General features: G+C 38.0%; 3 protein-coding genes across 4 annotated transcripts; 2 read left to right on the forward strand and 1 right to left on the reverse strand.

The window, feature by feature from the left end:
- Positions 1–10,343: 10,343 nt before the first annotated feature.
- LOC141623308 (TSL-kinase interacting protein 1-like) lies at positions 10,344–17,292 on the forward strand. Of its 2 annotated transcripts, none has more exons than XM_074439400.1 (8): positions 10,344–10,455; positions 11,829–11,962; positions 12,426–12,613; positions 12,707–12,948; positions 13,284–13,614; positions 14,844–15,212; positions 15,793–15,915; positions 16,006–17,292. In XM_074439400.1, the coding sequence occupies exons 2-8, from the start codon at positions 11,839–11,841 to the stop codon at positions 16,093–16,095; spliced, it is 1,467 nt and encodes a 488-aa protein (XP_074295501.1). In that variant the 5' UTR covers positions 10,344–10,455; positions 11,829–11,838; the 3' UTR covers positions 16,096–17,292. The 2 variants fall into 2 exon arrangements, with proteins under 2 accessions (XP_074295501.1, XP_074295502.1); XM_074439401.1 differs by having other exon boundaries at positions 10,367–10,455; positions 11,834–11,962; positions 16,006–16,304.
- A 4,345-nt stretch (positions 17,293–21,637) lies between these two features.
- LOC141623310 (uncharacterized) lies at positions 21,638–25,858 on the reverse strand. Its single transcript, XM_074439402.1, has 6 exons — positions 25,635–25,858; positions 25,506–25,532; positions 25,332–25,394; positions 22,243–22,321; positions 22,107–22,152; positions 21,638–21,960 (listed from the first exon to the last, which is right to left on the reverse strand). Exons 1-6 carry the CDS (start codon positions 25,674–25,676, stop codon positions 21,951–21,953), a joined length of 267 nt encoding a protein of 88 aa, XP_074295503.1. The 5' UTR covers positions 25,677–25,858; the 3' UTR covers positions 21,638–21,950.
- A 3,922-nt stretch (positions 25,859–29,780) lies between these two features.
- LOC141617379 (uncharacterized) lies at positions 29,781–31,626 on the forward strand. Its single transcript, XM_074434566.1, has 6 exons — positions 29,781–29,816; positions 29,870–30,065; positions 30,304–30,556; positions 30,649–31,024; positions 31,119–31,345; positions 31,431–31,626. Exons 1-6 carry the CDS (start codon positions 29,781–29,783, stop codon positions 31,624–31,626), a joined length of 1,284 nt encoding a protein of 427 aa, XP_074290667.1.
- The last annotated feature ends 40,463 nt before the right edge of the window (positions 31,627–72,089 follow it).

The raw sequence follows: 72,089 nt of genomic DNA on the forward strand, positions 1-72,089 counted from the left end.
GAATAAAGGATGGTTTTCTGTTGTGGTTGATTTTGTTAAAGGTCATAACCGTGCTTGTGGTTGTGTGATGTCTAGGAGTGCGAGAATATTTCAATAGTGTTGACAGTTGAATGATGATGATTATGAGTTCGATAGTTTTAACAGTTGGAAGATGATGTTATGAGTGTGAGTAAACTTCGAGGACGAAGTTTCTTTTAAGGGTGGTAGAATGTAACATTCCGTTTGATGTCTATGAGTATCTTGATATTGGATTTGCAAGTGGAAGATATATTACGGAGCTAGCAGCGTTTGTGGACGGTAGTTGGTAGTATATGGAGTTAGTGTTGAGAGAGATATAATGGAGTTGATACGATATCCTGAGCCATGTTGTGGAGGAAGGAATAGTTAGTGGAGTTGGTGTTACGAGTTCATGTTTGGTTGGAGTTTTGTTTTGAGTTCTTAGTTACGTTGTTGTGTCTTGATCGAGTTAGTATGTTTGTTTTTGAGTATGGGTTGAACTTCGGGGACGAAGTTCTTTTTAAGGAGGGAAGACTGTAATACTACGGTTTTACGAGTCTTTGGGTACTCTATCGAGTGAGGCTTACTCTGTCGAGTAAGTATGTTTTATACGAAACAGTAGTCTGTCTGATGGGTACTCGATCAAGTATGTATGGTACTCGATCGAGTAAGTTACTTACTCGATCGAGTAAGTTACTTTTACGGGTTGTTTTAGTCGGGTCCTGTTAGTAACGCGTGATAGATATATTAAGCTTTCCGTCACTTTCTTCATCATTTGTACTTTTTATAAAAACCTTTCAAAAGAGAAAAGAAGTTACGTTGTCTACGCCGTCGCGTTACCATCGAATCCCAAGGGCTATTGTTGTCGGATCGTCACGTTCTTTACGCCATTGAGTTCGTCGTGTCGAGGGTAAGATCCTTGTACAATTTTTATGTTGTTTCATTGATTTTAGTTGAAACCCTAATTGGGTAATTTGGGGGTTTTGGGAGTATTGTGTTTATTAGATGTTGATTGTATGATTGTGTGTTTGATAGGAGGTGATTGTATTGAAGAATAATTTTGATTAGCTGCTAGACCGTCTCGTGGTGATTGCTTTTCCAGGTAGGGTTTCCCTACTCGTATTAGTTACATGATGTGTGTGGTGATTGTCTTGTAGATAGTAATTGTTGATTGTTTGAGACGGTTGTGATATTGTATTGTTGATTGTTTTGAGACGGTTGTGATATTGTATTGTTGAATGTTTGAGACGGTTGTTGAGGTTGTGTTGATTCTTTGTTTAACTATCGTGATCTTGGGGTGCGTCCCTGGTGAGTGGAGTCACTTGCGGGAGTGGCTTCACGCCCTTGATTCATATACGTGGAACCCGCCCACGAAGAGATGTGCACATTAAGGAACATGGGTTTATCGCTCGGATGAGATGAGCGGGGCTTAGGTGGGAACGACTGCGGTCCCCCACTGGCGGTGTGGAGTATCTGTTGCGATATGTACTCTGGCAGGGCTACACACTTTAGTGTGTAGTCATTTGTGTGGAGATTGATGATGGAGACTAGGGATTGATGTGTTGATTGAGCTGCTTGGTATTTGATTCATATTGGTTTGTATCGTGTAATTAGTATTGACCCCGTTTAAATGTTTTAAAAACTGTGGTGATCCATTCGGTTGTGGTGAGCAGTTGTTTGACAGGTATATCTTGGATACGCGAGGGATCTAGCTGGGGATGGAGACATCACATATCAGAGTCTTTAGTCTTCCGCTGTGTTTGTTAAGACAGTTTCATTCTGTTGGTTTATAGTTGAGAATAGTTGTATTTTTACTTTACAGTTGGTTTTGTTATGTAATCACTTAAACTTATTTAATAAAGTACGTTTCGTTATTGTCATTTGGTTATCATTGCCTCGGGTAACCGAGATGGTGACGTTCTCATACCTTAAGTGGTCCTGGTAAGGCACTGGGTTAAGCTAAAGATTTTGAGGTATAGGTTAGGTGGTGTGACGAGTGAATTGAAGTATGAGAATTGTTTAAGTAAGAGAGCCTTAGATATATGCATGACGAGTGTTTAGATTATAGGTGGTTATCTTTGACATGCGGTGGTGATGAGGATAACGAGAAGATATAGCTAGGATTTAGTATTAGTGAGTTACGAGGACGTAACATTTATCTTAAGAGTAGAAGGATGCGGCAAAGAGAGTTTGATGGTTGTAGATGTTTTAGTATATTCGGAAGTTTGAGTCTTAATGGAGAATAAAGGATGGTTTTCTGTTGTGGTTGATTTTGTTAAAGGTCATGACCGTGCTTGTAGTAGTGTGATGTCTAGGAGTGCGAGAATATTTCAATAGTGTTGACAGTTGAATGATGATGATGATTATGAGTTCGATAGTTTTGACAGTTGGAAGATGATGTTATGAGTGTGAGTAAACTTCGAGGATGAAGTTTCTTTTAAGGGTGGTAGAATGTAACATTCCGTTTGATGTCTGTGAGTGTCTTGATATTGGATTTGCTAGTGGATGATATATTACGGAGCTAGCAGCGTTTGTGGACGGTAGTTGGTAGTGTAGGGAGTTAGTGTTGAGAGAGATATAATGGAGTTGATACGATATCGTGAGCCATGTTGTGGAGGTAGGAATAGTTAGTGGAGTTGGTGTTACGAGTTCATGTTTGGTTGGAGTTTTGTTTTGAGTTCTTAGTTACGTTGTTGTGTCTTGATCGAGCTAGTATGTTTGTTTTTTAGTATGGGTTGAACTTCGGGGACGAAGTTCGGGGACGAAGTTCTTTTTAAGGAGGGAAAACTGTAATACTACGGTTTTACGAGTCTTTGGGTACTCTGTCGAGTAAGTATGTTTTTATACGAAACAGTAGTCTGTCTGATGAGTACTCGATCAAGTATGTATGGCACTCGATCGAGTAAGGGGCACTCGATCGAGTAAGTTACTTACTCGATCGAGTAAGTTACTTTTACGGGTTGTTTTAATCGGGTTTTGTTAGTAACGCGTGATAGATATATTAAGCTTTCCAACACTTTCTTCATCATTTGTACTTTTTATAAAAACATTTCAAAAGAGAAAAGAAGTTACGTTGTCTACGTCGTCGCGTTACCATCGAATCCCAAGGGCCATTGTTGTCGGATTGTCACGTTCTTTACGTCATTGAGTTCGTCGTGTCGAGGGTAAGATCCTTATACAGTTTTTATGTTGTTTCATTGATTTTAATTGAAACCTTAGTTGGGTAATTTGGGGGTTTTGGGAGTATTGTGTTTATTAGATGTTGATTGTATGATTGTGTGTTTGATAGGAGGTGATTGTATTGAAGAACGATTTTGATTAGCTGCTAGACCGTCTGTGGTGATTGCTTTTCCAGGTAGGGTTTCCCTACTCAGTATTAGTTACATGATGTGTGTGGTGATTATGTTGTAGATAGTAATTGTAGATTGTTTCAGACGGTTGTGATATTGTATTGTTGATTGTTTCAAACGGTTGTGATATTGTATTGTTGAATGTTTCAGACGGTTGTTGAGGTTGTGTTGATTACTGTTTAACTTTCTGTGATCTTCGGGGTGCGTCTCTGGCTGAGTGGAGTCACTTGCGGGAGTGGCTTCACGCCCTTGATTCGCCTTCTGTGGAACCCGCCACAGAAGGGATGTGCACATTAAGGAACATGGGTTTATCGCTCGGATGAGATGAGCAGGGCTTAGGTGGGAACGACTGCGGTCCCCCACTGGCGGTGTGGAGTATCTGTTGCGATATGTACTCTGGCAGGGCTACACACTTTAGTGTGTAGTCATTTGTGTGGAGATTGATGATGGAGACTGGGGATTGATGTGTTGATTGAGCTGCTTAGTATTTGCTTCATGTTGGTTTGTATCGTGTAATTAGTACTGACCCCGTTTAAATGTTTTAAAAACTGTGGTGATCCATTCGAGGGTGGTGAGCAGTTGTTTGACAGGTATATCTTGGATACGCGAGGGATCTAGCTGGGGATGGAGTCATCACATATCAGTCTTTAGTCTTCCGCTGTGTTTGTTAAGACAGTTTCATTCAGTTGGTTTATAGTTGAGAATAGTTGTATTTTTACTTTACAGTTGGTTTTGTTATGTAATCACTTAAACTTATTTAATAAAGTACGTTTCGTTATTGTCATTTGGTTATCATTGCCTCGGGTAACCGAGATGGTGATGTTCTCATACCTTAAGTGGTCCTTGTAAGGCACTTGGAGTATGGGGGTGTTACACCGGGTATCCTAAAGCGAGACGGGAACAATTAACTGAGCCCTAAAAGAAGAAGGGTAAACCCCTTTCCGAGGGGTAAAGGGATTATGCTTGTGACGAATAGTGTCCATCAAACGCAAGACGCTTTCTAATATAAAATGCACCTTTTATTGATACGAGAAAGGGAAGATATCCTAGTGTCAATTTCACAGACACACTAATAATAAAGATATCCATTATGGCTTATGCTTCATATTGAAGAAACACAAAAGAGAAGAGAATGATAGCTTTACAAAACTCTTTAGAATTGTAAAGCGGATACTCTCTCTTTCTTGATGAGCACGACACAGATCCATGTGCATTTATAAAGTGTACTAGAGTGCACGGGCATATTGCCAATTGGTTATGTGACTTGGATTGTGAGGCGAAGAACGGTAACATTGTCAATTGGTTTCGAGATAAAACATCTTTAGGTTTATGAAATAGACACTTTTTCTTTCTCGATGGGTTCGGTCGAGACCCATGGCCCATGTGCAAATTTAATACTCCCTCCGTCTCGGTCAATTGTTATCCTTTGGTTTTGGCACAAACACCAAGAAAAGAGGAGATAATAAATTATTAGATGACAAGTGAACCAAATTAAGTGTGAATGATCAAATTATTCATCAAATACATTCCTAAAATAGAAAGGATAACAATTAATTGAGACATCCAAAATGTAAAAGGACAACAAATAACCGGAATAGAGAGAGTACTTCATAATCCAAACAATTTAGGAATTTGTTTTAAATAAAAAAACCGTTATTTATCCACATGAAAATGCCCAATATATCATGACATAAACAATTAGGAAGATAATGAATTTCCACAAAGGAAACGTACCAATAACAAAATCCAAAACAATATCTTGGCACAATCAGAGTGATATCTTTCAACAATTAATGCATACAGTTTTTAGGACCATCTCTTGCTTGTCAGCGCGTCTTGCTTCAGACGACTGTTTTCCGTCTGAAATAAAACAGGTAACATATTGTCATTTTACAAAAAAATATTATTTTCTGATAACATGTTACCATTATTTTTCACACCATTTTCAGGATAAAAAGTGGCACCTCTAATCATAACATTTTGTGAATTAAATGATTATGTTTTCTTAAAAAATGACATTTTATCCGTCTTATTTCAGACGGGAAAACAGCCCGTCTGAAATAAGAATTTGTGATTGTTTCGCTTCTTCTTTACCTACCAACTCGCATTCATCCCAATGAAAATAGCAACTCGTATCTCCAACTCACAGGCGTACATGACCCAGTTCCAAGACTATACAACTGGATGTACTATGCTATTGTACATCCAGGGGTAATTTAGTCTTTTTCAATTACTTTTGACAAAAAAAAGAAACAAGAGTAACGTAATCCCAATCCCCCTTCTCTCTCTAACTGCTTCCACATTTTTCTAACTCCTCCCCATCTTTCCTCCATCTCCAGTAAATGAATCATCTTCTCCCTAAAATTATTATATCGACCATTATATCTCTCTTTCTTCAATCAATGGCGGATGAAGCTTCGATAGCGGATAAAACTTCAATTGTATCGTCATCAATGGAACATGAAACTTCGAAGGAGCATGAAACTTTAATGGAAACTGAAACATTTACCTCTGATTCAATGGTGTTGGTAAGACAAATAGATATTACGTCTCCCTGTCAAGGTAAATTTTTAAGCTCGTATTCTTTTTATAAAAGCTCGTATTTTTAAGCGATTAATTTATGTTCTTGTATTGTTTTAACAATAGCTCGTACTCTTATCTAAGTAAGTCGTATTCTTATGTGCTTGTTTTTTTATGCTCGTGTTCTTTTAGTAATATATAGCTCGTATTTTTAAGCGATTAATATGTTATCAAACTTTAGCGTCTTACAAGTCTGGTTTAATACTTTAAGCTCGATAAGTGTCTCAATTAGCTAGTGTTCTCATATTATTTTAATATTAGCTCTTATTCTTATTACGATAGCTCGTATTCTTATGTGATTGTATTTTAAGCTCGTGTTCTATTTATAAAAGCTCATACTTTTAAGCGCTTAATTTGTGTTCTCGTATTATTTTAACCTTAGCTCGTATTCTTATTACAATAGCTCGTATTCTTATGTGCTTGTATTTTAAGCTCGTGTTCTATTTATAAAAGCTCGTGTTTTTAAGCGTTTAATTTGTGTTCTCGTATTATTTTAACATTAGCTCGTATTCGTATTAAAATAGCTCGTATTCTTATGTGCTTGTATTTTAAGCTCGTGTTCTATTTATAAAAGCTCGTATTTTTAAGCGCTTAATTTGTGTTCTCGTATTATTTTAACATTAGCTGATTTAGCTCTTATTCTTATTCCAATAGCTAGTATTCTTATGTGCTTGTATTTTAAGCTCGTGGTCTATTTATAAAGGCTCGTATTTTTAAGAGCTTAATATATCACCAAATTTTAGCGTCTTACAAATTTGGTTCAATATTTTAAGCTCGAGAAGTGTTTCAATTAGCTCGTGTTCTCGTATTATTTTAACATTAGCTCGTATTCTTGTTACAATAGCTCGTATTCTTAAGTGTTGGTATTTTAAAGCTTCTGTTCTTTTAGTAATAGCTCGTATTTTTAAGCGCTTAAATTGTGTTCTCGTATTATTTTTACATGAACTCTTACAAATCTAGTTTAATATTTGTAGCATGGGTTGAATGTGTATTTGATATGCTTCTAGGTACCAAAGATGCATAGGTTGAAGCAAAGATGCATTGTCTAAAGGGGAAGACAAAGAAGGGGAGAGAGATTTACTAGGAAGAGGAGTTTGATCTATATTCAAACTAGTCAAGCTCGTGGGAAATTCAAGGCCGCTAGGACTCGTGCACGTAAACGCGTAGAAAATATTGCAGAGAAAGAGGGAGATAGAGTTGGAGTTGTGACTCCTACTAGCCATGTGGGTCTTCGCGAAATTCTGATGACGCCGGAAGATTATCACTGATAAATGTTTTAACTATTGATTAGTTGCATTTTAAACTGGTTTTGTAGTAGTGCTGCTCATTTACGTGGTATTAAAGTATTTTGATTAACACTTAATAATTATTGAGAGCAATTGTGGTCTTTTATTTGTAATCTGAATATATTCTTTGCAATGGTCGGAAACTTTAATTGTTAGCTCGAAATATTCCGTACAATGCTCAAAAAATCATGTCTTTTGTAACTCGTACGTATTAAGGTAAGCTAAGATTTTCGATGGTTTATTTGCAATATCAGCATATTCTATGCGATGCTCGAAAACTTTAATTGTTAGCTCGGAATATTTATTAATATGCTCGAAAACTCAAATTAAATTTTTAGCTCGGATTATTTCGTACTAAGCTCGAGAACTTTATTTGTTAGCTCGGAAAATACAATGAGATGCTTGAAAGCTTTAATTGTTAGCTCGGAATATTTCTTACTAAGCTTGAAAACTCAAATTTAATTGTTAGCTCGGAATATTACGTACTCAGGATTTGATACAAAAAAATGTCGAAAAACTTCACTTGTAAGCATAAAATATTTCATACAGAACTCGACAAACTGATCGTGTACTCAGGATTTATCGTAAAAAGCTCTATAAATCTACTTATAAGCTAATGTTATTATAAAAAGCTCAAAAATTTACAAGAAAGTAACTCAAAAATTTACAAGAAAGTAACTCTAAGCTCAAAAATTTACAAGAAAGCTCAGATCTTCGGTAGTCCAACCAATAAGTATAGGGCTAGTTCTGTCCACATCCCTTCTCGAATCGACGACGGTGTCCACAAAGTGTAGCTGCACATATAAATGAAGTTTAAAAGCTTAAACTTTTACTATTGATGGGGTTTGTACACAATTACCTATATGAGTTACTATGTAAATAAAATGAGCTAATAATCAAAGAAAATGAGCTAATACACAAAGAAAGTGAGCTAATACACAAAAAAGTTAAACAGAGAAAAAATGAGCTAGTAACCAAAGAAAATGAGCTAATACACAAAGATGATGAGCTAATTTACAAAAAAAAAAAAGTAAACAGAGAAAAATGAGCTAATAACCAAAGAAAATGAGCTAATAAACAAAGAAAGTGAGTTAATACACAAAGATACTAAACTAATTTTCAAAAAAAAGTAGATATTTTCGAAATTGGGATGCATGTGCAACGGTCTTTGCTGAGACAATTGAAGGATTAAATGATGAGGGATTTTTGTGTTCTTTATTGTTTCGGAATCGTCGGACTCCGAATTTTTTGAATACAATCAGAGAAGTGGTCAAGGGTGATCGGATGTGGTACGAAAATGGTCAAGAACAGGCCCTGCTCGTAATACTTTATTTTCACAAAAGAAGTCGAGCTATATACAAAACTACTCGAGCTAATGATAAAGAAAACGAGCTAAATTACAAAAAAAGTTGAAATTCTTCAAAAATAAAACAAATATTAATGATGACGGGCATGCATTCTGATGGTTACGCACTGCCCTCATTTCCTAAATAATTCTATTGGTACTTTCGAAATTGGGATGCTTATGTGCGACGGTCTTTGCTGAGATAATTGAAGGAGCAAATGATGACGAATTTTTGTGTTCTTTAGTGTTTTGGAATCGTCGGACTCCCAATTTTGTGAATATAGTCAGAGAGGTGGTCAAGGGTGGTCGGAGGTGGTACGAAAATGGTCAAGAACAGGTGTTGCTCGTAATACTTTGTTTTCACAACACATGGGGTGTTTTATGAGAATGTTTATGTTTCGACTTGAGGGATTGTTTATCGTGTGATGAATTAAGTATGATGGATGTTATTATGATTTATAATCTAATAAAAAAAAACGGGCAAATGATCAAATAGTCTGGGAACTGAAATAATAAAATTAGGTTTCGAACAAAATCAAATCGTAAAAATGCAAAATATTGGAATTAAATAGGAAGTAAATGCTCGGAAACGTCTTTCTTGTCGACAATTATATACTGAATTTCGATAATAGACCTAAATCACAAAATTAGGGTTATGATTGGTGTAGAAGTTTACCTCAAAGTAGTGTTGGTCGATGCATTTTTCTTCTTGATACCGATGTAAATTGCTTCTGAGTCACCGAAACATTGTTCGATGCATTTTTTCTCCTCGATGATGTTGCCAATTGCTTCCCTTCAACCATTTTAGAATTAAAATTAGGGGAAAGGGAGGTTTGTTGTGAGTGTCGTTCAAGAGAGAATTAAAGAAAGAAGGGTTTGTTGGGAGCGTCGTTAAAGAGAGAATTACATGTTTAAATATGTTTATATTATATGGGCCTGATGTACCATGCTTCCTGTACAACAGGATGTAGGATCTTATTTGTGTACATGACCGTGCAACATGAGATTGGTCCTAATTCAGAATTCCATATTTCCTTGCGTCCAAAGTTATAATAACCCTCTCTCCTACTTTTGTTTTAATCGATTATGAGAATTCTTTTCTTCAAGAAGTCTCTTTTGTGAGGGACATATCCGTCACAAGTTTGCGACGGGTCAAATAATACCCATGTGGCTAGATAAGACAAAACAAATTGCTACTACCTAGGCATTCTGCTTTTGTCTTATCTATCCCACATGGGTAATACTTGACCCGTCGCAAGCTTGCGACGGATATGTCCGTCACAAATGAGAATTTGTGTCTTTTCTTAGGTATCAAAACTGGTTTCATTTGCCAAAACGGTTCAATTTCTCCAAAGTCTGTTCGATTTCATTTCGAAATTTCATCACTACGGTCAGTGGCGGAGCCAGGATTCCCCGTTAGGGGCAAAAAATTTCAACGGATGCGAACCATTAATTTCACACTGTAAATTTGAAAAAAGTTCAAAAATTTAACTAAAACTTCGAATTTTTCCATTTTCAGCGAGGGCGAGCGTCCTGCTAGCCTTCTCTCGCTCCACCACTGACTCCATTGAACCGAAACTGAACCGTGACATTATATAGTGGCCTAGCATAGCCCAAATAAACAAAAAGGGTCCACCCAATTCACTAAACAAAAGCCCAATAATAATCATCCAAAAAATTCAAAATAAACCGCCTTAATCGCCATATATTTTATTAATTAAATAATTTCCCACAAAAATTTCAACATTTCGTCATATTTAACTCCATCCCGCCATACTTTTCCCCATTTCACTTCTCAAATTTTCTCTCTCCTCTTATTTTTTTCTTCACACAATTTCAATTCTCCCAATTTCGCCGACCGCTAATTTCTGACGATTTCTCCTGATTCCGGCTCACGGTATGTTTATCATCTTTCTAATTTCGATTTTATGTTTATCTGAATCGTTTCTACGCTAATCATCTTTATACATTTACAAATTCCTCAATTTTTTCTTCTGTGATTTTTTTTGCGCGTTTGTAAACCCTAATTTTGACTACTGAGTTGAATTAATGTAGTTTTATTGATTATCTGTACAATTTGGATGTTTATACATTTACAAATTCAGTTTGATTAACTCTCGATACAAGTTTTTGTGTTTCTTTTGGTGATTGTTTTGCTCACGCATTATCCTTCGTAAACCTAATCGATGTTATCGATTAATTTTCTCCGATTTGATATCTAGTAATCGTAATTTCAGTTGTTCGGAAGTAATTTTTTTGGGGAGATTCAGCTGGATTTCTGTAAATTTTAATAACTATGGTAAATCAAGTTGTATGACTAAATGACAAGTGCCACACTCTTGTATACATGATCGGTTGTTTGTCATTTTTAGAGTTGGTGATTATACTTTCTTTTGTACTAAGATAGAAGTCATGAAATTAAAGGCAAATTTGCTTTGAATGATATGTTGCTTCTGCTTTACTATTGTTGGTGGAGCATTTTACTAGCTTTTTTCCAGCCTATATAGAATCTTAAATTGTTGTTGTTGAAGTTATAATTTTTAATCTTGATGCTAAAAAGTGTGTTGGACGAGGAAAGAAAACTAAAATGGCCGTTGAATTAGGACCAACTTAATCCTTTTGGTTGAGGAACGTAAGTAGAAGTCACTGACTTTCAAACAACCTCGAAAGGTTGGACAAGAATGCCACAGTTGGATGTAACATGTAAAAGGTGTGTAAAGACCACTTATAGGACACCACTTATAATGATACTAACAATTTCCCAACGAATATGCCAATCTTGGCGAATAGCGTTGATAAGTCATAACACACACATTGTCACCTTGGGTGATTAGTTTAGGAATTGCTAAGGACTCAGCTGTTAGAATACTACCTACCTTTGATTAGAGAGGCTGAGAGCTTCTGCAACTAGAATGCTATTTAAACCACATGTTTTACCCCTTAAAAATATGAATTTACCATCATGATCTTTAATGCAATAGCCGGAAGCCTCTTTATTATAAGCTAAGTTAAAGCCATCAATATTTAGTTTTAGAGATCCATATGAGGTTTTCCCCAAAAACTATCTTTTCCTTACAATCACTAGAATTTCTGATTATATCACAGTTTTTGGATCAAGTATCCGCCATGATTTTTAGATTTTTAGTAATATCATGTGAATGTTACAAGGTTTCTCTCTTTTGTAATCCTGGTATGAAAAATGTCTAGCATCTATACACAGCCTGATTTCTTGATTATATATCTTCTTAATATTCGCTCTCTTTTTTTTAGGGCAGAAGACATGAAATCTGCCAAACAGCTAAGCGGGATTAAAGTACGGGCATCATTACAGGGAAGCATTAAGAAGAGTGCAGTTGTTAAGAAATCCCAGAAGAGCTTTCGAGGCCAGCCCAAGAGAAAGTCAGGTATGGTGCTTCTCTCTTTCATGTGTAGTTCATATCCAGAAAACTCTAGTATATCAAGTCTGAAGTGAAGTTGACTGATGATTTGAGGTTCCTTCGAACTTAGTGAAGTATGCTGTAGTGCTGGACATCATGGGTTCTATTTTATTTCACCAAAGAACATATAATTTCGAAGCCTAAACCTATTTTATTGTTGATATTCTGTTAGTTATTGATGTTTGTAGTATTTGTACATTCAGAGTGTACACTAAAGTTTAAACACACTCCGGAAGTGCAGCCTAATTAGATACTCAGCTCTATTGGCTGTATCTTCTACATCACCAAAAATATGTTTTAAAGTTCAAGTTTGTAAGCTTAATACATTTGTTCATGTTTTATTTATTTATTATCTATTTTCTATAAGCAATGCTTATCATCTCGAATTCTTATAGATATCTTCTGTATTTTATGTATTCTCGTCGGAAAGATGTTTCTACACAATCGGAGTGTCCTTCAGAACAAGGTGAATACAATTCAGATAAAAGCTTAAATCTGGAAAATATTAGCAAAGTGCCTTTAGACATCAATCAAAGAGATAAAAAAGTGCATCATCCCTCTAAAATCAAGCTGCAGTTGTTCCCTCTGGATGAAAGAACTCACGCAGGATTAGAGAAGGTGAGTACCAATTGTTGAGTGCGTTACTTTGTAGTGTAGACTGTAGAGTTCCTCTTCCAATTCAAACATCAATATCAGGCTTGCGTGTTTCAGGATGGTCGGAATCCATTCCTAGAGTTGACCCTTAGTGCAAGGAAGAAGATTTCATCTGTACTTACACACCTTTTCAATAAATGGGGAAATTCAAGCATTGCTCTAGGAGAGCTGACACTTTTCCCTTTCAATGCTGTGGTTGAGAATTTGACCACCTTTGAAAGCTGGAGTTCACGTGACTCTGGAATTACCGTAGGAGATGTTCATTCAGCAGTTGGCAGTCCTGAACTCTTTCGCTTGAGGTATGATTTTTCTAATATTTTCCTCTGATAATCACTGTTGGTATAGCTGTTTACATTTCCTGTGAAGCCAGACTCATTGTTCTTGGGATTTATGATGGAATAAAGGATAATGGCTCAATAAACTGGATGCGCTTTGTTTTATTATTATATGGCAATCATTCGATGCAATAATTGACGCAAAATTCGTATGGGTCTCCACGAAACTACCTTTTTGCAACCCCCTAACCTCGCATTAGTGGGAGGCTGGGAGCCCTTGAGGAATTGTGGAAATATTTATTGCGTCGTTGATATTATAGCTTAGCTTTCTAGTTTCTAATATTGTGCTCTCATTGAAGGTATGGCTGGATTTCCTCGCATCTCAATAGCTTTACCTCTCCTACAGTTTGCAGTCGTTTGGAGTGTGCTGGTAGCGGTGCAGTGGAAGCTGCATCTGGTCTTGAGAATCAGACTAGTGCAAAAAACAAAGAGCTGGTACCAAGAATTATGAACGGGAAATTAAATAAATCAGTTAGGATGACAGCTTTGTCTAATAAGCCATCCAACTCGGAAATTCAAACGGATCAAGCTTTGGTTAACAGTGAAGTGTTGAAACCAAGCCAGACTACAGAAATAGAACATGATTCTATAGAGGAAAGACACTATTCAATTGAACCAGTCAGACTTGAGGTTAGCCATGGTTTTGTTCGTGCTTGTTTTTTATACTAGTTTTTTTAAATGTCATTCTGCTAGCCTTTATGTGGCTGGCTAACTTGAATAATTTCCAATCCCCATTGCGGAATTGACTCAATTCTGTTTTGAGGTCGGATTTTCTGCCTTATATTTTAAAATCTAAATCGATGCTGATTGGTACCCTCCTAGTTCCTATTTTCTCTCTTATATTTTAAAATTCAAATCGATGCTGATTGGTACCCTCCTAGTTCCTGAATGGTCGACTTTGCAGTTCAGTTAACTTCACCCTGTGTTACATTTTATATTGCATTAAGAGTTTCAACATCCCTCCTCCAAACTTTATTCAAGTTTTGATGATCTTTTAATCTCAATGATTCTCCACCTCTTTTCGTTTGCTACAAGGGTAGTCATGTTTGTGGTGTTGGGATTGGGATATTAAGCGGTTCTGGCAATTACAGAAAATTGTTCGAAAGTTGTGTTATGACATTCGTATTCCTATGCTCACATGTCGTCCGATGAGATGCTACGTAGCTTTCAATTTAATTGTTGTTAGGTCTTTTTTTTGGATGGAGGGATATTAAGAAAGAGGGAAGAGAAAGGGAGGGGGTTCATTTCTTAGTTTAAAAAAGCGCGCCTTGGACGAGGCACTAGCCAAAGCGCTTCGGTGCGCCTTTTAGACAAGGCTCACCTCACAATGCTAACTAGTACGCACTTTCCAATTTCCATATCTTTTAGACAATGCTCAGCATTTCTTCTCCCCATTATTCCTAACTTTACTCATTGACATGTTAGCCAACTTGAAAACTACTAAAAAGACTATTGTTTCCCAAAAATTTACTTGGAAATTACAAATTTGTTTTCAAAAATAGGGCGCCTCGCGTCCAAAAGGCGTGCGTCTTCGCCTTGCGCTTTGCGCTTTGCGCCTCGCCCCTTTAGCGCCTCGGTGCGCCTTGCGCATTTTCAAACTAAGGTTCATTTACCCTAGTTTGGGGTACAAGTTTGGTTAGAGGAAGGGAAATGGAGGGATTCATTTTCCATCCTCCAAGCCAAATCAAAATGCTTCCAACATCGGAAAGATTTATAAGAAAGGCTCTATTCCTACTCCCTTCCCTTCCCCCCTAGCTCTTACACCCTGCCGTTAACAGTGCTTTGATATTATCTGAAGGTAAGGTGCCTTGTTGTCTTCGTACAAACTTGAAGATGCTTCATTTCTTGTTTTCGTTCAGGAAGCGCGGACTGGAAGAGAGCTTTCACAACCGTCGATACTGTTGTCTGATTTAAGTAACATAAGCATTGGAGGTCTTCTATCAGAAGCATCTCTGGAGGGTAGATTTAATGCAGCAGGCAGTAGCAGATTGAACTTTCAGCCCGCGGTAGACTCGATGGATGCTTTCATCAACAAAATAAACTCCTCCAATGTTTCAACTACTATTGATATGCCCTCCTCAATTTTGGATGCGGATGACACATGCCATTCTTTTTTATTGTCAAAACCCTCGTCGACCAAAGATTTTTTGTCTCTTGGTCGAGGTGCGTTTTCTGGGTTATCCAGCCACGACGCTGCTTCCAGGCCATCGAGATTCTTCAAGTTAGAGGTTTGTCGACACTTTTTTTTTTTTTTTTTTTTGTGCACGTTTGATTTGCTCTCGGCAAGTTAAGATATGAATACTATGTTACTCTGACTCTTCATAAATCTCTCGTACTCTTGTTTGGCATTCGACCTTATGACATGAATATGACACTTAGGCACTTCATTTTAAGCAAACACATGAGTTATATGTATAAAATAGTGGAGTACAACACGTGGTACACAACTTGGAATCTTGTATCACAAATTCTCATTGAAGACATGACATATCCGTCACAAGCTTGTGACGGATACCATTTGACCTCACAATGTATCCACTTTTTCTCTCTCTGCAACACTATTCATGTGGTCCCCTTTCTCCACTAACCCATTTTGTTACCATTTTATCTCACAAAATATCCGTCACAAATGGTAACCCGTCACAAGGGAGACCAATTGATCTTGTATATGCCTGATACTTCTATCCAAATTTTTAACATTGCCTGGATATGAGTCATATGAATTGTTACAGGATCATACATTTGCAGAATCTACTGTTTTGACTGTGAAAGGAACGGCAATAAATCTGAGATTTTGTTTCCTCACAGGCCAACGTGCAAAATGGTGAAAATGGGTGCAATGCAGTTCAGAAACCGAGTGCAGAACCCCTGCCATGCTCGGCAGGAGTTTATAACAACGAAAACAGCCTAGGATTATCCAGCATTAAATGGGTATCTACTTTTTCTTTTTTTGATATTAATTTGACCTCAACATTAACCAGGTGTCACTAATGAATCTTGTTTTTGCGTGGCTTATTTCAGAATGATTCGTTGGGACCTTTTGATATTCCATTGATACCGCGACAAATGACCAAAGATGAAAGTCTCAGTCTTAGTGGATTTTTCAGATAGCCAGTACTGTATGTTCACTAAATGCATTCGCAGGTGCCTTTGCGATGATGGTTGTAGTCTTGTTGTAGATTTATTCTTTTTAAATTTTAATGATGCAAACAGCTTCATTCTTACATAACTATAAATCCAGAGTCCTTCAGGCAAGTAGAACAAATTACTTTTGCCATTTGTGATGATAAACTTTCTGTTTTGGCCGGAATTGTTCTGCAACTGATGAGAGATTTGCCAAGGATTTAGATGTTAACAGGAATTTTCGGCTTTGATTACTATATAGTCCTTCAGGCTGCTGCCTTGACTAGCGAAAGATGTATAATTGATTAATTGCCGTGAAGAAAAAGGGTTCTAACTAACTAGGTATACAGTTACATCTTGCACGTTGGTCTCAATAATCTCACTTTTTTCAGTCATGGCTAAATGATAGCGTCAAATAGAGTCGAGTCAATTAAGTGTTGTTAGGTAATCTAAGTGGCCAAATGGAGTGTTTTGTCATTGAAATAAAGAAGTTTTGGTTTGATTGCTTGCTTGAGTTAGCTATGATTTATAGGATACAAAGGTGCGAAGTCAACTTAAAAAGTCAACCAAAGTCAAAGCCGAGCGGTCAACAAGTCAAGGTCGAGACAAGCTTCCAAAGTCCCGACCCAAGCTCAAAGGAACGAGATAGATTCATCGTTTAGAACCCTTTATCAACGGAACCAAGACAAAGGGGGATCAAGGTGATGACAAGCAAATGAGGAAAAAAGCATCAGACCCCAACCGCAGCCTGCGGTCCACACCGGAGCATGCGGTACCAGCCGGAGCCTGCGGTCCAGGCCGGAGCCTGCGGTTTGGTCTGTCTCGCGAAATTTAAGAACCATGTTTTGTGGAAGTTGAAGGCCCATCTCGGTCTTTAACCTAGAAAGGAGTGCAGCCATATATATACCCCATGTTTTGAACTCTCCTATTATCATCTAATCTCCTAATTATTAGCAATTCACAAAAGACTTGTATGAGAAGAATATTTAGTATTTGAGTAAAAGTTGTAAGCTTTTATTGGATTTTCATGTCAATCTTTCCACAACTCTTGGATTCATCCATGGTTATGGAAGGCTAGACCTTTTTCTTGGTGTAATTTGGTGAGACACTACTCTCCTTAAGTTTGTAAGAACCTCTTAATCTTTCCTCAATAATTATTACATGTTTCCTTGATTTCATTGTTTATGTTGGATGTTACTATGTTAGGAGTCATGAACCTTGCATGTTAATCATCTTACTATTGCAATCCTTGTAGCAAGCTTGCATCTTTATGAAGTTGGATTAAAGTTTGTATCTTTGTGAGTGGAACTTGTATGTTGCTCCTTGGGATAGTTGGATTAAGCCTCCTAAAGGATTAATCTTGGCACTTTTGTTTGGCTTTTGTTCTTAATGCTCTTTTATGCAAACCTTGTTGTGGTTTTCAATTGGCTGACCATATTAGTAGGACCAACTACTCTAGGTTAGGAGTAAGTAGTCATTATCTTACATTAGTAGTTGAGTAATTGTTGAGGGAAGGAAAAGAGAGGATCTTTATGCTTAGGAAGTAGTTGTTGAGCCTTGTTACACCAAGTCCTCTTTAATATTGAATTTTCTTACTCACCAAGTGTTTGTCATATTGTTTGTTAGAAAAAGATTGCAACTTTACTTTGTTTTCATGTTACCAATCAACTCAAAACCCCCCCTTTATCTATGTTCATCTATTGTTTGTCATTGTTGATAACCATTGTTTGTTTATACACTTGTCATTAGTATTCAATAGTTTACAATTCAAGTAATTAGCTTAAAAGACCTTCCCTTGGATTCGACCCTAGCTTGCCAATTTACTACCTTATTGCTTGAAGTTAGTAAAGTTTAGTTGGGCCTATAAATTGTTAATTTGGTAGTCTAATTCTAGTTTTTAGCGACCTAGTAAATTGGCTTATCAAATTTTGGCGCTGTTGCCGGGGAGGAGTTGGATGCCCGGATTGGGCTAAGCTCTTCATTGATTCTTGCATCAAACATCGCACCAAGCAAGGGGGTGGAAAAATTAACCAAGGTGGGTTAATATCTTTCTTTGTGGATTACTATGATGGGGGTGTCCCCGACAATCAAAAGGTGAACAAGTGTGGGGGCTTTAATGTGTACCATCGCATGGCTCTTGAGAAATACAAGATGTTCCACACTCTTAGTACAAGACCCTTGAGAGGAATATGGTTGGGAGCACATGAACAAGGCTACCTAATTCTCCCTAGGCCACCACGCTCCCCACTACCAAGCGGGCACATGGCACGTGAATTCTTTTGCCATCCCGATCCGGAGGCACCCAACTTGTTAGCTCAAAGTCAAAAAGGAAGAGAAGAAGAAAGAGGAGAAGGGGCGCATGAGGTTCACCACCTTGAGAGTACCTCCCACCAACCCCCCTTCTCTACTCACACCACCCATCAAGACACCCCTATGTTTGAAGCGGGGGGAAGCTCCACCCCGGTTGCCCCTTGGCAACAAACTATGTATGACTACTTCAAAGATACAAGGGAGGTTTTTACCACTATTAGTGGAAGGGTGGAAGAGAACCGGGCTTGGCAACAACAACAAACCCCAAGATTAGAGAACCTAGATCAATGGAGAAGGGTGGTTGAGGAAAGGGGAAAGTTGTTAGAGGAGGCCGCATCGACTCAAACGGTCTTGATGAGAGAAATGATTGCCAATCAAGAAGCTAACCGTCTTTGGCAACAACAACTTGACCAAACAATGACGGCCAATGCGAACATGTGGAAAGAGCAAAATGAGTGGAGAGGCCAAATGGACCACCAATTTGAGGTCCAAAATGCAAGATATCATGAATATGTCCAAGATTCATACCACGATGCAAAGACCCAAGAGGACACCCTTGGGATAGTTAGTGGACTATTTGGCATGTCTCTTCAACCACCAACCCCACTCTCCATCACCCAAGAATTTGTGGACCAAAGCTATGCCCGGGCGACAAGAGAAAGAGAAAGACGAGAAAGAAGATGGGAGAACCAAGGCACCTATGATCAAGGGGGTGCCTCGGGTTCTCATTCTTGAAGAAAAAGTTTGTGACTCCTCCACATTGAGGACAATGTGGAATGTAAGTGTGGGGGAGGATTTTGAATTGTAACATATGTAAATTTTCTTGTTGTTTAATGCAAAAAAAAAAAAAAAAAAAAAAAAAAAAAAAACGAAAATCCCGGCTAGGTGAAAACCCACAAGGGTGGGCACCTAAGGCAAGATTGGGAAGGTGGCCGAGGACGGAATGAAAACCCGAAAGGGCGTTCCGGGCAAAATGAAAAATTGAGTTGCGAGCCACCATGAGAGGAAAGGTAAAGCTAAGGTGAAAACCCGAAAGGGCACCTTAGGCAAAATGAGGGATTTTCACCAAAAAAAAAAAAAAAAAAAAATTGAAAAATTGAAAATGAACCACCAAAAAGATGGAGGGATAAGAAGGGAGTGATAAGGAGGGTCTTGGAAGGAGGTTAGGTCTAGGATTTAATTTCTTTTGAGTCACAAATACTTGTCCCAAATTGGTGGATTTTTGTTTTGGCTACTTTGGTTGTTGATTTGCATAGGAGTGTGGCCAACCAAGTAGCATGATCATACTTTGCTTGGAGTGATAAGGGGGTGATATAAGTGGTGTAATAGGATGATTTAGGAGTTGCTTAGGCCACTTTGCTTCCACCTTGGGATAAGGTGAGAGTGGCCACCTCTTGTTGGTGATATAAGAAGGGTGGAGTTGAGTAATGAGTCGGAGTTGGTGGTATGTCGTGTCTTTGTAAGAGGGAGTAATAAGGAGGGGGAGTGAGAGAAGAGAGTGTGTAAAACTTTGAGTCTAGATTTTTCGGTTCAATTGGTGGATTGTTTAAGAGGGAGTTATAAGAAGGTTGTAGTGAGGGAAGAGTGGTCAATTGCACCTACACTAGTTCTTGGACTTCGGCAATTGCTTGTTTCGGGTTTTACTCGGGACGAGTAAAAGTCTAAGTGTGGGGGTATTTGATAGCGTCAAATAGAGTCGAGTCAATTAAGTGTTGTTAGGTAATCTAAGTGGCCAAATGGAGTGTTTTGTCATTGAAATAAGGAAGTTTTGGTTTGATTGCTTGCTTGAGTTAGCTATGATTTATAGGATACAAAGGTGCGAAGTCAACTTAAAAAGTCAACCAAAGTCAAAGCCGAGCGGTCAACAAGTCAAGGTCGAGACAAGCTTCCAAAGTCCCGACCCAAGCTCAAAGGAACGAGATAGATTCATCGTTTAGAACCCTTTATCAACGGAACCAAGACAAAGGGGGATCAAGGTGATGACAAGCAAATGAGGAAAAAAGCATCAGACCCCAACCGCAGCCTGCGGTCCACACCGGAGCATGCGGTACCAGCCGGAGCCTGCGGTCGGCCTGCGGTTTGGTCTGTCTCGCGAAATTTAAGAACCATGTTTTGTGGAAGTTGAAGGCCCATCTCGGTCTTTAACCTAGAAAGGAGTGCAGCCATATATATACCCCATGTTTTGAACTCTCCTATTATCATCTAATCTCCTAATTATTAGCAATTCACAAAAGACTTGTATGAGAAGAATATTTAGTATTTGGGTAAAAGTTGTAAGCTTTTATTGGATTTTCATGTCAATCTTTCCACAACTCTTGGATTCATCCATGGTTATGGAAGGCTAGACCTTTTTCTTGGTGTAATTTGGTGAGACACTACTCTCCTTAAGTTTGTAAGAACCTCTTAATCTTTCCTCAATAATTATTACATGTTTCCTTGATTTCATTGTTTATGTTGGATGTTACTATGTTAGGAGTCATGAACCTTGCATGTTAATCATCTTACTATTGCAATCCTTGTAGCAAGCTTGCATCTTTATGAAGTTGGATTAAAGTTTGTATCTTTGTGAGTGGAACTTGTATGTTGCTCCTTGGGATAGTTGGATTAAGCCTCCTAAAGGATTAATCTTGGCACTTTTGTTTGGCTTTTGTTCTTAATGCTCTTTTATGCAAACCTTGTTGTGGTTTTCAATTGGCTGACCATATTAGTAGGACCAACTACTCTAGCTTAGGAGTAAGTAGTCATTATCTTACATTAGTAGTTGAGTAATTGTTGAGGGAAGGAAAAGAGGATCTTTATCTTAGGAAGTAGTTGTTGAGCCTTGTTACACCTGTCAGTCTCTTTAATATTCAATTTTTTCTTACTCACCAAGTGTTTGTCATATTGTTTGTTAGAAAAAGATTGCAACTTTACTTTGTTTTCATGTTACCAATCAACTCAAAACCCCCCCTTTATCTATGTTCATCTATTGTTTGTCATTGTTGATAACCATTGTTTGTTTATACACTTGTCATTAGTATTCAATAGTTTACAATTCAAGTAATTAGCTTAAAAGACCTTCCCTTGGATTCGACCCTAGCTTGCCAATTTACTACCTTATTGCTTGAAGTTAGTAAAGTTTAGTTGGGCCTATAAATTGTTAATTTGGTAGTCTAATTCTAGTTTTTAGCGACCTAGTAAATTGGCTTATCACTAAACTTTATAGAAATAATGCAAGTAGTAACATCATAAGCAGTACCTATCGAAATTCCAAAAGATGTACATCCTTTGAAAACAAATTCGACACAAATATGACAGTTCAAGGTAAGTAGTCTCTAGATTGACGCATCCAAAAACACCAGCCATTAAACTTAATACTATTGCACTATAATAATAGTCAAGAACTCAATACAGTGTCCAACGTATTGGGAGGGAAACAGACACTTGAGTTGATACTAAATTAATCCGCAAGTTTTCACATAAAATCTCTACAATAAGCATGAAATTTGATACTGCTTTGAGAGTTTGACCTGTTGAAGTCCATCCACTGAGGCTCATTTACTCCTGCACAAAAACACATACCAAGGAAGCAATGAATTTACAGAAGTAAAGAAAGAAAAGGGCAAGGTCAAAGACGAGCAAATTACACTGAAACGTGTAAGAAACAAGAGTTGAAAAGAAAGGTAAAAGGAAAAGAATAGATCACTTACGTGTTCATCATCAGAGTAATGTTGTCTCCTTTCAGAAGGATCCTCCCTGAGCCAATAACAAATTAGAGGATTAAACTCGATGGGGCATAGAATAACAATCAACAATCCAACTTTAGCATTGCATGTCATATCTTACCTAGCGATTTCCGGGTCTTCTTTTTGACATTGACTTCTTCAGCATCATCCAAAACCAAGTTCATGTACTCGTCAAAACCCTACACAGTTAAAGAACACATTCACAGCATGGAAATAATACAACATGAAGACTGATATACAAGATACTTAAAACATCAGCGACAAAAATTGCTTTCCGTCAAAGCTAATTATGCAATTCCATTTGTATCAGCTTGTTCAGTTTATTCGGATCTCTTTGATCTTAAAGGGGATCTTCTATAATTTCGCAGGTGAGGGGTTATTTCTTGGTTTTGTCCCGTCATTAATAACTTGATCATTTTATAAATAATAATGGTTTAACACAATCAGTTCATCGGTGGTCGGCAACTAAAAAACTGCCATACAGCTATTACCAGCAATCAGCATCAACAAAGAACAATAAAGAAACTACCAAAAATCACTAAAACAACCATAATCATCACGCAATCCGTAATGAGCCGCCTGAACCACCCACTCCAAATATGCATCTCTCCAAAATTACTAATTTGAAATAACCACAACAAACGATAACAACCTAAATGCACAGGCCCTGAAATGATGCAGACCCAAAATGACATGACTTCAAGCGCAAAAAATATCCGAAACCACCCGACCTGACCCACAAGGCCACAACAGACCGGAATGACCAATTTGGTAAGGTCTACTTGTGGTTCTGGACTCTAGAGAGATACTATCAAGAGTATCAACCAAGAAAAACCAAGTGCTAGCCAAGTGTGCTTATAACCACATGTCCTCGCATCCCTCGCCCATCAAAACAGTAATAAAGTTAACACCAACGAAACAATGTTTTGGTAGCAAAGAATCCCAAATGACTAGCTAGTATTTTTATAACCAAAGACGATATACTACATACTAATTGGATGAATAAGATAGCATTCTCCACACTGACTCCAGAGACTAGTGACTTAGTGAGTGGGCGGATGAGATTACAGCACAGCCAAGAAAAACAGTTGTTTAGAAGAAGCCAAGTAGCCAACTATAGTTTCAAATCAAATTAAACACAACAGAAATCAGAAATGCAACATTTAGGTAATTAACTTCCCACTCCCCTATCATGAAGAATTGGGGGAAGCCAGTAGCTGGCCCAGTCGTAAGTTTAGAGATCAAGTTATCCCAAGGATGTCTTAGTAAACAATGAGGTGCATATATTCTTGATTGCGCAAGATGATAACAAAAAAACAAGAAGCAATGATGGTCTAGGTAAATGTGGTGAGAGAGCAACTAGAGCTGTCATTTTGTGATGTGTGCCTACATAAATCAAGTGGCAGTGCTTGTACAGAGTGGGAACAATCACTGAAGCATGCCTCCAAGAGGTAACATTGGGTGCAAGAAGTGTAGCAAGTATTCGGAGTTTAAGTGGATTTAAGAAGCAATTAAGCAAAAAAAAAGTTGGAGATTCAGTTTCCAACCAATTTATTAAACTCTTAAAATTTTATCTTCGCATTTCAGTTTTTTTAATTCTTTTATCTAGTCATCCACTTTTCCATTTTCTTGGCAGAATTGACTGACACGAGGTATTTGCTAAAGAGGCACTAACTTCAAAGAACACAAATAACTAAAAAAATGTCAGTTACATATACAATGGCATTGAGCTTCACTTCAAATGTGAGAGATAGTCTACACTGTACAATGTTCTAAAAATCATATTTACCAAACCCCTATAACTGTATACTTTTGAGACCATGTAGCTCTGTTCCAACACACAGGCTTAGTGGTAGTGGTGCATATTGGAGAAAAAGATGAGAGGGGCTTAGTTTAAGAAGTCACGAGGCATACCAAGGTGACAAATACGCCGAGGCAATGGCGCGCACCTCATATACACAAGTGACGAGGCGCGTTATTTTTTCTTTCAAAAACAAAATTTGTGCGACCAACATGTTATTGGGTTTTAAAAAAGGCTAAAAGGCAAAGGAGTAAAAACTGGGCATAATGTGGCAAAGAGAAGTGGGTACTAGGAAAACTAGACGGAAAAAAATATGAAAATTGCATAGTAGAGCGCTTCACTAGATGTACGGCATGTACCATAACTAGATTGAAAGAGCGGCATAACGAAAATCTGCAGCTGAACCAAGTTATAACACTCGGCTAATACAATCATCTCACATATTTTGTGGTTTCCTGAAGGTGTGTTTGGATTGAGGGAATTGGAGGGAAAGGAAAGGTAGGGAGAATAGGGGATTTAAAATCCCTTGTTTGGATAGCAAATGAAGGTGGAGGGAAACGGAGGGATTTGGAGGGATTTGGAGGGATCCATTTTCCATCCTCCAAGCCAAATCAAAATCTCTCCCTCCCCTTCCCTCCACTTTTGAAATCCACTCAGGGTGTATTTGGATAGCAAAAGTGGAGGGAAAGGGAGGGGAGGGAGAAGGATGGAAGGGAAAGGGAGAGAAGGGGAGGGGAGGGGGAATGAGGTGTGGGTGTTTGGATACAATTTCCCTCCGAATCTTGCCTATTGTGGAGAGATTTTGATTAGGCTTAGAGGAGGGAAATTGAATCCCTTCAAATCTCTCCCCCTCCATTTCCCTCCACCCTCATTTCCTATCCAAACAAAGGATTTTAAATCCCCTATTTCCCCTCCCTTTCTTTTCCCTCCAAATCACTCAATCCAAACACACCCTCAGAGTCATAGGTACTCAAAACATGTTCATGTAGAGCTCAAGCTAAAACATCAGTGTCAGATCTGCTAAATGAAGTTTTGAATGAGACTTGAACTAGTCATTCACCCGTAAGAGACTTGCATAGACATAGCATACAGGCAAGTCACAAACAGTCGCCTATGTATGTTACCTATGACTGTCTAAGTGCGCTACGCACATGAATGAGACTTGAGCTAGTCATTCACCCGTAAGAAGCTCCCATCCTAACAGTTTTTCATAGAGTTGCCAACGAATTTATAACACAGTTTGAAATACAACAAACATACCCGACTTCATCACAAAATCGTCACAAGCTATAGCATACTATCGTCAAGGAAATTAACACAAAAACAAGCGCAAATATATAAACAAGAAATGGAAATCAAACGAAGCGTAAAAAGAGGAAAAAGCTTACAATAATACGGCCTTCAATCCTCAAATCCTTCTGCTCAAACAACCAGATCTGAATCTTAGCTTTCTGCATTATAAATTACACACATTCAAAATCAACAAATTAGGGTTTGTATATTGTAAAACAAACTCAGCATAAAAAATAGAGAAATTAAGAAGAGTGAGAGGAATAACGTACACTCTGAAGAAACCTGAAAATCAAGTTCTGGAGGAATCGAAATCCATGACAAGGAACAAAAGTATGAGTGAGATATAATCATAAATATTAACAAGAAATTGAAAAAAAAAAGTGTGTGAAGGAAAATACGATAGGCTGAGTCATAATCCGCTGAACTTTGGCGCTCGCCATTGTTGCTGACCTTGCTGTTGCTGTAGACTTGCTGCGTTGTCGTTATGGAGGACAATGAGTTTGAGAGTGTAGCCAAAAACCCTAATTTTATTTGGAGGGATGAAAAGGGAAAGGAAAGATGAAGGGAAGGGAAGGGAAGGGAAGGGAGTACTCTCTCTATTTTGCTTTAATAATCCCTTTTTTAAATTTTTGATTCATTAAGGGGGTGGGTATTTGATTGGCTCTTTTGGAATGGATTAGAATGGATTTGCTCATTCTAATGTTTGGTTGGAGTCTTTTGGAATGGAGTTAGATACCCAATGGATTCTAACTCCATTCAAACCCCCTAAAATCTCATACCCAACTTCTCTCTCCTCGGTATCAAACTTCATTCCTTTCTTCTACAGTTTTGAGATGAACCAAACAAGTTTATGAGAGAATTGATTTAGAAGCTCATACCATTTTAGATTCATATTCCAATCCATTCCATACTACTGAATCAAACGCCCCCTAAATTTATGAGAAATGGAAAATTATGGGAAATAGCTAATCTCCAATTTATGGGAAATGGAATTTCCTATGGAACTCCAATTCCTACGTGATGTAGGAAGTCACTTGTCTAGCCCCCCCTAGGTAAGTGAAAATACCCACATGAATTGAAATTCCCACATCCAACCAAACAACATTTATACAATTCACATAATTTTCAAGTTCATATGAATTTAATCTTCCCGAGAATTCTATCTTCCAATGGTGAACCAAACGACTCTTAATAGAATCGGCCCAATAAAAGAGAGGAGTCCAATAAGAAAAGGTTATAAAAATGAAACTAAAACCCAGTAACCATACTTCCACTACAATCCACCCCCTCAACCACAATTTCAATCCACATCTTCAACGCTTACTTTGCGCCGCCTCTACAGTCCACGTCCTCACCATCACCACATAATCCGCCGCCTCTACAATGTACATCCTCATCACCTTCATCCCCAATTCAACATTGTTACGATTGTCTTCACCAACTATGCCCTTTTTCTACTCTCAAGTCTCACCCACCTGATAGCTGCCGCCGCCAACTACAACTACAATTACCTGGTTTAAATTGATCTTAAAAGCTAAGGTTTTAAAATTAAACTTCAATACTACCTTAACTTATTGTTTTAACTTGAATACTTGTGTTTTTATATTAAGAACTCTATCTTTGTTTTCAAGTAAAAATTCATGGTTTATGGAAAAAAACTTTGAACTTTAAGCTAAAAATTAAGTTTTACATTATTTCAAAATCTTCATACAAACCTTGTCATTTAACAAATTTAACCTTTTAAACTCATGATTTTACCTCGAAAATTTGAAATATTATATTGAAAACTTCATCTTTTAAGTTCTATTTTATTTTTTTTTTGTAAAATATGGTTTTTAGTTTTATAACTTTCGATTTTAGCTTGACAACTTACTGCTTAAACTAAAAATTATAGCTTTGAGATGAATATTATTGGGGCGGTAACGCACGCGAAGGTCTGATCATTGGTGGCTTAAGGATGGAAGCCAAGGAGGAGATCATAGAGAGGAGGGGTGATTGAAATTTGGTCAAGAGAAGACAGTTACAGCAACTTAACTTGCATTATTCAATCGTTTTTTTATTTGTTGTTTTGGGCTTTGTCAAATGGGTTGGTTTATAGCATAGACCGTCTCATCTAACAATTTGTGAATTAAATTAAATTTCATTGAGTTTATTAGGGCCCTACTTAGCATAATTCAGTTTTTATAGGTTCGCTTTAAATGAGAATAAGAGTGAGCTCAAGTTGTAAGAACTCTCTTACTCCAATTATAAAGTAGGGGGTTCGATCTCATCCTCGACATAAGTAGGCTTTTTTGAACAGAAAAAAAAAGGATTCACTTTAAATCCGTTTAGTTCAGCTAAGATTAAACTATAAACTTGTTACTCCTTATTATTGTGGAAAATCATAAATTGCTACTAAGTCCCTTTTTCGGAAAATAAAGTGTTAAATGATCAATTTGCCCTTACTAAAACGCCCTTTTTACTTTCTCATTTTTCTATTTTTTCTTGTTGATTTTCGCAGTACGAATTTTTTTCAAGTACACCATTTCCAAATTATCGCTCTCGCTTCCTCTCATCGATTTTTACTCCCTTCGAAAACAATGTACTGCACAAACCAAAATCAAAACCAAAACCAAAACCACCACTATCCACCATCCACCATCCACCATCCATTCATCCCAACACCCAACCACCCCATCCCACTAGTCAACCCTACCATAATACTACCCATGTACCGTCCATCTCCCACCGTCAGCCACCTTCGGCGCCGGTCGACCCACTTGCCTTGACGTCCTCAGCCACCACCCAAGCTACCCTCACGCATAACGATGTTCTCATACACCAACTTCTCCCTACCACCCTACAACTAGCCTACTATACCATCCACCCACTCTCATCGGCCGCCGGTCACAGATGAATCACTAGAAGGCCCCATTACCAATGTCGTGCTACAACCAACCGCTACCACTTACACATCCCCATGCTGCTACTTACACCGCCCTTTCCACTTGACTTTCTCCTCCGTGCCGCCCCAAATATACACAACCACTTCACCACCACTGCCACCACCACAACCAACCATTTCCCCTAAGAAATTACAAACCCTAACAAAATAAAATCCAAAGTTTTAGAATTATGTAAACGAAAGATTAATTTTATCAATTAATTGTAATTTATGAATCACGTAATTGTTCTTCAATCAAATTAGGATTGTTATTAAATAAATTTGATAGATTTGAGGTGTTAAGGGATCCCCTCTACTACTAAGAGAATAAAAATTCTCAAAAGTTTTTCCTCCAAACTCCACCTACTTATATAAGGAAAAAAAAAAATTCCCATTAAACTATAATTTTTTTCTTAAAGCATGATTTTTTTTATTAAATTCTAAATTATAATTATATAATATTTTAATCAAAATAAAATAAAAGGAGTATAAAATTATAAAATACAGAATTGTTAATTTTTCTTCGAAAATGACTTAATACATACTTAAACTATATTAAACAATAAAATAATATTATTAGCTACGTGAAAAAACTCATTAAGATAATTTAAGCAAAGTTATAAAATAAAATCATTAACTTTATGTTAAAAAAAAAATTCATGACATACTACGTTTTTTTTCTCATATTAAAATAAAATAGGTGAAATATAAAAATTTGAAAGTATAAAATTTAGAATGAATCCTCCTATATACTAAGAGAATAAAATTCTCCAAAGTTTTCCTCCAAAAGGTATCAAGCTAAATAAGAAAACAAAAATACTTCTTTCTTTAAATTATTATCACTTCATCAAAATATAACCTTTTAATCAAATAATAATATTTTCTTTGAAAATCTAAATTATAGTATTTTAATTAAGGATTATTTCCACTTTGGTGCCCTGGTGCCCTGAGGTTTGGCCTAACTCCACTTTAGTGCCCCGACGTTTGTATAATTTCATTTTAGTGTCCTGAGCTTTGAACTATTTCCCACTTTGGTGACCTGAGATTTGTCTTAATTCCACTTTAGTGCCCCGAGGTTTGAAAAATGTCGCTTTAGTGCCCCAAGGTTTGATAAATATACCATTTTAGTGACCTAAAATTAAACCACGGAAACAATGATCTGTAAAAAATAACTAATAATTTCAAGGGGTATTATTGTAATCATATAAAAATACATAATAATTAAAATATTTCCAAACTCTTTTCAACCCTAGTGGAGTGCTGCTTCTCCTATTCTACTCCTGCAATTATTTTCCCCAAAACTCATTTTTATCAAATCAAAGAAACTCACGAAGCATTATCCATGGTGGTAAGTGCCTTAGTTCCCTTTTTTAATTTTAGTCTTTTTCTTTAATTTTACTTCATTTTTTAAACGAAAGTGTGTATAAATGACGTAGTATGCTATTATTTTGCTTGTCTTAAACAAAAAAATTGTAACAGTTAAATTATTTAGTATAATTGCTACATATTCAATTTTCTAGCCATCCTCGTTTTTTTTTAAATCAGAATCATAACATTATCACCAATCGGGGTGAGAGTGGGCGCAATACTATTGGAGACGAGATGTTGGCTATGAACGATAATGGTACATGTATGGGATAGCCAGGGAGTGAGGCAAGTAATCTGAAAAATTGGAAAACGTCTGATTCTCCATCCACTGATGATGATTAGGATGTAGAATGTGAAGATAACTTTGCACCTAGCGATACAGAACTTGATGATGGGTTTGATTCTGATAATTCTTCCTCCTTCGAAGATGATAGTTGTAGTTATAAGGTTGACATGGATGATGCATTAATGGATGTCAATACCTATTATGTATTAGATTCGGGGGATGAGAATGAGATACCTAAGTATCTCACTAATGGTAAATGGTTTTCGTATTAGGAGACTGGAAAGATTAAGTTAGAGGTGGGTTTAATGTTTGAGAATAAGCCTAGATTTCTAAGTGTGCTTCAATCATATGCAATTCAAGAGGGTTTTAGCCTTGATAAACAAAGAAGTACCAAGGAAAAATTTGGGGCCACTTGTAAAAGGTTGTTTTATTAGGACTCATGAAGAGGAAACACTACCTTCTAAAGTGAAGAGCATGAATGAAAATGTAGGGAGCTCAAAATATATTGGGAAAGCTATGTTGGCAGCTTCTGAGGCAAAGTCATGCCCATGGAGAGTGTATGCTTCGTTATTACCTGATGGTATAACCTTCCAAATCAAGACCTTGAATAACCAGCACACTTGCACAAGACTTGATAAAAACCCAACTGTAAAATATCCATGGATTGCTGAGGTCTTAAAGGATGATTTTAAGGAAAACACTAGCATGAATGTTACGGAAATGAAAGATTTACTTGTTCACAAGTTTGGCGTGAGATGTAAAAAAAGCATGTTGTATAGGGCAAGGAGTCTATTGAAAGACCTTATTGAAGCTCTCATAAATTATCCTATGGCAGGCTACCAACATACATTCAACTGATTCTTGAGAGAGCACCCCACTCAATTTGCGGGATAACATGGAACACTACTGAAGTACCTCGGTCAATTCATGTCTTCACAAAGTTGTATATAAGCTTTGAGGGCTTGTATCAAGGATTTTTAAAGGGCTGTAGACCGTTCATTGGAGTTGATGGTTCACATCTAAGAGGAAAGTATGGAGGGACTTTGTTAGTTGCTGCTACCCTTGATGGTAATAATGGAATTCTTCCTATTGCATATGCCGTTGTGGACAAAGAAACAAAGGAAACATGGTCTTTTTTTTTCTATCATCTAAAGAGAATGGCGAATACAGAGACAAGGAGCAAATGGGTAATAATGAGTGATAGACAAAAGGTATTGTGTTTCTTTTTTGTTTTTTCTATTACTTCAATACATATATTTTTACCCAATACATAACCTTATTATTTCATATCATTGGTTGATGTAGGGAGTTGAGGCAGCATTAGATGAACAACTTCCGGAAGTTAGTAGGAGAATTTGCGCCAGACACTTTTATGCCAATTTCAAGCAAGAGTGGCCCGGAGACTTGATGAAAAAACACTTTTGGACCGCTTCTAAGGCTCACTCTGAATTTGTTTTTACTAAAGCTATGAACCAAATAAAAAAATATAGCACTGATGCATATGGTTATTTGATGGATGTGCCACTTGAATTGTGGGCAAGACATAAGTTTGATAAAACTCTAAAGGTCATTTGATGTGACCAACAATTTTGTTGAGTCTTTCAATGGAAAAATTAGGGAGATTAGAGCATTGCCAATCCTTAGTATGCTCGAAGGAATAAGGAGAAGATCAATGAAAAAGTTGCAAAAGAAAATGAGGGCAGCACGTAAATGGAATACCGAGATATGTCCAAGGGTGGACAAAATGGTGCAGTTGAATTGGGATGATGGGTATCGTATTCAAGATGGCGGGGAAAGGGATTATACGATGTAAAAGATGGTACTATATTTTTCAATGTGAACCTTGTCAAGGGTACTTGTGATTGTCAAGCATGGCAAAATATAGGGATCCCTTGTAAGCATCCGCAAGTGCCATCGAGACATCTCGAAAAAAAAAATAAGAGATTTTGTGCATCCTTATTACACTAAGGATATATATTTGCAAACTTATGGAGGAATCATTCATCCGATACCTGACTCAACAACGTGGGCCGAAGATGATTTACCTTTTCTACAACCTCCTCACCTAACTAGAAGATCTGGCCGGCCTAGAACTCAAAGGCGTAAAGAAATAGGGGAGCACCCAAAAACAAAAAGGTCCACACAGGTTAGATGCTCTACATGTAAATGTTTTGGACATAACAAAAGGGGTTGTCAAGGTGGTGATACAAAGAAGCAGAAGACACAAAGCCAAAATGAAAGGCAAAGGAAAAAAAAAAAAAAAACAACCTCGACTCAGTTATTGTCACAGTCTACAGAGTGCTTTACACAAGAACCTGAGTCAGCGAAGAAAATTATCTTTAAGCACTTATTGTTGTGTTAGATGATGATGCTATATTTTTATTTTTGGACAGTTGATTTAACACAAATGTGAAGATTGGATGACAGGATTAGAATATTTTTGGATGACAGATGGTTTAGCACAATGTGGGGATTAGTATATTGGCTTTATCATTTGTATGACATAAGCTTTCAAATTACACAAATTTTTATTTCAGACCGCCATGTTCGTCTGAAATGGTCAGACGGATACCATTTCCTCTCACAAAAAACTCATTTAGGGTGTGAGTGGGAAAGCACATGGGGGTGTCCCACCACCCATGTGCTTCTCACTTGTGAGAGGTTTTATTACGATCTAAAATAAAGCGGTCTGAAGCAAGACGGACTGTTCAAATTAATATTTTTGGACGTGTTGGTTACATTTTTCTACTGATTATTTTAAAGTTATTATTAATTTTAAGTTATTCAAGTGTAAAAAATTACGTTTTGTTTAAATTACGTAATTATCCTTAACATGTTTAATATATAGACAAAAAAAACTGTGATGTGAGTCTAAGGCACTAAAGTGGAAACATTACAAATTTAAGGGCATTAAAGTAAAATTTCACAAACCTTATATGACATTAAAGTGGAATTAAGGCAAATCTCAAGGCATTAAAATGGAATTAAGCCAAAACTCAGGGCACTAAAGTGGCATTTCTCAAACCTCAGGGCACTAAAGTGGAATTAAGGCAAACCTCAGGTCACCAAAGTGGGAAATAGTTTAAAACTCAGGGCACTAAAGTGAAATTATACAAACCTCAGGGAACTAAAGTGGAATTAAGCCAAACCTCAGGGCACCAAAGTGGAAATAATCCTTTAATTAAAGAAGATAAATTCACTATAATTTTATAAACTGTAAATTTCTAAATTTTTGTTATGTATTATTATATATGAGAGAATGACTTGACACATTTTGTATAAAACAAAATATTAAACTAATATAATTAGCTTCATCACAATAAATAAATAAAAAATCATTAACATAATTTTAGAAAATTTATTATTTGTAATCATTAGTTTTATGTTAAAGAAAAAAAATCATTAAACATATTTTATAACTTTACTAAATTCTCTTGATTAGTTCATAATTCATTTTTTTCTCATATCGAAATACGATGAGGTATATGAAAAATATGAAAAATTAATAATGTATCAATTTAAAATATTTAAATAATAACTAAAAATAAAACCTCTATATATACCGCAAATGTACGGGATTTACACTATTAAATACCAATAGTATAATTGTTACATTCTCTAATATCCCTATCTAAAAAACCGCGCATTTGCGCGGGATCTATACTAGTTAGGCTTAAAGAGATCAAAGAGTTTATTTTAGCCAAGGATATGCAATGGAAAATATCGTGCAAAATGTACTGTATTGAGTAATATGTGTACTGTGAAAATAAAAGGAGGGGAATGAATATGGGAGTAATAGTTAAGGTGCATTTTCCATGTTTGGCATGAGAGTAATTATTCACCACCTGAATCTATTACCCTCATAAAAGGGTAATACATTACCCACCATCCCCCTGGGTAATGATTAAGGGAGTAAAATATCTACTCAGTAATCATTACCCTTATGTCAAACCTATCATTAATGAACTCATTACCCAAGTAATTAATTTCTCCCGTAACTATCACCCAATTAAAATTTACCTCCAAATTATTCCGTGGATTCCAGGCAAGTGTTAAGTAATAAAACAAATTGGTTTAAACACGCAAACATCATCATTTGGGTGTTCATCATCTGCTTTAAAATCAATATTTATCCATAATGTTTGCTTATTTTGCATGTGCCGCATCTATTCATCATAAACGAACTCGATTACAATTTATTAGGTTAGTTTTCTATTTTTATTATTGTAGCGTGGTGTTAGTTTGTAAGATTTTGATGTTTGGTTAGGTTTTGCTAAGTTATAATAAATATAAACTAGTTTTTGTACCCGTGCAAATGCACGGGCTACTCATATTCTTCGTCTTTTGAATCAATATCTATTTATATTATTAGAGAAAACTTTTTTCGAGCGATATTAGAGACTCCAACATTAGTAAAACTCTTACCAATAATAAATACATATAAATAATAAATAGTAATAATAAATATATATTAGTTTGATTAAATGAGATTATTTTTCCGAACAAAAATTCTATCATGGGTAGAAGATTAGCAATGGTCAACTTCTAGCTAACATCCAACCAGGAGTACATAAGTAGACACCAATTTCAAAGTTTATTGTACACCTAATGGCCCTAATCATACGTACATGACATGACATATTTTACATAGCTTATGATTACTTTTCGTTAGTCTTAAATTTTTAATGTAGTATGTGATTATGTTATTAATGTTTAATTTCAGAATTAACTGTTTCTTTTATTTTATTGGCAGGATTTCGAGACATCAATCGACAAAAGGATGCGACAATGATAAAATTATATAGTTAGGTAATAAATTATTTTATTTTTATTCAATGAACAAATTTCATGGATATTTAGGACTTTATATTGCCTTTCAATAATTTGGTAATTGTGAGAGCAAGTGCATTGATTATGTGGTGTAAATATAGGACTTTTGCATTTAATGGTCCTTTGATGAACTTGAAAATTTCTTGGCCAAGGTAAATAGGTTATTCTCTTTATTCATTTGAAGTAGTGGATTCCTGTAGGTCTCATGAGAGACCGTCTCTCATTAATTTAGTGGGAGACATAATATGGAAAAAAGAAATTTAGTGGGTCCCTTACCCCATCATGTGAGAGGTCTCTCAATAATGCTATTAAGAGACCGTCTCTCCGGAGTTTTTGTGAGTGGATTAAGTAGAATAGTAGATCGATTATTAAATTTATTAATATAATTTTTATATCATTAGCTCCTATTTGAGACTATTCATATTGTATCATCACAAAAAGAACAGTAAGTCTCCCTTGTGACGGATATATCCGTCGCAAGCTTTTAATGGGCCAAGTTCTCCCACTTGGATAGATAAGACAAAGCATAGGGAATCCAAATAGCTTGTCTTTTCCTACTCAAGTAGGTAATACTTGACCCATCGCAAGTTTGCGACGGATATGTCCGTCACAAATGAGAATTTGTGCAAAAAGAATTAGCATCCTATGCATACACAAAATTTTTTTATATCATCATACATTCATGATTCATACCCATTAACAATACGCAAAAGGCTTCCGACTTTCTCTTCTACTTACATGTTTTTCTAAAATAGCGTTTTGTTATAGATCTAATTTTTTTAGTATTATTATAATATTTACGTTATTTTTTTCGGGTGTTTTGCAGGTTAATTACCTTATAGTAATGAGGTCATCCAATAAAATTGTCATGATAAGGAGAGAGAATCAAACTATTATTGAAAATACGTATTTGATATCGACTGAGATGTAGATAAAGAATTAGCATCTTATACATAAAAAAAAAAAAAAACCTCGAAGATGGGTTTTATCAAACGTCCAATACTACTACGGGTTTGTTAATAATCATAAAAAACGTTTTGAGTTGAATTCCAGTAATATTACCGAGTTCAGTTTTTACGAACTATTTTTCTACTCCCTCCGTCCCGGTCATTTGTTGTCATTTGGTTTAGGCACAAAACCAAGGAAAGAGGAGAGGACCAGTTAGTAAATGACATGTGGACCAAATTGAGTGTGAATGACAAAATTGTTCATCAAATGCAATCCTAAAATAGAAAGGACAACAAATGACTGAGACACCCAAAAATGTAAAAGGACAACAAATGACCGGGACAGAGGGAGTAAATTATTTATTTAGACAACTTTTGAGACGGGCTAAAATACCAAACACTACATGAAGTCGCCCAAGCAGTACGATAAAATATCAATTATGTAATACCCGCCCTTTTAGAGACCCGTTGACCAGCTTTGACCGACCTTGGAAGCAGTAATAGTCCTTAGAAGTGCGTACCAAAGTTATCCTGTGCTTTGAGTTATGAGTAGTACTCGATAGAGTAGAGGCTACTCGATCGAGTAGCTTGGGTACTCGATCGAGTAAGGGCCACTCGATCGAGTATCGTGTTTTCAGCGAGGGTTTATAATCGTGTTTTGTTAGAACCACAAATCATTTCCGCCTCATTTCTTCAGATATTTAGGTCGTCTCCTTCCCTTCCCTTCACCATATACCTTCCATGGTAGCCTTTGAAGGTCCTTGTGCCTTAGGAGTGCAAAGCTTGAGTCAGGTAGCGGTCCTTTGCTAGGTTTCCTCTTGTAGGTAGGTCGTCATCATCATCCGTATCTCTGTCTTTTCAGTTAGGGTTAGTATGGTAGTAATGGATGATTGTATTGTGTATATAGGTGTTGCTTAATTGTTGGGTATTGCGTGTATGGGCATGGAATCATTGCAGCCGCTTAGAGGTAGGTTCGACTACTCAGTTTCTGTGGATGGTCTAGTGTGTCGTGGTTGTTGTGTCGTGGTTGTTGTGTTTGTGTGGCAGAGTGTATGCGGTAATCGGTTGGTGTATGCAGTTTGTTGGTTGTTGTTGTATTGCAGTTGTCTGTGATTGATTGTCTCTGGTTCTCGAGGTGCGTCCTCGGCTGAGTGGAGTCACTTGCGGGAGTGGCTTCACGCCCTAGTTTCGCCCTCCGTGGAACCCGCCACGGGAGGGGATGTGCACATTAATGGGACAGGGTTATCGCTCGGTATGATGAGCGGGGCTTAGGTGGGAACGGCTGCGGTCCCCCACTGGCAGGGCTGGTCCAGTGGACAGTCGGTGACGGAGATTTATTGGAGTGGGTATGATTGTGTGACTGGTTGTATTTGTGTTGTGTTGACATTTGTTGTTGGTTTATGTTGTGTCTTGTCTCAGTACTGACCTTGTGTGGTTGTCTTGTTTGTTTATGTGTCTGCCTTGATTCCTTATGGTGAGCAGTCAGTCTTAGCAGGTGTTGATGTGGTTGATAGCTGGAGTCCTGGCAGGGATGAGTCATCACGAGTTCTGATAGAGATAGTGTGTAGCTGACGAGTTGTATCTTTATTTTGTTGGTTGGATGTAACACTTGTAAACTTAACTATAATTGTTCTTTTATCGACTTTTGATGATTACTTACCTCGGGCAACCGAGATGGTAACGCCCTTATATGCTAAGGAAGGTCTAGTTAAGGCTCCTCGGTTGATGTGACCATTATTTGAGCATATTTAGTCCCCTAATTGAGCCTATTTTGCATACTATTATATCATTTCATGGCCATTTTATCCGTCAAAACCTTCCTATTTGCTTTCCTAGTGCATTTCGTATGTTTTGTAGGAAAGAAGATAATTAGGCGGAAATTCCCGTCTTTCGTGCATATTTGGAAGCTTATTGACGATATTTGATGGACTAGTATGAAGAGGAAGCAAGAACTAAAGACCAATCCTATAAGAATATAAAGAAAGTGAAGAAAAGGATTCTGAAGCAGAACCCGACCGGCCAAACAGGCAAGACGCCCGTCCAGAATGACAATCCGAGCGTCCAAGCAACAAAGACGCTCGGATTCCTCTACTACAATCCGAGCGGATTTGCCGAAAGACGCCCGTACAGCCCCTCAAGAATCCGAGCGTCTTCCCTTCCTGGACGGACGGACCGCAACGTCTTCAGCCGAGATGCTCATCCCTCTAAAAAGACCAACATTTCTCTGCTTAAAACTCAAAAATGTAATTACTAATTTAACCTTAGTTAACCTAATGAAGCTCTACTATATATACCCCATTTGTAAATAATCATGGTATGGAGTTTTAGATTAGATTAAGCCTCCACATTAGAAATTCCTTTTAGATTCAATTAGGAGTAGAATAGAATAGATTACTCTTTAATCTTTCCACAAATCTCACATTGATCTCTCCTTAATTATTGTTCAAGTTTGTCACTTCTGGGTAATTGAAGATTATTGGGTTATTATTGGAGGATTGACAACCCTTCATCAATCAATCAAGTTTCTTCTTTTCTTCTTTGCATTATTATTTTGGAATCCCCATAGGTATAATTCTCTCAATCCTTGTTTTAATTATTGTTAATCTTTCTTACTTATTCATCATATTTTACCTTGTTAATATGATTAACAACCTTGTTAGCATGTTAAACTTGATAATGAGTGAGTAGTCTCTTAGCTAGGATTAGTGGGTAATTAAGGGAAACCAAACATGGGAATGATTCATGCTTAATCTAATATGTTCACATAATTAATTTGCTTGCTTGTTGTGATGTCAACTTTATGCACATATTATGTTTGATGAAATGCTAAGCCTATGAATCCTTACATTTACAACCATCTCTTATCTATTCAACTTGACTTGTAAGATATAAACCAACTCGAGTCTTGTTAGACCATGCATAGAAGTTGATTAGGAGGAAAGTAAGTCGACTTGTAGGTGTTGTACAATCTAATCGATTCGGATCTGGGACCCAACTCTTCCTAAGAACCGTAAGATATAAACCAACTCGGATCCTCCACAACACTAATTGCTTGCTTATGATTGTAAACATGTTTGTATGATCAACACCATGAATCCCCTATGACCCCACGAGATCCTAGCACTTTTAGCCAATTGTTTACATCTTTCCTTTTATTGCTTGCTTTACTTTATTGCTTTTATTAGTCTAGAACACAACTACAAACCCAAACAAATTGTGATACTAGCATAAATTGAGATAGATAGACTTAGAACCCAAAGCACACCGTCCCATGGATCGACCTCGACTTAACCACTAACTAGTTATTTGTTGAGTATTATAAATGTGTTTGATTGGATGTGACATGACGACATCACACGCCACATCAATAATGGCGCCGTTGCCGGGGATGGTGCTATGTGATTAAGTTCTTACTTGTTTGTCTATTTTGATTTTGCTTTCACCTTGAGGAACTTGTTCCTCAAGGATTGTTCTTACCATTCTATTGTAGTTTCCATGCTTGTAGTTGTTTCCTTGTCTTAGCTATGATGGCTCAAGACTTGACATATGGAGTATGTGGTGGATCTTTTGAGTATGACTATGGGTATGGGGAGTTTGAGAAGCAAGTCAACACAAGCCTACCTTACTACTCATACAATGAACATCCTAACTACTACCCCAAATTTTCCAACCAAAACACTCACACCCAATATCCACTTCATAATGAGTTTCAATTGCCACAATACAACCACTTTCACACCTACCCACAACAAGAAAATGAACCCATTCAAAATGTGATTCTCCAAATGGTGGGAGATCAACAAAACTTCTTCAAACAAATGCTAGAGGAGAGCCAAAAGAGGGACAATGTTCTTCAAGGCATTGTTGCCCAAGGTGAGGAATTGGAGATTCAAATTGCCCAAATGAAAGAATCCCAAGCAATCACTCCCCACCCTTCTTTGGACATTGATCATGGATGTGAATTTGAAGTAGTAACTTTTGACATGGAAGATGAGAAGTGGGAAGAGCCAATCTCTTTGAGCTCTTGTGAGTATGAAAGTGTTGTGTTAGATAAGGAAGACATGAGGTTGAGTAAGCTAAATATTCTTAGCCTTTGTGAGTATGAGGGTGTGTCCTTTGAAGTGAGTATTGAGATGTTGGAGGAAGAAATAATGAAGAAGAATGAAGCCCCCATTTATGATTCGTATGAAGATAGCAACAATGATGATGAGCCTAAAGGATGGACTTGTAATATCACCTTGCTTGAGGAGCCTATCCTTGAGACATTTGAGATACCCTATCATGAAGAAGAACATCCTTTCCCTATTCCTCATGAAGACTACTTGACACCTATCATGGAGCCAATGATCGTTGAAGAGGATATGGTGGACCTTCTTCAAAAGGCCAAGGCATCGTACAAAAGCTACTTGGTGAAAAAGCTCAAAGAGAAACTTGCTCGTGAAGCTACTTGTGGAAATTTGGCACCCACAATGACAACTTCTAAGGAACTCGATCATCAATGCCATGAGAATTATCCTTCTACTCTTGAAGGATTGACAAGTTCAAATGCTATCATCATTACCAAAATTGAAGAAGAAGTTGGTGAGTGGAAATCTACGGATGAAAATGAACCATGCTTCATGCCTAATATTGACAAGAATCATGGGCTCGTTTATTGGAAGCATTGGGAAAGCTCTAGTGCCGAGGACAAAGCGAAAGAAGAATATATTACAAGCTTCCTTGGCCAAATTTCATGTTCAAATGGAGCAACCCATACTTGTGTTTATTTAGAGCTTGTTCACAAGCTTTTGATCTCCTATTAAGAGCCTTGAGCTCTATGGACAAGAATTTCTACAATTTGAACTAGTTTGGTGGAGTCCTATCTTAAACCACCATTTGTAAGATATTTCTTGGATTCCTTACTTTGTATAATATTGTACATTTTTGCATTTGTATTTGATTTCTTGCATGAGAGTAGTGAGAGAGAGTCATCTTACATTTTTATTGAGCAAATTTCAGAAAAAGATAAGGAGGAATAACAAATCGGTGAAAGGGTATGATTGTGCAAGGAAAAGAAAGAAAAAGAAGAAAAGCAGCCAAAGACGGCCGTCCCGAGGGCTGGACGCCCGTCCAGGGCCCTCACCGCCTTACTGTCTAGCACTGTCTTAGAATCCGAGCGGATTCAGCACAAGACGCCCGTCTTCCCCTCAAGACGCTCGTATTCTCTGCGGGACGCCAGTCTTGGAAGATACCTGAGATAAAGTTTTGAAACTGTCAGGAAATCCGAGCGGATTCTTGAGGAAACGCCCGTCCCGAGTAAGACGCCCGTCCAAAACAGAAGACGCTCGTCTTCTGCCTGCTCCTGAAATTGCTGAGGTCCTGTCTCAAAATCCGAGCGGATTTAAACAAAGACGCTCGGATTCTACAGACCAAAGACGCCCGTCCTGCTTGAAAGACGCTCGGATTGGGGTCCTTTTCTCGAACCATCCGGCCAGGCCCTACTCTTATCCGCTCGGCTTCCCCTTTTCTTCTATAAAATCACCCCCTTTCTCCCTCATTTCTTCACCTTATCTAACCCTAAAACTCTCATCTTCATTCCCAAAAACACTCCCCTCACATCAAAAGCCAACAAAAACCCCATTTCCTCAACTTCAAGATGATGAACCTCAAGGGCAAGGCTAAGAAGTTTGTTGAATCCGCCGGAAGGAAACGCAAGGGATCATCCTCTTCAACCCCGCGAGAGGTAGTGCCACCAAGGAATTTCCGTCCCATCATAAGAGGAGGAATAGAGCAACTTGAGTACTACCCGGAGGCACTTTTCGAATCCGATGCCCACCGCAAGGAGTTCATCAAATTGCTAGGTAAGAACTATGAACCCACTCAATTCATAGATACTAAGATGTTGGAAGTCCTTGGGATAAGGTACCACATCGAGATGTTCTTTGATGGCTTAGGGATTGGAAAACTTTTCCATGCCCATGAGGAGACGTACCTTAGTCTCACCCTGGAATTTTTGAGTAACCTTCGTATTGTCACGAATACTCGAACCAATGTGGTTATGGAGTTTAGGTTGTGCAACCTAGACCATAGCCTTACACTTGATCAATTTGCCCACATTTTCGGTCTTGTTGTGCCCACCAACTATACCGAAAAACCTGCTGATTTCGATGTGGACCAACTTTGGAAGGCTATTTCCGGGAGGAATTTTACCAATTTAAAGCAATGCTATACCTTCGCCATCCAACATCCGGTGATTCGGATCACCGAACGCTTTGTGGCCGGTACCATCAATGGGAGGTACGAACAAGATAGGTGTACTCTCATTGATTTAACATTTCTTGAGTCCTATTTAAATGTTCGGGGGACGAGGCGCTATAACTTCAACAACCCCCTTGAGATACTTACAAGGTTTCATGATTTTGCTCAAGAGACCACCCAACTCAAGACCTTCGTAATGGGAGGTCTAGTTACTATTTTGGCCAACTACCTTTGCCCCGGGTTCAACTCCCAAGGGATTTATGCTCCTCTTGAGGGGAGTACTTTAATTGATGAACACGCCGTCTTCACCCACCACCGGTGGTGTAACTACACTCAAGAAGGGAGTGTAGAATGGCTCACAAAAGGGTGCACCTCCATCATCCTTTCGGGTTGGAATATACCGGGCACCGACCCAAGATTGAGCCCATATTCGCCTACGCCAAGCTACCTTCTTGATATCCAAATCCTCGACAATCCCCCTCAAAGGGAAGAGGCACCCCGCCAACAACAAGTACCTCGTGGGGTACCAGTAAGGTCTACTCGCCCACCTTCCTATGTGCCTATCCCACTATACCCTACTCCTTATACCGAATTCCGACCGGAAATCCCCAATACCCCGGGTATTAATGATTTGATGAAACTCATGAATAGAGTGGACCTCGGGGTACATGAAGGGAGGGTCGACAACTACTTGGCCCTTTATCCCCAATACTATAACATGACTCAATAAGGGTATATTGACCCCAATGGTCCTAAGCCCTCTTGGGCCCAACCACAACATTTGTTCCCTAATCAAGGGGACCAAGCTTGTAATCTCGGTGGTGGAGGGTACTCGGGCCATAAAGGAGGGTATGACCAAGGAGGGTACTGGGGCCAAGAAGGAGGGTATGACCAAGGCGGGAGTTCTCACCGGTATGGCTAACCCCAAGATGAGGATGATGACGAGTGAAAGAGGCCTACCTCATCGCCTCTATTTGTATGATACTCCTCTCTCTCTTTTGTATATACATATACATTTAGCTTGCATTTGTATTATATTTCATATTGCATTTACATTATTTAGTTCATATAGTATAGTTGGATTGTAATATATCTCACACGATTCATGTAGTTAGTTCCATATAGACTAGGATTCATGCATAGTTACTAATGGCCAAACCTATTCATTTCTACACTAGAAATAGTGTTTAAATCGGTTGGGGAGGTTTGATCATAGGTGACCATAGCTTACTAGAAAACATGCATCATCTAGTGTAGATTAGTTTACATTCATTTGTTATATATGTCATATAGAATTGCATTTAGTTAGAGCATGCATTCATTCATATCATATCATTGCATTTGTACTTCAATTTCCATAAAATCAAAAATCCAAAAACGTGTTTTCCTTTTTATTCCTACTCCTACATGTACATTGAGGACAATGTCCAAAATAAAGTGGGGGATGGGAATTTATATTCCAGAAATGCATAAAAATTGAAAAACTTCGAAAAATCACAAAAATATGTCTTTTAATTTCATAAACCAAAAACATGTTCTTTAATTTAGTAGTGTAGAATTGTATATACTTGTGCTTTTGTTCTCTTCTCACATAGATACAACACTACATTTGAGGCATTAGCAAGGGAAAATAAAGACCGCTTGGTATGATCGTTCTAATCTCTATTTCCCTTCCATTTCTTTTTAATTATTCATATGAGGAGGATGGGCTTACATGTCAAAGAGGATGTGGTTTATTTTGTTGTTGCGGTTTGTGTATCTATGTGTTGTTAAGAGTTGCATTTAGTTTATATGACATACTAGTTGGTAGAAGCATATGCATTAGGATGTATATATGTTAGTTGCATCATGGCATATAGTTGCATGTTAGAAAAATTTTGCGAAACCGTCTACTTGGAAAACTTGACAAGTGTATATAGGCCCTAGTAGATACTTTTTCTTCTTAAGACTTTGCTTATTAGAATACTTGTAAAATACCCTAGGATGTGTCATGCTAGTATCCTTTGACCCATGGATTAAGGCCTAGTCAAGAGTACCTTGTGGTGTGATAACTCCTTGGCTACCGTTTATTCCAAGGTGACCCTTGAAACCATGCAACCATCATTCATCCATGTTCTACCATACATTTTGTCATCAAAAAGGGAATGGGCACAAAAAGAAATTGTTCAAAAATTTGAGTTCAATGAAATGAAAAGTGAAAGAAAGTTTGCAAATTGCATCAAATGAAAAGAGGAGCAAAAATGAAAACTCCTATGCTTCAAATATAAGGCACCCTCGTTACTAATTGGGGTGACTTTGAAAATGTTCAAAAGAAATGGCAAGAAAGTGTTCTCAAATGTTATATGCCACAAGAAATTGGGGGGAAAAACATCAACAAAGCAAACCCCCAAAGTGAAACTCAAATATCTATTGATCCCTTTATCCATCATATCCATTTTTGTGCATGGTAGAGAGGGGACGACCCTTCTTCTTGTCTAGGCAATAAGGGGAATTCCGCGATCCTCCAGTGTTTCTAACACCATATGGAGTCTACTCTTGACAAAAGCATTTAACGATTGAGGACAAAGGTACCCTAGCTTGATGCAACTTGGAGGTGATTTATTGGTATCCTTCTAGGCTTAGTAGTTTGAAGAAATTGCATCTATGAAGGAGTGTGTACCCTTGAATTGCTTCCCTTATAGATAATTTCCGCCACTTAGATGAGGAAAGTGGTTATTCTTTTGTAGATGCATCCATTACTTGATTTTGTGTGCTTTAATGTTTGGATGTGTCGCCATTTTGGCAAGACCCACCTTGCCTTGCAAGAAGGCATCCTACCTCATGGTTGTCTTGTTGTGAGTTGAAGGGGCGGAGTGAGACCCGCTAATTGTCTCATATCGGCTATATTATTAGGATAGTTTAAATAAAGGTCTAGTTTTTGTCACCTCTTTACTCGGGACGAGTAAAGGTTCGGTTTGGGGATATTTGTTGTGACCATTATTTGAGCATATTTAGTCCCCTAATTGAGCCTATTTTTCATACTATTATATCATTTCATGGCCATTTTATCCGTCAAAACCTTCCTATTTGCTTTCCTAGTGCATTTCGTATGTTTTGTAGGAAAGAAGATAATTAGGCGGAAATTCCCGTCTTTCGTGCATATTTGGAAGCTTATTGACGATATTTGATGGACTAGTATGAAGAGGAATCAAGAACTAAAGACCAATCCTATAAAAATATAAAGAAAGTGAAGAAAAGGATTGGCGAGTAACCCGAGCGGCCAAACAGGCAAGACGCCCGTCCAGAATGACAATCCGAGCGTCCAAGCAACAAAGACGCTCGGATTCCTCTACTACAATCCGAGCGGATTTGCAAAAAGACGCCCGTGCACCCCCACAAGAATCCGAGCGTCTTCCCTTCCTGGACGGACGGACCGCAACGTCTTCTGCCGAGATGCTCATCCCTCCAAAAAGACTAGCATTTCCCTGCTTAAAACTCAAAAATGTAATTACTAATTTAGCCTTAGTTAACCTAATGAAGCTCTACTATATACACCCCATTTGTAAATAATCATGGTATGGAGTTTTAGATTGGATTAAGCCTCCACGTTAGAAATTCCTTTTAGATTCAATTAGGAGTAGATTAGAATAGATTACTCTTTAATCTTTCCACAAATCTCACATTGATCTCTCCTTAATTATTGTTCAAGTTTGTCACTTCTGGGTAATTGAAGATTATTGGGTTATTATTGGAGGATTGACAACCCTTCATCAATCAATCAAGTTTCTTCTTTTATTCTTTGCATTATTATTTTGGAATCCCCATAGATATAATTCTCTCAATCCTTGTTTTAATTATTGTTAATCTTTCTTACTTATTCATCATATTTTATCTTGTTAATATGATTGACAACCTTGTTAGCATGTTAAACTTGATAATGAGTGAGTAGTCTCTTAGCTAGGATTAGTGGGTAATTAAGGGAAACCAAACATGGGAATGATTCATGCTTAATCTAATATGTTCACATAATTAATTTGCTTGCTTGTTGTGATGTCAACTTTATGCACATATTATGTTTGATGAAATGCTAAGCCTATGAATCCTTGCATTTACAACCATCTCTTATCTATTCAACTTGACTTGTAAGATATAAACCAACTCGAGTCTTTTTAGACCATGCATAGAAGTTGATTAGGAGGAAAGTAAGTCGACTTGTAGGTGTTGTACAATCTAATCGATTCGGCTCCGGGACCCAACTCTTCCTAAGAACCGTAAGATATAAACCAACTCGGATCCTCCACAACACTAATTGCTTCCTTATGATTGTAAACATGTTTGTATGATCAACACCATAAATCCCCTATGACCCCACGACATCCTAGCACTTTTAGCCAATTGTTTACATCTTTCCTTTTATTGCTTGCTTTACTTTATTGCTTTTATTAGTCTAGAACACAACTACAAACCCAAACAAATTGTGACACTAGCATAAATTGAGATAGATAGACTTAGAACCCAAAGCACACCGTCCCATAGATCGACCTCGACTTAACCACTAACTAGTTATTTGTTGAGTATTATAAATGTGTTTGATTGGATGTGACCCGACGACATCACACGCCACATCATCGGTATATGGGGGTGTTACAAAGTGGTATCAGAGCGACGATTTTGGAACCTGTAACAAATGAACCTTATGAACGTAGAGGGTCTAATAAAATGAACCTGGTGTATATGTAATGGGAGCCCCAGCTGATGCTAGATTTTGGGTAAGTAGGCGCCCTCATTTCAAAATCTTGGCCCCATTGTACTTAAGCCAGTCACTGGGTATGGGAATGTGGAGTCCATAAGTATGTGCTTAATGTGTACGTTGATTACGTTGGAACTACCTGTGGTTGAGTCTTTGTTGAAGTTGATATAGGCATGATAGTTGCATCCGGATCGTGTATGGTGAAGTTTTGGTAGAATTAGTGAGTATATGTGATGATAATGAGAGACGTAAAAGGTTCTATGTGTTAGAAGTGTGTGAAAAGGGGTAGAGAAGTGTACTGTGATATGAAATGTGGTAATGTTGGTGTTTGTTTCAGGCTGATAGTGATGGTGATCCTATACGAGTTTAGAAGTCTTACAGTGGCCATAAGAGTGATAGCTAAAGAAGTGTTGAGTTATAGTATGAGAATTATCAATATAGTAATGGGTATATGTAATGTTTAAATGGGTGAAAGTTTTCGCTGTGTGGTGATTAATTTGTGTAGAAAAATTTGTTTATGTTGAAGTTTGAACATGTTAGTAATGCACTTGGATGACGTATGGAAAATTTGTCGCTAATTATGTGTTTTGATTAACGTAAGTATAAGTTGCTAGCAATGTGGTAAGACGAGTTTAGACATGATACAATGACATAATTGCGTATACGGATGACTCGGTAGCAGGTAAACCATGTTGTGTGAAGTTTGTTGTAGCGTAATGTGATATGAAAGCTATCTGATGAGACGGTATGATATATTTGAGTAGTAATGATAATATATGAGTGAGTACGATAACCAGTGACGATTTCCGAACTTGGTTTGGAATCGACACGTAATGTTGTTTTGCAGGAAACTTAAGCTAATTTTGTAATTCTGACCGTGTACTCAACCTTACTTGACCGAGTGCGAGTGCTTACTAGACCGAGTAGACCTCACTCGATCTAGTTAGGAAGCTATGACGTCGAGATGTAGGAATTTTCTGCGGATACTCGACGAAATAGCGCCTACTCGATCGAGTAGAGGGCACTCGATCGAGTACCCTAGGCACTCGATCGAGTAGGCTACAGTACAATGGCTTTTACGGGTTTCATAAAACCCTTGTTTTTCCTCATTCTTCTTATTCTTTCCTCTTCTTTTGAAACCCTAACCTCTCAAACCTCTCAAAAACTCTTATATCTTTGTGTTGGGATGATTAATTTGGGTAGTTTTCTTTGCTTTAATTCGTTCTTTAACTTCCTATTTGATAAAGGTATGAATTTCTTTCCTAATTTCATGTTTTCATCACTTAGAATCTATTTGAATGATAGAATAATCTGAAATTTCGATTCATATGGACGAAAAATTGCTTGTAATGGTTGTAATATGATTCGCATGCTTCCCTTTCATGATTGTTGATGTTTATTGCGCTAAAAATAGATTAGAAATTGCAAATTTTGGGGGCGAATTTTTCTAGGGTTTCTGAAATCAAATTGATTTTTGGGTGTTCTCTACATGTTAGATGATGAAATTGAGTAGTATATGTTGCCTATAACATGTTGAAAGTTGAATTTTGTGATTTTCACCTTAAAATTTGCCTTAAAACTCCGTCTTAAAAGTGCCCCAAATTGAAATTCGTTTTCTATAATTGGGATTTTGTGTTGAATATGAGGATGTATGTAAGAGCTAAACATTTAATATAGTAGTGGTGATGTTAATTTTGCTAAATATGTCAATTTGTTATAGCTATAGAGACCGTCTGACTATTTGAATTGGGAAGTTGCTCATAATGTTGAATGTCAGTGATGGCATGTATTAAGTTGCCTTTCTATGAACATATATGAATGTTTCACATGTTATCAAGTATATATGGAGTAGCGTTTGAGCCATGTCATGACAGTTGAAGTAGTCGAGTAAATCAGATTTATCCATGTAAAAATTTTCGCAGCTAAAGAGACCGTCGAAATGCTATAAATCGAATTTTATATATATATATATATATATATATATATATATATATATATATATATATATATATATATATAATTTGGGAATTGGTTGGTGAAATTGGGTACATGGATGATGATTCAATGTTCAATGTGCGTAAATTACATGTTTTAAGTGCCTATGCAAGTATGTGTAAATTTTATGTTGAAACAGATGCCGAGACTAAACCTGGGGACCCGTCAAAGCAAGAGGGGGAGGGCTTCTCAGCCCGAAATTGGGGAGGGTAGCGGACCGGTCGTACCGTCTGTACCCGAGTATCCTTCGGTAGTCTTTGTGGACTTCAAACAGAGAGAGAGATTTGTAGCGTTACAGAAATGCAAGATGAGACCCACCCGTTTTGTGGACACCATACTTCTTGATGACCTGGGGATTGAGACGGATGTCTGTCATATCTTTGAGACCTTGGGGTTCACGGGGCTGTATCGTTTGAGGAAGCATACCTATCCTTTTCTGACCTTGGAGTTCATGAGCTCGTTTAAATACGAGCATTTTGCCTGACTTTGTTGAGTTCCGTCTTATGAACACGAGTTTTTGACCATGGACCTCTTTGCTTCTCACCTTGGTTTGGCCAAGCCTCTCAAGGATTCCATCAATGAGATTCCATCTGAGTGCGGGGTTTGCCGCCTTATGCCTTGTTTTTCTGGGAAGTCAGCTCCCACCTCCAGTAACATGTTGATTAATGATGTTCAACATGTTACTTTGAGGATCTTCCTTCGTTCAATTTCGAATCTTCTTTATAAGAGGCCGGATATGAGTAAGCTGAACAATCACGAGTTGTTGCTTTTGATGTCTTATCTTAACCCGGAGCGGTCTGAGACGGTGGTCTTCAATGCTCCTGCCATGGTCTGTGCTAGCCTTGCCTTGATGGCTACTTCTACCACTCGGTACTTGAGTTGTGGTTCTCTTGCCACCCGGTTAGCTGAAAAGCTAGCCTCCTTTGAGGCTTCTTCTAAGTACGTTCCCCTATCCACACCGGTGCCTACAATGGACAGAGACTACTACCTCGACCTGAAATGGTTGAGAACCTTGGAGGATGGTAGCCTAGCGTGGAGGGTGTGGGGTATGAGCTGGATGAGGATCCCGGCTCCTGAGCACCTTCCACCGACCGAGCCCTTGGATGCGGTTAATTCTGATGAGGAGGACGACGATGCACCTCGACAGTTACAGACATACCTCATTGACGACACAATCTTTTGGGTGATGCCTGAGTCGAAGAAGGGGGAGAATGTGAGAGCGGCGGAGGATAGGCCCAGGTTGGGGAGAGGACCTCGTCGTGTGAGGGAGAGGACAGCTGAGACCAGACCACGGCCAAAGAAGACACAAGAAAGACACCCTTTTCCTTGTTACCCCTACCTCGATACCCCGGAGACACGTTCGAGCTACTTGGCAGAGAGAGTGTCATCTACTTTGACACTCTGGAACATGCATGAGATGGCGTATGCTCAAGGTATTGGGACCGAGGGACCACATCCAGTGTGGTGGAGCGGAGTTGGGGACTATAGTGGGGTTTTCCACTCCTATGGAGTGGACATGGCAGCATGGGGGACACCTCAGTCCTTTGCTTTTGGTGGTTTGACCCCATGGTATGAGAGTCCAGGAGCTGGGGCAGGGGTCGATGCGGGTCTCGGGTCATCAGGAGCAGGCACCTCGGGAGGAGATGGTGGTGGAGATGAGATGATGGATGAGCAGCAGCAGCAGGTGTGATACTCCTTTTCTTTCTCCTTGTTTATGATTTGGTTGTGTTGGATGATAGTAGTTGTTGTTAGTTAGTACTTTTTTTTACGTTGGTTTGTATGGATGGCCATAAGGCCGAATTTGCTTGATTTAGACTTGTTGCAGGATTTTGAGGAGTCGGGTTGTCATCCCGACTCACGTTTATCTGACATCTTATATATATATTGTTATGATGGGAAAACTTTGAGGGTTTTGACCTGTGGCTACTTGACAGAGTGCCCCTCACTCGGTCGAGTAGTTGCAGGTGTGACGAGGAGGGAGTATTCTGATCTCAGGCTACTCGATCGAGTAGCCAAGACACTCGATCGAGTACCCTATATAATCGATCGAGTAACACTGTTACAAGACCTTTTCGTTAATTAAATTGTTTTAACGATCATATCATTTCAAGTTTTGTGGTTTAATATGGTTGTTTCTGATTAGTAACATGCTTGGACCGTTAATTTCATATGTTAGGAGTCGTGTTTGTGTTTTGGATGCGTATTCGTAATGAACAGGGCAAGTAGTAGTTGGTTCTTATTGCATTCATTTTGCATCCGTAATGTCTACTAATTATATTTCACCGGAGTTGTGTCTTTTCATATACATATACAAATGATATGTACATGCATTCGTGACTGTGGCTAGATATTCGAATAAAGTTGCATATGTTTTTATGAATTAATGGTTGTATGAGTAATGCGTAATGTCAATAACGAATCATATGGGTTGGATACATGTCAAGAGTTAAGTTTTACGTAATATGTGTAGTAATTCGGTGGTGAACTTCGGGGACGAAGTTCCTTTTTAGAGGGGAAGAGTAATGTCGCAAAATAAAAAGGCCGATATTGCAATCATTTGGTTGTTTGTTTGTAATGTTTTCTATTACTTCGGTTACATTTCTTGTACGAAACTATAATTGTTTTCACTTGTTCGTTGAGTGATTTGTATGTTGAAGTCAAAAGTTGAATAGTGTGCTTAAGAGACGGTCATAAAGAGATAGTTATGATGTCATGTGTTGGAATAGAACCGTATCGTTGGATAACATAGTTGTGTTAATGTGACATGTTTCGTGTTAATGGTTGTTATTAGTGGACGTGTAGTCGTTGGTTGTGTTGGTCCATGTGGTGAGGTTAGAATTTCAAGTGGTAGTTGGTAGAGGTCGATCTATATAGAGTGTTAGACAGTTGATGATGATGACATGGAGGATAGTATTTCTGGGGAGTAGTGACCTATGTCGGAAGAGTAGTGATGTCGTTTTGTTTCCGTATCTTGTGCCTTGGGATAGGTGAGTTAAAATTCGGGGACGAAGTTCTTTTGAAGGGGGGAAGACTGTAATACCCGCCCTTTTAGAGACCCGTTGACCAGCTTTGACCGACCTTGGAAGCAGTAATAGTCCTTAGAAGTGCGTACCAAAGTTATCCTGTGCTTTGAGTTTTGAGTGGTACTCGATAGAGTAGAGGCTACTCGATCGAGTAGCTTGGGCACTCGATCGAGTAACTTGGGTGTTCGATCGAGTAAGGGCCACTCGATCGAGTGGGTGGGCCACTCGATCGAGTATCGTGTTTTCAGCGAGGGTTTATAATCGTGTTTTGTTAGAACCGCAAATCATTTCCGCCTCATTTCTTCAGATCTTTAGGTCGTCTCCTTCCCTTCCCTTCACCATATACCTTCCATGGTAGCCTTTGAAGGTCCTTGTGCCTTAGGAGTACAAAGCTTGAGTCGGGTAGCGGTCCTTTGCCAGGTTTCCTCTTGTAGGTAGGTCGTCATCATCATCCGTATCTCTGTCTTTTCAGTTAGGTTTAGTATGGTAGTAATGGATGATTGTATTGTGTATATAGGTGTTGCTTGATTGTTGGGTATTGTGTGTATGGGCATGGAATCATTGCAGCCGCTTAGAGGTAGGTTCGCCTACTCAGTTTCTGTGGATGGTCTAGTGTGTCGTGGTTGTTGTGTCGTGGTTGTTGTGTTTGTGTGGCAGAGTGTATGCGGTAATCGGTTGGTGTATGCAGTTTGTTGGTTGTTGTTGTATTGCAGCTGTCTGTGATTGATTGTCTCTGGTTCTCGAGGTGCGTCCTCGGCTGAGTGGAGTCACTTGCGGGAGTGGCTTCACGCCCTAGTTTCGCCCTCCGTGGAACCCGCCACGGGAGGAGATGTGCACATTAATGGGACAGGGTTATCGCTGGGTATGATGAGCGGGGCTTAGGTGGGAACGGCTGCGGTCCCCCATTGGCAGGGCTGGTCCAGTGGACAGTCGGTGACTGAGATTTATTGGAGTGGGTATGATTGTGTGACTGGTTGTATTTGTGTTGTGTTGACATTTGTTGTTGGTTTATGTTGTGTCTTGTCTCAGTACTGACCTTGTGTGGTTGTCTTTTTTGTTTATGTGTCTGCCGTGATCCCTTATGGTGAGCAGTCAGTCTTAGCAGGTGTTGATGTGGTTGATAGCTGGAGTCCTGGCAGGGATGAGTCATCACGAGTTCTGATAGAGATAGTGTGTAGCTGACGAGTTGTATCTTTATTTTGTTAGTTGGATGTAACACTTGTAAATTTAACTATAATTGTTCTTTTATCGACTTTTGATGATTACTTACCTCGGGCAACCGAGATGGTAACGCCCTTATATGCTAAGGAAGGTCTAGTTAAGGCTCCTCGGTATACGGGGGTGTTAAAAATTAGATAAGCAATTGGATCCCGTAATACAATAGTAGATTAGTAGTAAATGTACGGAATTAAAATTTATCAAGACAAAGATCATAGCAATTAAAAATGCCATGGTATAATTGCATACTAAAGGGAGATTATGAGAGATTGTAGACTTTAGTCAAGTTTACGACTCCATGCAACAATCAATAACTTATTTTTTTTAATGAACATCGATTATCGTGCTAGAAATTTCTACAACCGACTGATATAGTTATGCTTAATTATAGATGTCAATATACTTGTGTTAAGATTATTTTCCTTCTTTATAAATGGATAATTATGTTAAGAAGACCAAGTTATTATCATCGTAATCCTATCTACAAATGTAAACTCAAAAATTGAGGTACAAAAGTTATAGTAAGGATCCTCTGTCTCATTCTGCGCCCCACTTCATACACATCTGACAAAGTTAACTGTGCAGATCCTCTGTCCCATTTCATGTCCCATCACTTCTCATATTTACACATAAGCACTCATATATATTATTACCATCTCTATTATCTAAAATATGATGTGTCAAGATCTAAAAGTATCAAATTTTAGAGATAACAAATTTATTTTTGTACTTTAATTATTCTATTGCTAAGATTAGGCCCAAAAAAGCCCATGCCCATCCCAATAAAGGCCCGATATACATTTAGGGCCAGTATGGGCCAAGCTTTAGGCCCATTTTTTAGCACAATCCGGCCCGAAAATAGTAGAACACGAAGCTTTTTATTATCCAGTACCTAACTTAAAATTGCCATCCAAACAAGACTAAGATTTAAGATAAAAAGACCATCACAACTTAACCCCCTATTGTTGTACTACCTGTACATAATTACGTACCCCATATATCCACTATTTCATTTAATGTGATGTTTTATTAATTCCTAATTGGATTTCATTTGCAAGTTTGCTACAGGTGTACATTATATATTGCATCATGTTAATTAATCATTTGACAGTAGATTATATAACGATAACATGTGTTCTTAGTTGATAAAATTATAAAGCCCGAAAAGCCCATATTAGCCCGATAGGACCGGGTTAGGCCAGCCATTTAATCCTGTTGGCTTGACCCAACCCGGCCCGCTCAAATGGGCTGATTTGTTGAACCATATAGCTTATATGTTTATGTTTTGATGATGTCAAGGTGCTTTACATTTTATATACTTGTTGCGTATAATCGTTTGTCAAGTGTTTTAGAATTAACCTATTGCGAGCAACAAAGAAGATTGTGACAATTGCATGTAAAGTTTAAGCCTCTATTCAAAGATCAAACGATTCAAGATTCATTCAAGATGTATGCGAAGACGGAGTTCGTCTAAAGATTAATCAAACTTGGATGATGACGTAGCCTATACTCGAAGATCTCCTTGAAGATTAGAATAGTATAGGTGATTATCTCGTAATGATAATAAAGAATGAGTTTCTTGATTTGGTAAAGTTATAGCTTTGGAGCTATAACATTACTAGTAAAAGAGCTCAATGTTATAGCTCCCCTACTATAACATTGAGATGCTGAGTTTTTATACGCGACTTATAATTGTTTTGAAAATTGTTTTATAATTGTTTAAAGTTTATTTTAAATGTTTTAATGAAAGTATTTATATAATATAGCCCTGTTTAGTGAGGAGTTCGGCTTTGTATTGGACGTTAATTAGTAGTTGTAATGGATCAACTTATGAGTTGGACTTTGCTACTAATTAGGGTTTCAACATAGCCTCTCTTAAAACCTAAATTCTAAATCGTATGTTAAGGCTAGGGTTTGCACGAGTCACGAGGCATATGAGCCGTGACATCTCGTGTTACCTAGGGTATATTAGGTAAAGATTTTATTCTATAATAATATCTTTACATATCTTATATATCTTACTTAATATATTTGTTTATGATAAAAGATATTCTTGTTTTAGGAAATCTTATCATGATCTTAGAATTTATAGTAAAGATAATATTTAAATAGATTATATTCTATCTTTTGGAATATTATTCATTATCTTTTAAGGCTTTTAGGAAAGAGATAATAAGAAGATATGATTTGTTTTTATATCTTATTATTTCGGCTATTAGGGTTTGTGTAAAACCGTGTAGCCTACTCCTTCCTTCCCTATAAATACTTTGTTATTTATGACATCTAAAAGAGAGACCTTAAGCATAAAAATTGATTTTAACTTTGCAAAGCAAACCGTGTGTTTTCCAAGAAAACCGTTTTGTTATTTTGAAAGGTCGTGTGTTTTAAAATTCGCATACTTGTTCTTATTTTATCGTTATAAGATAATAGTGCTTAGTTGATTTCTTAACTTGTTCATTAACGTGAACCTTTGTTAGAATCATTAGTGCTTTCTTATTAGCGTAAGTTAGTCACTCGGGTATTTAACGGTACTCATTGAGTTACAGCTAGAGTTAGTTGTACGAGTTGGGTTAGTAAATTTGTAATTCGTAGAAAGGTACTAAATTTATTAATCGAGAATAGTGGACGTAGGTTTCGACTTGTGAAACTGAACCACTTCAAAAACCGTGTGTCTCTTCGTTCTTTCGCTTGCTTCGTTTACTTCCATTAGTTGATTAGTTAAAGTTTAATCAATAAACTTTAAATAATCAATTACACACACATAATCGAAAAAGCTTTCAAAAGTTTTAAATCCTCAATTCACCCCCCCCTCTTGAGTATTTTGGATCAATAGACTCTTCAATTGGTATCAGAGCCTCGTGCTCTTGATTGCCTAACCGCAAAGAGGCTGATCTATCTTGTTTTTCATTTATCTTATCGTTTTATATTCTGCTGCCTATCACGTGATAAATGGAATCTAAATATCTCATGTGTCCCGTCTTTGATGGGAAGAATTACGGATTGTGGAAAAACATGATGACTCACTATGTGAAAGGACACGATTGGGAGTGCTGGAGGATTATTCAAAACGGACCGCATAAAATTCTTGTGGCATCCGAGGAAGGCACTACCTATGAAAAGAAAGAAGACTATGTAGAGGCCGACTACAAGAAGGCCGAAAAGAACTCCAAAGCGATAAGTCTCCTGCAAAACGGAATGACTTCTACTGAGTTTGATCGGTTCTCTTCATGTTCCACGACCAAGGAGATATGGGATGGGCTCGAATTAGCTTATGAGGGTACTTCCATCGTTAGGAAGCACCGAATAGATTTGCTTATGCAAAAATATGAGCTATTCATTATGAGCCTAATGAGTCCTTAGATAGCATGTCTGCAAGGTTTTCGAGCATCATAAACGAACTGAAAAACCTAGGTAGGAAATTCAGTACTGAGGACATTGCTAGAAAGGTTCTTAGGAGCCTTACTAAGAAGTGGCGTGCTAAGGTCACTGCAATGGAGGAATCACGAGATCTTGAAACCCTTTCCTATCAAGAACTCATTGGTGCTCTCATGGCCCATGAAATTACTCTTAACAAGGATGACGTTGAACCAAGTCGCAATAAGAGTATGGCCTTAAAGAGTGAATAAGTTGACTCTGAAATAGAGGATGAAACTGTTCTGTTTGCACGCCGTTTTAAAAATAGGATATTTCGAAACAAACAAACAAAATCATCCTACAACAACAACAACAAAACGTCCAATAAGAAGGTTACTGATTCAAAGTCATCTTTCGCAAATAGAGGGTGCTTCAAGTGTGGAGAATCTGGTCATATGAACAAAGATTGTCCAATATGGGAGAAGATAAAGGACAAGACAAAACGTGAGAAGACAAAGAGAGAATTCAAACAAGTTATGATGGCTTCGTGTTGGGGAGACCTTGACTCAGAAGATGACGAGGAATCTGAAGACGACGAAGTGGCCAACCTTTGTCTCAGCAGTGTTAGTCTTGACCTAATCTCCGACAGTGACGATGAAAGCACAAATTCTCAATCAAACTATTGCTTTCTCGGAGAATCAGATGAAGATGACGATGAAGAGGTAAGTTATCTTGAGCTTAAAAAACGCGTTAAGAAATTTTCTAAAAGTGCTTTAGTTAACTTCTTTGAACAATCTCTTGATAAGTGTCACGAACAGGATTTGGAATTGAAAGATCTAAAGGAGCAGATTCTCGAAATCGCGGAAGAAAATCATACTCTCAAGGCTAAAGCTAAGAAGTTGAAATCTAAAGTTATAGCTGAGAAAGCTACAACACTAGATTCTACTATGGCTGAAAAGAAGGAATTAGAGTCTAAAGTTATAGCTAATGAAGCTATAACTTCCGACCTAAAGCTTAACATCAAGCACCTTCAAGCCAAAGTTATAGCTAATGAAGCTATAACTTTAGAACTTAGAAAAGCCAGAGAACTTTTGGAAACTAAGGTCACATCGGATGAAGCAGTGATCTTAGACCAAAAGAAAGAGATAAATTCTCTTCTAAAGCAATTGAAGGAAACTAAGTCCGATATGATCAATGTTAAGAAACAACACATCGATGTTGTGTTCATTCTTAACAAACGATTCCAAGACTTTCGTGATAACTTTAAAAAGGACAATGATGTAGATCACACGAAATGTCAAGAGGAAATTAAAACCCTAAAAGACCTACTTCTATACGCTAGAAAGATCCATGATAAGTGGGAAGGTAGCACAAAAGTCCTAAACTTCCTAACCGAACAATCAGACAATAATATGAAGATGGGGTTAGGACATGAGTGCTACAGCTGTAGAGATCACTCTAAATTCAAATCAACACCTTCGGATTTTGATTTGTAAAAAGGAAGTATCTTGATCTTCCGAATACCTGATTTGCAATTACTATGGTCATACAGGTCACATCCAAATCAATTGTGTCAAAAAGGCTCATGATATACGAAAAAATGCCGAACATGCTAAAACTGTTGACACAGTTGTCGAGGATAAGGAAACCCCCACTAACGAACCTAACGAAGAAAGGAACAATAAATTTCGTTGGTTCTATGACATGGCCTTTGACTACGCTAAGAAACCTAGCACCTCACAAAACCCTTGTCGATCTCAACCTAGTAAACCTACTTACAAGGGAAATAGTCGTGAAAGACCTAGAGAAATTCCTAGATCTAGAGAAAACCCTAACCCTAGAACTCCTCCTAAGACAAATAAACCAAGGGTTAGAAAAACGGTTATTAGACAAGTTTGGATTCGAAAGGACTTAGTTTATAGAGTAACTAATCATAAGGGACCCAACTTAGCTTGGGTACCTAAAAACTGTATCTAATCCTTTCTGCAGGAATAAGTGAAAGAAAACAATCAATGGTATCTTTACAGTGGATGTTCAAGACACATGACCGGAGATAAGAATCTATTTCTTTCACTCAAGCCCTTCAACGGAGGAAAAGTGACGTTCGGGGACAACAAAAAAGGAAAAGTAATTGGCGTTGGCAAAATCGGAATCTCTAAGTCTCACGCGATCAGTGATGTTTATCTCGTGGACGGTCTAAAACATAACTTGCTAAGCATATCTCAACTATGCGACAAAGGTAACGAAGTAGTTTTTCATACTGATAGGTGTCGCATTATTATTGAAGGAACTAGCAATGTTATTTTTGAAGGCCACAGAAAAAGGAATGTTTATATGGTAGATTTAAATGCTGTGCCTACTAACTCTTTCTCATGCATGAAAGTTACTCTTGATGATCCCTGTCTATGGCATAAACGTTTTGGTCACATTAGCTCACTAACCTTGAATAAACTTTAGAAGTGGGACTTGGTTGAAGGGTTACCTAAGATCAAGTTCGACCAAGAAAAGATGTGTGACACGTGTGCAAGATGTAAACAAGTAAGATCATCATTCAAACCAAAAAGAGTAGTAAGCACAAATCAAGCCTTGGAATTAGTACACATGGATTTATGTGGACCAATGAAGGTAAGGAGTAGAGGAGGATCCAGGTACGTCTTCGTTCTTGTAGACGACTACTCAAGGTATGTATGGCCTATCTTTCTTCATTCAAAAGACGAAACCTTTGATGAATTTGATTGTCTTATGAAACGTGTTCAAAACAAATATAAGACTAATCTTGTATCTATTCGTACGGATCATGGCACCGAATTTGATAATCAAACTTTTATAGAATATTGTAGAGTTAATGGTGTAGGGCATAACTTTTCTGCACCAAGAACTCCTCAACAAAACGGTGTCGTTGAACGTATGAATAGAAATTTAGAATATATAGCACGTACAATGCTCTTGTGTAGTGGTTTACCTCGTAACTTTTGGGCTGAAGCTATCAGTACTTCTTGCTACATCCATAATCGTGCTATGATCCGACCTATTCTTAAGAAATCCCCCTACGAACTCCTTAGAGGTCGAAAACCTAATATCTCCCATCTTCGTTGCTTTGGGAGCAAGTGCTTTGTGCATAATAACGGTAAAAACCGTTTAAGCAAATTCACCCTAGAAGTGATGAGGCAATTTTCATAGGATACTCAGATCATAGCAAGGCTTACAAAGTCTTCAATAAAAGAACTCTTTGTATTGAAGAAAGTATCCACGTTATTTTTGATGAAGATAACGTGTTCGATAAGCCTTTACAGGATGAGGAAGAAGACTTGGATGAACCCGACTTTCGTCTTTCAAGAGACGATCCCCCGGAGTTGGAATTAGAGAACAATGAAATTGAGGGAATAAGTGATGAACTTACTCGTTCCTCAAAAGATAAAAAGGAGAAAGGCAAAGTTATAGTTGATGATACTATATCATTGACTCAAGACAAGAACTCCCAAACCAATGTTATAGATGATGTTACTATAACATTGAATCCAAATCAAAGTGTAGAGTCCGAGGTTATAATCGGCTCAAATACAACACCCGGATTGGATTCAGGGGGAACTTCCTCTAATTCCGAACCAAATGAAGTCGGGTCAAGCTCAAATAACGATGAAGAACCAAGCACTTCAACAAAATGGAAATACAAGAACTCACACCCCATGGACAATATTCTTGGAAATATTAAGAAGGGTGTTCAAACAAGACGTTCCTTAAACAACTTCTGTTCTTTCTACTTTTTTTCTATCCATGATCGAACCAAAGAATATCAATGAAGCTCTTGTTGAATAAGATTGGATTATAGCTATGCAAGAAGAGCTACAACAGTTCGAAAGAAACAAGGTTTGGCATTTAGTTCCTAGACCAAAAGATCGTTCAGTCATTGGAACTAGGTGGGTCTTCAGGAATAAATTAGATGACGCCGGAGTCATTGTCAGAAACAAAGCAAGATTGGTGGTCCAAGGGTATAATAAACAAGAAGGAATAGATTATGACGAGACTTTCGCACCTGCTGCTCGCCTTGAAGCTATTAGACTTCTGATAGCATTCGCCGCACACAAGGGAATGAAGCTCTTCCAAATGGATGTCAAGACGGCATTCTTAAACGATTATTTACTAGAGGAAGTCTTTGTTGAACAGCCCCCTGGTTTTAAGAATATCAAATTTGAGGATCACGTGTTCAAATTGGATAAAGCCCTATTTGGATTAAAACAAGCACCTAGGGCTTGGTACGATCGATTATCTAAGTTTCTACTTGACAGTGGATTTAGTAGAGGATCCGTCGACAAAACCCTATTTCTAAAAACTGAGGGTTCTGACCTTTTGGTTGTTCAAATATACGTCGATGATATCATCTTTGGATCGACCAACCGAAGCTTGTGCAAATATTTTTCTGAGTTGATGACTTCCGAGTTCGAGATGAGTATGATGGGAGAATTAAAATTCTTCTTAGGGCTGCAAATACAACAAACTAATAAAGGCATTAAAATCCATCAACAGAAATACATCAAGGAGTTGATTCGGAAATTCGGAATGGAAAATTCACATGCTATGCCTACTCCAATGGTCGAAAACAAGAAATTGACATTGGATGAAAACGGTAAATCAGTTGATGAAATTACTTACCGTGGGATGATTGGGTCACTGTTATATTTGACCGCAAGTAGACCCGATATTATGTTCAGCGTATGCGTTTCTGCGAGATATCAATAATCTCCCAAAGAATCGCATATGACGGCCGTAAAACGAATTTTACATTACTTGATTGGAACGGCCAACTTATACCTATGGTATCCAATGGAGTGCAATTTTGATCTAGTCGTTTATTCTGATGCCGACTACGCAGGATGTTCTCTAGACAGAAAAAGTACGTCGGGTGTCGCCACATTTGTCGGACCGTGTATTATTACGTGGGGTTCGAAGAAACAAAATTCGGTTTCTCTCGAAGCTGCTGGCCGAATATATTCTTTGCAGATCGGTATGTACTCAACTCTTATGGCTTAAGCAACAATTACGTGATTATGGTGTTGACGTAGGATGTATTCCTATTTTATGTGATAATACTAGTGTAATTATAATTTCTAAAAATCCCGCACAACATTCACGTGCTAAACACATTGAAATAAGACATCATTTTATTCGAGACCATGTTGAGAAGGGGAATATAAAACTTGAATTTTGTAGTACTGAAAAACAATGGGCAGACATTTTGACAAAATCATTAGCTAGAGAACGTTTTGAGACTTTACGGTTGGAAATTGGTTTAATCGGTGGTACCTAAGCTTCTATATTTGTTCAATTTCCTTATGACTGACTAGTTAAGTTGAGATTGTATGACTGTGTCCGTATATTGCGTTGCATGAATAATTTCGTTTGTAGAAATATTTTTATCATAAAATTCTATTTGTATTTTAGAATTTAATTATTATGAAAACTTATTCCTTATCACAATAAACAAACACACCAAATCTTTTACCTTTTCAATTCACAAAAATCTTTCCAAATTGCTCTCTTGGTACATGGCTCACACTTCCTATACAAACTCAATTTCCTTATTCTTATCTTTTACCATAATAAATCTATCCCTTAAATTCCTATACGTACCATAAATCCTATTCCTAATTAAACACTTACCATAATTCATCTCCACTTGTTAACCCTATACCTAGCCTACACCTATTTCTACCCCCTTGCGTGTTACCCGTCCAACCAACCCCACTTGCATACTTTTCTTCTTCTCAAAATTTTACCATCATCACAACTCATCTTCTTTACACAACCCATCACCATCACCTCCTTTTTCAAACTATCATCATCATCATGAATCCAACCCATGCAAAAAATACCCGATTTTCAACCCGTCACCACCAAAACCGCCCCTTTCATAACCAAACATCACCACTACCACCACATGATCCTAGTTCAACTAATTGTCCTTCACCACAACTAAACCAAACTACACCCCTGTTTCGTGGTCGGGACGAGTCGGTGTCCGAAGGCAAAAGACGTCGTCTTTTCAAAGGAAAAAATAAGGTAGTTGTCGATGAAAGTGAAGCTTTGGAGAAACCTGAGGTTATAGTTCGGAATGGTGTTGCTCGTACCTTGCTTAGGGATGTTTCGAAAGCCGCGACCAAGGAAGGGTTAAATCGTGTTCGGCTTACTCATGACGAAAGCATCCTAGTTAATCGAGTTTTGAGGTATTCCATTCATGGTGGAAGGTATTATCCGAAATCTTGGTTGGTTAATGTTTCCGCTCTTGCTTTCTTTATTAATTTTCTTGATTTTCAAGGGTGGAGTCACATTAGTCAGTTTTCGGGTCCTATTTATCCAGTTGAGGTGGTTCAATTCTTTGCTAGTGTCTCAATTAAGAAAGGAGTCTTGCATACAGTTGTTAATGGAGTTGATGTGACGGTCTCTGTTTCGGATTTTTGCTCTGCCTTTCTGGTTCCCGATGACGCAATTGAATTAAATCCGAGTCTTGAATGGTCTAATGTGGTGAGTGAAAAGGAGTTGTTAGTGAAAAAGTATTTTGTGGAGATGACGGAAGGAGGTAATATCGTGGTTCGTCCTCTCTCGGCAAAAATCAAGTTCCTCTTGAACTTTTTGTGGAACACAGTGGTCCCGAGGAGAGGAGGCCGTGATAAGGTGTCGAGTTATGAAGCTATAATGGTCTATTCTTGGTTGGAAGGTCAAAAAGTGAATTTGGGTAGTGTCGTGTTGCACCGTATAATTCAAACAAGTCTCACTGTGACAAAAGAGAAGTTGAGCACCACAATCGACTTACCATATGGGATGTGAGTGTCTCAGTTGTTGGAGATTAAGCGTGTGGTAGGACAAGATAGTTACGGTGTTAGTGCTCGGGATTGTATGGGTGACAAGTTGATCAAGCTTATGGGTCTTGTTGTTGATGGACCCGAGTTGCTTCTTGTTAAAGATGTTGAGAAAACCCCGGGAGATTCGGGTTTGGGAGCTATGGAGTCGAAATTGGAAGGGTTTATGAGTGGTTTAATGGAGAAATTTGAGGAGCATTCAACTAATTTGGCTACGGTGTTGTCACGGGTTGGACCATCTCGGTCTTTAGACTCGGGCTTGGATGCTACTTGGGTGTACTCTTGGATGGAGGAAGTGGACAAAAGGTTAGCGGGTTTTGAGAGGGAGTTGAAGGCAATTCGTGGGGAAGTGTTCCCACATGGTGATCGTCTCACTTTCCTTACAAGTCAAGGTGGAGCGTTGGTTATGCACGGGAAAGCCATGTCGGGTGATCAAGCGCTCACGTTGGAGGCCACAAAAGCTCTCTCCTTGAAAGTGTAATACTACGGTTTTATGAGTCTCTGGGTACTCTATCGAGTAGGCCTTACCCTGTCGAGTAAGGGTGAGTTGCAGTTTAAAATAGTTTCTGACCTGTAGGGTACTCGATCGAGTAGCCTTGGTACTCGATCGAGTAGGCGGCACTTGATCGAGTACGTCAGTTACTCGATCGAGTAAGTGTGTTTTACGGGGTTGTTTTGTCGGGTTTTGCTAATAACGCGAGTTTAATATAAAAGGTTTCCGTCAGTTCCTTTAATCAGTTTTATCATTTCTAAACCTTTCAAAAGAAAAAGAAGTTACGCAGTTCTCTCTCGTTGCGTTGTTGGCAAATCCCCAAGGCTAGGAATGTCGGATCATCTCGTTCTTTGCATCATAGTGTTCCTTGCGTCAAGGGTAAGATCTACATACCAATTTTATAGTATTTCGTTAAGTTTCGTTAAACCCTAATTTTGGGATTGGGGGTTTTCTATGTTTATGTTGATGTGGTAGTGATTGTATGATTATGTGTATAGGAGAAGGGTTCGTAGAGGAAAGGTTTTGAGACAGCTGCTAGATCGTCTGATGTTTGTGTTGCATTTCAGGTAGGGTTTCCCTACTCAGGATTAGTCCCATAATGCATTGTTGGTGTTGTGTAATTGCTGATTATTATCGTATTGGTTTTATGATGGTTGTTGATTGATTGTTGTTGATGGTTGTGATTGTTTGTCTCTGGTTCTCGAGATGCGTTCTTGGCTGAGTGGAGTCACTTGCGGGAGTGGCTTCACGCTCTAGTTTTGCCCTCCGTGGAACCCGCCACGGGAGGGGATGTGCATATTAATGGGACAGGGTTATCGCTCGGTATGATGAGCGGGGATTTGGTGGGTACGGCTGCGGTCCCCCATCTGGCGTGGTGGGTCCGGTGGACGATCGGTGATGGAGTTTGATTGGTGTGGGTGATTGTGTGTGATTTGTTTGAGCTGTGTTGTTTCTTGTATCTTGTTGGTTATATAAATTGTGTGATTAGTACTAACCCGGTTAATGTTTTAAAATGTGGTGATCCATTCGGGGTGGTGAGCGATTATTTAGCGGTATGATATGACGCGTATGGGATAGCGGGATGAGTCATCACGTGGCGTTAGAAGTCTTCATTTGTGTCGACGGTGTTTTGTAGCTTTGATAGTTTTAGCGATGAGAGCCTCGAGAACCTTGTATTTGATTTATCGTTTTGGTTTTGATCATGTAATCACCTAAACTATGTTTACTTTTAAAGTACTTTCTTTATTGTCTTATGATTATCATTGCCTCGGGTAACCGAGATGGTAGCACTTCCATGCCTTAAGTTGTCCTAGTAAGGCACTTGGAGTATGGGGGTGTTACAAAATGGTATCAGAGCGACGATCCCGAAACCTGTAACCAATGAATCCAATGAACATAGGGAGTCAATTAAAATGAACCCGGGGTAGAAGTTGTAGGAGCTAATGCAAAGACTTGGGAGACGTCCTAAAGTCGCGAACTCGCCCTACAATTTTGAACCGGTCACCATGGGATATGAGTCGGGATCGCTATGTGTTTATCTTGTGAATTGTGTATCTATATAGTGATGTGTGACATGAATCAGTGGGTGTACGTATGTGGATAATGGGGAATGTGTAGAAAAGATGGTGATGATGTGATTTCGTATGTTGTTGATTGAAAGCATGTTGCATGATATTTGGTTTACAATGTTGGTTGGAATTGTTAGAAAAGTGAATGAGAATGATGAGTAATGTGGTGGAAAAAGGAAGTAGTTCATATGTGATATGATTATATATAATTTTGTTTGTGTAATTTTATATAACGATTTCTTATACATGTCTACTATTGTTCATATGTATATGTTGTATGAAGAATGTGGTGGAAATTGATGAATTGATTGGAAAAGATGGAGTGGCAATTGCACGAGAATATGAATTTTGTGATTATGAATATGTTTAGGTGACGAAGTGTATTTGTAATATTGTTGTATTAGTAACATGGAAATAGGATTTGTAATGTATGAGTATGTTTTGTTTACGAAAAGTGATAGAATAAAAGCATGTGGGTAAGTCATGATTGGCAAGTTAAATAAATTATTTGCATGATGAATGTTGTTGCTTTGCTTTCGAAAATAGTAACATGTGATTGGGACTACTGGTTTTATGAGTATTGGGTTGTTTTTGTTTACCATGTTGTCGTTTAAGTTGTTTGGAGGTAAAATTAAGTAGTTATGTTTTTCGATTATAAAGAGGTTGTCTTTAAACTGTTATAACTTGATATTTATAAATGATTTTAATGTGATTCCAATTGGAGGTGATAGCTTGTTCTTTTACGATACTAACGATAGGTCACACGCCCAAAACGACCAAGAAATGAGTGAGTTATGGGTTTGAAAACGGAAAGTCTTAAAGGCGAGAATGCGTAGGTACTCGATCGAGTAGCCTTGGTACTCGATCGAGTAAGGCGGAACTCGATCGAGTACGTTAGTTACTCGATCGAGTAGCCCCTGGTGATTTGTTTACGTGCTTCGATCTTCACCTACTCGATCGAGTAAGTCCCTTACTCGATCGAGTGGTGGCTCAGACTCGATCTAGTGACCCCTGTTTTGGGTCATATGCCTATCTTTTGACTTCGTTGCATATTATGTTTAATTCAAAGGTGTTATTTTGTTTCTTTATGCATTGTTTTACATGTATGTTGGTCTTGACGCGTAAGTTACCGAATCTTGTGGTGTAGTGAGTGGCACCTGTGGTGAGTATGAATTCGGTGGGAGGACATGAGTTATATGTGGTTGCGATAGATAGTGGAAAAAGAAAAGGAAGATCGTTATGGCTTAATTGAGACATAGAGCATGTTTTCTGAGATGAGATGAGATGAGTGATATGATTGTGTATTGAGTAACGTAAAAGTAAGTGAATATGGGCAAGGGATGATGTGAGTCTAAGGAACGTGAGAATGAAAGGATTGAGAGTAAGGATGTGGATAGTGGCAACTTGAGATGTGTAAAGAATTATGGAGGGAGATGGTTAGGAGTCGTGTGGGTTAAGAATATACATAGTGAATGTTCGTTTTAAAGGGGTTGAGAAGAGTGGTATATAGTGAACTTTGTGGAGACATGTCACGAGGTGGATTTGTAGACAGTGAGTGAGTTTGGGAGATTTGGTATATTAAGAGGTGAAACTATTGTGGGATTTCCTTGGACAATTAGCGGTATCAGAGGAATTTTGATTTCTAGAGATGTAAAAAGGGAGATGCAATTGTTGAACATTAAACGTTGATTTTATGGATAGATTAGTGGCAAGTGTGAGTGATAGCATTATAAGAGAAGATCCATGGTAAGAAAGAGTGAGATGATATCGATATAAAATAATGAGATGTGAGTCTTGGAGCAATGGGAAAGTAACCGGAACACTAAAGAGTTAGGTAGAAGTGATAAGGAGTTGAATAGTTAATTGATTTTATCAAGTGTAAAAGAAAAGAATGAGGGGAGTAAAACTAGGAAAATGTCGACCGGAGTTATGTGACATAAAAGTAAGGAATCGTCGAGATGTATGATACTATCAAGAGTAAGTAAATTAATGGTTATACAGAAGTTTCAGGACAACATGATTAATCATGAGTTTCGAGGAATTAAGGGAGTAAGAAGTTGGTAGAATATCTGCATGATATGAGATTTTGGTGGTGAGTCGGGTGACTATACAATTAAGGATAGTATTGGGAAGAATGTTGAGGTAATGTTGTTGATGGATTTGATGTTCGTTATTTGGGATGTTAACCACAGATAGGAAAGAAATCGTGATGTTTAGAGATGAGTGTAAGAGGTTTGATGCCCGGATAGTGGTAGTGTTATGGTTTGTGACTAGTGGTTAAGGGTGATGGTATATTAGAAAGGTAGCAATTCTAATGAGGTTGATTTTGTAGAGGCCGGATTGATATGTATGGTTGTAAGGAAGTATAAGATGTGGTCAGATGAGGCGGGTGCTAATAGTTGAATAGTAATGGTATGGTTATACTTGGCATGAGGTGATGGTTATGCGAATGGGGGAATATGTTATGAGGGGCATATGAGTTAAGCTCGGGCAACAGGTAACCTTTATCGAGTGGTAACTTACGTGATCAGGACTGACTAGGTGGATGTGATTACGGGTCTATGATGTGTATAAATGTTTGTGCGAGGTTCTGACCTCACGGGAAGTGGTATGGTGTGATAGTTATAAAGCTGTTATCTGAATGTTCTATGATATATGTTGGACACGGTAATTTAATTGAATTATATTCAAAAAGTAATCATTTGATTGATCTGGCATGACTGGTTATACTTGTATGTATTCATGATATATGTTATTCCGTGATGTGGTAAGGGGGTGATGTTCATGAGGTTATTATCTGTTTAATTCATATAATATGTTGCCTTGTGATTTAGTAAAGTGGATTTGAGTAAGTTTTTCTTGTCCGAGAAGTTATGTTGAGTCAGTGCTTATGGGATAGTGTAAGTTGTGATGACTATCGATGTGGTTGTGGTGCCTCGGGTGGTGATCCGGGCACGATATTTAGTGTTGTGATGCGGGTATTTTCGCACTGCGGTGTGGCTGTTGGTGGCGGTGTTGCGATGCCGTCACCGGTTGTGGTGGAGTAGGCGGGATATTTATGATTCGAGTTTCGAAAGTACATACCAGTTACACATAAAGTGTTGTTTTATCGATGTGGCTTCTGTGAGTTTCGGTTTGTACGGAGATAGACGAGTTATTTTGTTTATTGATGTTTCTTACCAGTTAAGTTTTGGAATGAGGGTAGAGTATGATATGAAAGAGAGTTGTATATGTTTTCGTTGTTGTCATGGTATAGTGACATTCTGTTGATGGGACATAGTTGTGAGAAGTTGTTACAGTAATTTTGATCTTATTTTAAGATGAGGCATCGGTAGTCATAGTCATGACAAATGATTCGTGGAACATGTGTTATAATGATCTGAAAGCGGCAGGTGGTTCATAATATTTTGTTGAGATAGTGAGTGCAGGGTATTGGGTTTTGGTGTCATGTTAAGTTATGTATGAGTTTTGTGGTAATGAAAGAAAAGAACTTGAGGAGCTAGTGTGAGTGTACGTAACAAGCGTGGATCGTGAGTTATGCTTTTGACGATGGGAGTTTTATATAGTTTATATAGAGAGGTATTTCGTATTGCGGTAATGTGGAAAAGTTGAAGTTTTGGGTTAAGCTAAAGATTTTGAGGTACAGGTTAGGGGTGTGACGAGTGAATTGAAGTATGAGAATTGTTTAAGTAAGAGAGCCTTGGATATATGCATGGCGAGTGCTTAGAGTATAGGTGGTTATCTATGACATGTGATGGTGATGAGAATAATGAGAAGATATAACTAAGGATATAGTATTAGTGAGTTACGAGGACGTAACATTTATCTTAAGAGGAGTAGGATGCGATAAAAGAGATTTTGATAGTTGTGCATATGGTAGTATATTCACAGTAGAGTGTTGGTGTAGCATAAAGAATGAAGTTGTATATTTTGTGATTGATGTTGTTAAAAGGCCATGGCCGTGCTTGTAGTAGTGTGATGTTTAGGAGTGTGAGAATATTTCACTAGTGTTGACAGTTGGATGATGAGGTTATGAGTGTGAGTAAACTTCGAGGACGAAGTTCCTTTTAAAGGTGGTAAAATGTAACATTCCATTTGATGTCTATGAGTGTCTTGATTTTGGATTTGGTAGTGGATGATATATTATGGAGCTAGCAGCGTTAGAGGATGGTAGTTGGTAGTGTATGGAGTTAGTGTCAGGAGAGTTTATGATGTAGTTGATACGACATCGTGAGCGATGTGGGGAGGTAGGAATAGTTGGTGGAGTTGGTGTTAAGGGTTCATGGTTTCATGTTTTATAAGTTGGGGTTTTGTTTTGAGTTCTTAGTAGCTTTGTTGCATCTTGACCAAGTTAGTATGTTTGTTTTTATGTAAGGGTTGAACTTCGGGGACGAAGTTCTTTTTAAGGAGGGAAGACTGTAATACTACGGTTTTATGAGTCTCTGGGTACTCTATCGAGTAGGCCTTACTCTGTCGAGTAAGGGTGAGTTGCAGTTTAAAATAGTTTCTGACCTGTAGGGTACTCGATCGAGTAGCCTTGGTACTCGATCGAGTAGGCGGCACTCGATCGAGTACGCGATTACTCGATCGAGTAAGTGTGTTTTACGGGGTTGTTTTGTCGGGTTTTGCTAATAACGCGAGTTTAATATAAAAGGTTTCCGTCAGTTTCTTTAATCACTTTTAACCTTTCTAAACCTTTCAAAAGAAAAAGGAGTTACGTAGTTCTCTCTCGTTGCGTTGTTGGCAAATCCCCAAGGCTAGGAGTGTCGGATCATCTCGTTCTTTGCATCATAGTGTTCCTTGCGTCAAGGGTAAGATCTACATACCAATTTTATAGTATTTCGTTAAGTTTCGTTAAACCCTAATTTTGGGATTGGGGGTTTTCTATGTTTATGTTGATGTGGTAGTGATTGTATGATTATGTGTATAGGAGAAGGGTTCGTAGAGGAAAGGTTTTGAGACAATTTGCTAGATCGTCGATGTTTGTGTTGCATTTCAGGTAGGGTTTCCCTACTCAGTATTAGTCCCATAATGCATTGTTGGTGTTGTGTAATTGCTGATTATTATCGTATTGGTTTTATGACGGTTGTTGATTGATTGTTGTTGATGGTTGTGATTGTTTGTCTCTGGTTCTCGAGATGCGTTCTCGGCTGAGTGGAGTCACTTGCGGGAGTGGCTTCACGCCCTAGTTTCGCCCTCCGTGGAACCTGCCACTGGAGGGGATGTGCACATTAATGGGACAAGGTTATCGCTCGGTATGATGGGCGGGGATTTGGTGGGTACGGCCGCGGTCCCCCACTGGCAGGGCTGGTCCAGTGGACAGTCGGTGATGGAGATTGATTGGTGTGGGTGATTGTGTGATTGTTTGTTGTGTTGTTTTCTTATCTTGTTGGTTATATAAATTGTGTGATTAGTACTGACCCCGGTTAATGTTTTAAAAACTGTGGTGATCCATTTGGGGGTGGTGAGCAGGTATGATATGACGCGTATGGGATAGCTGGGATGAGTAATCACGTGGCAGTTAGGAGTCTTCCGCTGTGTCAGACGGTATTTTGTAGCTTTGATAGTTTTAGCAGTAGACCGTCTGAGAACCTTGTATTTCAGTTTATTAGTTTTGGTTTTGATCATGTAATCACCTAAACTATGTTTACTTTTAAAGTACTTTCTTTATTGTCTTATGATTATCATTGCCTCGGGTAACCGAGATGGTAGCACTTCCATACCTTAAGTGGTCCTATTAAGGCACTTGGAGTATGAGGGTGTTACAGAAAGTGCTTAACTTTGAAAGGAGCATTGGTACTCTTTCTCAGCTGGTTCGGAGCTCGTTTGATCGTCTTGATGCCTTAGAGCATCGTACTAGGCCCGACTTCGTGAACCCATATAAGACCCGTAACATTTGATTTCCTCTCGCCTTACCATATCTAGCCCTTACCTTATTTAGCTTTCTTTTTCTTTTCTGTTGGTGTGTTTAAACATTATCATTCGGCCCATATTGGCAATGCACTTGTGGTTATGGCCCAAGTGTTTCATTAGAAATGTGTTCATTCGGCCCATTTTGGCTTAAAAATGTTTAATTCCTAAGTTTGTATGGTACTATCTTTTGGATGCTTATCGTTTTGCGTGTTATTTTTATTTCTTCTGACGTTTTATCTCTTGTCTCGTCTTATATTATTCTAGTCATTTTTGATTTGTTCTTAGCTTTTCGATGATGTCAAGAGGGGGAAAGAACGTCTATAGTAAGCATCTACCTAAGCTTGCTCCTTGTCAAGACCAATTGTCTCTTAAAGTCCTTACAGTTTCGGTTTTTGAAAAATCGTTTTGATCTTGCGTTAATCTTTATTATCAAGATAACGGTATTATATTGAGGGGGAACTATTATATATTTAGTCACAATTTTAGGAGACTTGCCATCATCAAAAAGGGGGAATTTGTTGAACCATATACCTTATATGTTTATGTTTTGATGATGTCAAGGTGCTTTACATTTTATATACTTGTTGCGTATAATCGTTTGTCAAGTGTTTTAGAATTAACCAATTGTGAGCAACAAAGAAGATTGTGACAATTGCATGTAAAGTTTAAGCCTCTATTCAAAGATCAAACGATTTAAGATTCCTTCAAGAAGTATGTGAAGACGGAGTTCGTCTAAAGATTAATCAAACTTGGATGATGACGTAGCCTATACTCGAAGATCTCCTTGAAGATTAGAATAGTATAGGTGATTATCTCGTAATGATAATAAAGAATGAGTTTCTTGATTTGGTAAAGTTATAGCTTTGGAGCTATAACATTACTAGTAAAAGAGCTCAATGTTATAGCTCCCCTACTATAACATTGAGATGCTGAGTTTTTATACACGACTTATAATTGTTTCGAAAATTGTTTTATAATTGTTTAAAGTTTATTTTAAATGTTTTAATGAAAGTATTTATATAATATAGCCCGGTTTAGTGAGGAGTTCGGCTTTGTATTGGACGTTAATTAGTAGTTGTAATGGATCAACTTATGAGTTGGACTTTGCTACTAAT

The sequence above is a fragment of the Silene latifolia genome, chromosome X, assembly GCF_048544455.1.
Source record: "Silene latifolia isolate original U9 population chromosome X, ASM4854445v1, whole genome shotgun sequence".
NCBI classification, from domain to species: Eukaryota; Viridiplantae; Streptophyta; class Magnoliopsida; order Caryophyllales; family Caryophyllaceae; genus Silene; species Silene latifolia.

Excerpts from the sequence above, each read along its gene's own strand:
- LOC141617379 (XM_074434566.1), top strand. The coding sequence starts at position 29,781 with ATGGTACATGTATGGGATAGCCAGGGAGTGAGGCAA. Across the intron at positions 29,817-29,869 it reads ATAGCCAGGGAGTGAGGCAA|GATGTAGAATGTGAAGATAA; the intron begins GTAATCTGAAAA and ends GATGATGATTAG. Across the intron at positions 31,025-31,118 it reads TAATGAGTGATAGACAAAAG|GGAGTTGAGGCAGCATTAGA; the intron begins GTATTGTGTTTC and ends TGGTTGATGTAG.
- LOC141623308 (XM_074439400.1), top strand. The coding sequence starts at position 11,839 with ATGAAATCTGCCAAACAGCTAAGCGGGATTAAAGTACGGGCATCATTA. Across the intron at positions 11,963-12,425 it reads CCAGCCCAAGAGAAAGTCAG|ATGTTTCTACACAATCGGAG; the intron begins GTATGGTGCTTC and ends CTCGTCGGAAAG. Across the intron at positions 13,615-14,843 it reads TTGAACCAGTCAGACTTGAG|GAAGCGCGGACTGGAAGAGA; the intron begins GTTAGCCATGGT and ends GTTTTCGTTCAG.
- LOC141623310 (XM_074439402.1), bottom strand. The coding sequence starts at position 25,676 with ATGGCGAGCGCCAAAGTTCAGCGGATTATGACTCAGCCTATC. Across the intron at positions 25,533-25,634 it reads GGATTATGACTCAGCCTATC|AACTTGATTTTCAGGTTTCT; the intron begins GTATTTTCCTTC and ends CGATTCCTCCAG. Across the intron at positions 25,395-25,505 it reads TTTTCAGGTTTCTTCAGAGT|AAAGCTAAGATTCAGATCTG; the intron begins GTACGTTATTCC and ends TTTATAATGCAG.